This window comes from Heterocephalus glaber, unplaced genomic scaffold (assembly GCF_053883595.1).
Source record: "Heterocephalus glaber isolate CG9 unplaced genomic scaffold, H.glaber_assembly_v1.0 deba00001509, whole genome shotgun sequence".
NCBI lineage: Eukaryota > Metazoa > Chordata > Mammalia > Rodentia > Bathyergidae > Heterocephalus > Heterocephalus glaber.
The window spans coordinates 54,389,207-54,461,295 of NW_028258325.1; positions in this window are offsets into that span (position 1 = coordinate 54,389,207).

The following is a 72,089-nucleotide window of genomic DNA, read 5'->3' on the forward strand; positions in this document are numbered from 1 at the left end:
TAAAAATAAGTACTGAAATACTAGAACTCAATTGAACTCTTGAACAAATGAATTTAACAGATGTTTACAGAGTGTTCCACCCCATAAAATCAGAATACACATTCTTCTCAGCTGCACATGGGTCGTTCTCCAAAATAGACCACATACTCACACATAGAACATGTTTAAGTAGGTGCACAGGAATTGAAACTATCCCCTGTATATTATCAGACCATAGTGCGATGAAATTGGAGATCCATAGCAAAAGAAACTCAAAAAATTTCATAAACATGTGGAAATTGAACAACACACTTCTGAATAACCAATGGGTCACAGAGGAAATTAAAGAAGAAATCAGATAGTTCCTTCAATTAAATGACAATGACAATACAACATATCAGAATCTATGGGACACAATGAAAGCAGTCTTACGAGGGAAGTTCATAGCAGTGAATACTCATATTAGGAAAACAGAATGAGCCCAATTAAACAACCTGATGCTGAACCTCAAGCTTCTAGAAAAAGAAGAGCAAGACAACCCCAAAGCTCATACAAGGGAAGAAATTATAAAGATCAGAGGAGAAATCAATGCAATGGAGACAAAGGGAATGATACAAAAAATCAATGAAGCCAAGAGTTGGTTCTTTGAAAGAATCAACAAAATTGATAAACCTTTAGTCAACCTTGTCAGATAAAGGAAAGAAAAGGCCCAAATCCATGCAATTAGGAATGAAAAGGGTGAAACTACAACCGACCCAGCAGAAATACAGAGGATCATCAATACCTACTTCCAGAACCTATACGCCAATAAGATGGACAACACAGAAGAAATGGACAGATTCCTAGATACATATGAATTACCAAAGTTGAACAAAGAAGACCTAAAAATTCTGAACAACCCAATATCATCAAAGGAAATTGAAAATGTAATTAAAAACTTATCACCTAAGAAAAGCCCGGCCCCTGATGGCTTCACTGCTGAATTCTACAAGACATTTAGAGAGGAACTGCTGTCACTACTGTTTCAACTCTTCAATGAAATTGAAGGGGAAGCAATACTCCCAAATTCAATCCTGGAAGCAAGCATCATCTTGATCCCCAAAGCAGAGAAAGACCCAACTGAAAAAGAGAACTATAGGCCAATCTCACTAACAAACATAGATGCAAAAATCCTTAATAAGATACTGGCAAACAGAATGCAGAAGATCATCAAGAAGATCATACACCCTGATCAAGTGGGATTCATCCCAGGGATGCAGGAATGGTTCAATATATGAAAGTCAATTAATGTAATACACTATATCAATAGAGCCAAGGACAAAAACCATATGATTATCTCCATAGACGCAGAAAAAGCATTTGACAAAATCCAACATGCATTTATGATAAAAACCCTACAAAAAATTGGAATAGATGGTCTCTACCTCAAACTGAAAGAAGTCATCTATGAAAAACCAACAGCCAATATACCAAATGGTCAAAAACTGAAACCCTTCACACTAAAATCAGGAACAAGACAAGGATGTCCACTATCACCACTCTTGTTCAATATAGTTCTGGAAACATTAGCCACAGGAATTAGACAAGAGAAAGAAATCAAAGGAATAAAGATAGGAAATGAAGAAGTCAAATTGTCATTATTTGCAGATGACATGATACTCTATATAGAAGACCCAAGAACTCCACCAAAAGTCTTCTAGACTTAATAACCAAATTCAGTCAAGTAGCTGGTTACAAGGTCAACACACAAAAATCAACAGCTTTCCTCTATATGAATGACAGACTCACTGAGAGAGAAATAGGGCAAATAATTCCTTTCACAATAGCATCCAAAAAACTGAAATACCTAGGAATCATCCTAACAAAAGAAATCAAAGACCTCTTCTCTGAAAACTATGGCACTATGAAAAGAGAGATTGAAGATGATATCAGAAAATGTACAGACATCCCCTGCTCCTGGGTAGGAAGGATTAATATAGTGAAAATGGCCATACTTCCAAAACTGCTATATAGATTCAGTGCAATTCCAATTGAGATCCCAGCAGCACACTTCATAGACCTCGAGAAAACAATCCAATAATTCATTTGGAACAAGAAGAGACCCAGAATATCAATAGCAATTCTAGGTAACAGAGACATGGCAGGGGGTATCACAATCCCCAACCCGCAACTATACTACAAAGCTACTGTGATAAAAACAGCATGGTACTGGCAAAGAAACAGGCTTGAGGACCAGTGGAACAGATTAGAAGATGCAGAAACAACACCAGACACACTCAACCATCTCATCTTCGACAAAGGAGCCAAACACCCTCACTGGAGGAAAAATAGCCTCTTTAATAAATGGTGCTGGAAAAATTGGGCTTCAACTTGCCAAAGATTAAAACTAGACCTGTATCTCTCATCATGCACTAAACTAAAATCAAAATGGATTAAAGATCTAAATATTAAAATAGAAACTCTGAACCAGTTGGAACAGAGGTTAGGTAGAACTCTTGAAGACTTTGGTGTAGGAAAAGATTTTATGAACAAAACCTCAGTTGCCCATGAACTAGCACAAACAATCAACAAATGGGATCTCTTCTTATTAAAAGGCTTCTGAACAGCAAGAGAAATCACCAGCAGTGTGAAGAGACAATCCACAATGTGAGAAAAAATCTTCACCTGCTCTTCCTCAGACAAAGGTCTACTATCTCGAATCTATAAAGAACTTAAAAAGATCAGATCTCCCAAATTTAAAGACCCAATCCAAAAAGGGGCATCTGAAATGAACAGACATTTCTCAGACAAAGAAGTAGAAATAGCAAATAAATACATGAAAAAATGTTCAACATCACTGGTCATTCGAGAGATGTAAATGAAAACAACACTGAGACTCCACTTCACTCCAGAAAGAATGGCTGCTATCATGAAATCAACCAATAACAAATGCTGGCTGGGCTGTGGGGAAAGAGGAACCCTGCTCCACTGCTGGTGGGAGTGTAGACTGGTGCAAGCACTCTGGAAATCAGTATGGAGATACCTCAAAGAATTAGGACTGGAAGTCCCATTTGACCCTGCTATTCCACTGATAGGGATCTTCCCCAAAGAATTAAAAGAATCATACCACAGTGATATATGTGCACCCATGTTCATAGCAGCACAGTTTGTGATAGCTAAAACTTGGAAACAGCCCAAATGCCCATCAACTGGAGACTGGATAAAGAAAATGTGTTTTTTTTTGAAAATGGAGTATTACTCAGCCATTAGAAATGAGAAATTAGAGACATTTATAGCTAAGTGGATGCACATTGAGGCAATACTCTTAAGTGAAATAAATAAGACACACATGTGTAAATACCTAATAGTTTCTCTGGTGTGAGTAACTGAAAGTGTAAATAAGGACTAAATGTATAATAGGTCATGTGAAATAGGAAGAAAAGGGGCAAAGGGGAAGGAAGTGGGAGGGATAAGGGAAAGGATAGAAGGGAATGGGATTAATAGGAGAAAATGGAAAAATAGGAACAAACTCTTTGTAAATAGGGAGGAATGGAGGGGTTGAAGGGAGGGCTGTGCAAAGGTGAAAAACAAGAACCAAGAGAGACTATGTAAAGGTGCAAATTTCCAATGATGAATGTCATTATATTGTATACCTAAAATGTACCAATTATTAGAATGAATAATCTATAATGTAAAATAGGAAGAAAAGGTCCAAAGGGGTAGGGGTAATGGGAGGCGCAGGGGAAAGGAAAGAAGGGAAAGGAAAAAATGATGAGAAATGGAAAAAATGGAAATAAAGTCTTTGTAAATAGGGAAGGGTGGAGGGCGTGAAGGGAGGGCTAGGAATGGGGAAAAAATAAGAACCAAGATGCATTATGTAAAGGTACAATTCCCAATGAGAAATGTTATTGTGTTGTATACCTACAATGTACCAATAAAAGAATTTAATACAAAATAAATAAATAAATAAATACACAAAAACTCCAGGAAAAAAGAAAAAAAGAAGTCAGTTAATAAAGTTAGTCCTCAGGTATAACTAACATAACCATAATACAGTTATAAAGTAAATAAATTTTAAAATACAGTCATGTACTGATAAACCTCCTTTTGGTTAATGACTTCATATATATGATGGTATATACCATACAGGCTAGGTGTCTGGTAAGCTATACCATCTAAGTTTGTGTAAGTAAACTCTGTGGTGCTTGCACAGCTACAAAATCTTTTAATGATGTATTTCTCAGAATATATACAGATTATTAAACAACACATGACTGTATGATGAAAATAGTGGTTTTCAAAATATATTGTTTCAGATTACAAATTCTTGGTATGGAAAGTATAATGAACTAGGTAGTTTTTTGCATTGATGTATGCATGAGCAGCTCTGGTTACAAATATACAGATGAAGTTCTGTGTATCATCACACTAAAAAGCATGGTCAAGAGCATTGCTATTGGCGATTTTCTGACATATGCACTGTTTTTGATTTTCCAAATAAAACAAGGTACAGTCTACCATGATATACATGAAAGTTATATTTGTGGAAAAGAATATATCTCATACTGTTAAAAATCAGCTTATTTAGTAGTGGTTTTAGTTCAATGTTGCTTCTTGGCTCATATAGCTATATTTCTTTACATACCTGAATGTGAAAGGATATTTGAAAGTATTCAAAAGTTAAGATTACTTTTATTTTGTTCATTCTAAGATATCTAACAACCCTGGCCTCTAATCAATGAATATCGGCACAGTTACCTGCCTTGTTTTCTGACACCCATAAAGAAAAATATATTAGGGTTTTCTAAATTATTCTGCTTAGTGACACATCCTCACTGAGAAACTGCAAATCGGAACATTTTTACTGTATTATAATGACAATGCAAACACATAACTGCATATGAAATTTTCTTTAGTTTCACGTTACTTGTTTCTTTCATATTTTTTGTCATCAAAGACCAGGTATTTCAAGATTTAAAGCTCTATTTTTTTTATATTTTCTTAAAACACTTTTGCTTAACTAGCTTAACACCAAATTTTTTTTTTTAAACTCTATTTTATTTATTTATTTATTTATTTTTTTGGTACCAGGGATCGAACTCAGGTCCTTGTGCTTGTGCAGCAGGTGGCGAAACCACTGAGTTAAATCCCCAGCCCTTAACACCAAATGTATGGAGTCTCTTTCCCCCTTCTCTTGTGTAATGTCTCCTTTTTCTGATTCTTTTAATTTTCATTTTGGTTGCAACCAGTCCCTTTCATTGGATCTTTATTTGCTACCTGTTGTGAGGATATATTTTCTACTCCATGAGGATTGGTGTTTCTCAGTACATTTAGACTTTCTCTCTCTTCCTTTTCCATTTCCTCTCACAAATCACATTCATTCTCATGTTGTTGATACTTAGATTTGAAAATTCCTGTCTGTTTACCCCAGACTTATTATTTAAAGTAATGATAGGAACATTTTTACTTGGAAGGTTCCCTATTACCTCACATTTAACATAACTAAAAGAGAACTCTTACACTTTGGGAATTGAGCTATGTTATTGCTTGATGTTCACTAATGTATATTGTTTACCAGCTAAAGCTCTGAATCTAGATTTCCTGAGTCCTCTGGTGGCTCTACCTTTTATCAGATGTGTGGTCTTAAAAAAATCCATCTATCATGAGATAGTTCACATCATCTGAATTTAAAGAACCAAAGGCTCTCCTCCTGTTTTAGAAAGTTATTCACATAGATTCTGAAAATAAACTTGTATACATAATGATTAATTTGGGATTATTTATGACATTTTAATTTACAATTGGCTTGGTAAATAAAAATCCTATTCTTAGCCCATCTTCAGTTCACTGAGGCTGTCCTCAAGATTCATACTTATTATCTGAGCCCTTGAAATCTTCCTCTCAAGTTGCACGATGCAAATGTTACAACTTGGATTTTCCAGACAGAACCTACATTAGCCTGCCAGGGCCTAATTCCTAAATGATTTTGAACACTACAGATTAGTTCTGAGCCAGTTTACAGCTTTAGAAAGTCCATATCATAAAGAATGCTCGGTTTCATTCCAAATCCATTTGCATTTTATTTGTGCCTCAAAGGGAGAACAATCCAAACTGATTAGACTCCGCAGACGCTGTGCATAATGAAAAATTAATTGCATCAATCTTTTCACTGTAGTGGTCTTAACAACTCATTTTCAACTGGTCATTTTTCCACCTGCTCACCAGGGCCCAGGCAGCTGAGGCAAGCATATCTTTGACATTTACAGAATACCAATGAAGCTAAGGTCACCAGTAAATCTTATAGTGGGAGCTAAGAATCCAGAAACAGATATAAGGTCTTTGGATAGGGAAGAATGATTATGTTACAGCAGAGAATGAATACATGCTATGACAACCTATCTAGGGATGGTTTAAATTAACAAAACAGAAGGGAAAAGGTAAGTCCAAGTCACCAACAGCAAAGGTTAGGGTGAAGATGGAACAGAATGTGCTGCCCACAGTGGCAGTAGAGCAGCACTTTCATGTTGACATGACTGCAGGTGATCTGATGTGGCCAGCGGGGCAGTAGTAGCCCAATGAATATGCACCAAGCATGGCATCGTTTCTAAAATATGCTTTCTAGTTGCATTCCTTTGACACTATTCTTTATGTTCTTATTGAAACTATTCTTCAGTCAACATATAATGTTAATTCTTCAGCAAGTTTCTTTAGAATGTTCTGGGCTTTCATTCCAAAATAAACACTGACTTTTTTTCTTTTTTGCATTTTCTTGGCATTAACCCCCAAATCAACATATGGAAAATAACATATTCAAGGTAGTATCCAGGCTCTGATTAATTTCTGATGCTCACTATGTTCCCATAGGTCTTACTATTCAAAGTGAAGTCTACAAACCAATCACACAAGAGTTTGCTAAACATAAAGAATCTTAGATCCAGCCTCAAATTTACTGAAATATAATTTACATTTTAAGAAGACCATCGGTTTCCCTAAAGCTGCATTTCTCAATGTTCAGTGTGGTAATCCATAACTGAAAAGCTAGCTAAAATCTGGATTTCTAGCTCACCTCCAGACATTCTCATGCATTACATGCTATTATAGTACAATAAACATTTTAAATTTTTGAATATTTGTGTTTATACACTTGTATAGAAAACTCTTCAAAAAGTAAAATAATTTTGCTTACACAGTACCAAAGGAGTTTTCTTAGCTCATTAATTAATATAAGAAACAAAAAGGAATTAAAACAGTTTCAAATGGAATCCATGCCTGTGTAAAGGCAATTCATGATGCCGATATCACTTTGCTAATAGGTAAACAATTGATTTATTTCCTATGAAGTGTAAAAATATAACATTTTAAATAATATTTTTACAAGGTTTAACAGTCTCCTAAAGTCTTTTGGATAAGCATATTTCCGTTACTCTCATTAGCTTAAGAATTATAATTCTTAATAGCCCAGAAGGCACTCAAATATATATACCCTGTAGGATTTGAAAACCCTAAAGTATGGAGGAGGACATCAGTAATTTCATTTAGCAATGTCAAAGTCTTCTATAATGCTTTCTATAAATGCTAAAGGAAAATGTATTCACTACTTTTTCCCACCATCACATTTAACAATTCTAGATACAAAAACTATGTGGAGTAAAATCTAAAGAAAGGGAGAAAAAGAGATTTTAAAAATAAATGTGCACTTATCATTGCGGTCTCAAGTAACATCTATTTGCCTATGAATGCTCATTTATCTTTCTTTAGGATAGAGTAGTACTTCATTGTATATAAATAACACATTTTCCATAGCCATTCATCTGTGGATGGATATACAAGCTTTTCCCAAGGCTAGGTATTATAAATTGTGCTCTGTCCTTATAATATGATGACTTAAATGCTTTTAGGAAGATATCTACTTTTGGTTTATTTTCGTTCTTTGAAAAAAAAGTTTTTTCCTTTTAATTTTGTTTCTTCTTTTGTTTCTGCTTTGGTGTGGAGTGTTTTGTTTTGTTTTGGTTTTGGTTTACAACTTCTACTCTGAGTAATATTTGACCATTCTTTTAAGATCATCATACATAGTACATTAACGATTGTTAGCCTCTAATTATTGTTAGGGAATTTTGTTTTATTTTTTCATAGAAGTAAGAAGAGTTTTTAAATTTTGTGTATTCATATATACTTGTATTACATTAAAATTTAAAGAAAAAACATGTTAAGTGGGATTATATTAAACTTTAATATCAAAATGCACTCCATTCCTTTAGAATACAAAATGTCAGCATTCACCCAAGGAAAGTGGATACTTCCTCTTTCTAAATTGGAATTTAACTCCTTAGTCAAAGTAAATGTGTATGAATGAAACATTTTTAGACAGCTGAACTGCAATTTATCAAATTATGATATGCTTATAGGTGCTATAAAGTCTTTTAAGAAAATATCCATTTGTACCTTTTCCTATTTCAAATTATCAATTATTCATTTTAATCATTTTAATCCTTATTTGCAAAGGAATATAAACCAATATTATTTATGAAGTTCCCAGTATGACTTTCCTGCTCAGCAATTATATTCCTTTCTGCTTTATTGCAGAAATGAAACTAAAACAAAAATCCATAGATGAAAAATCCATTGCTTATATTAATTAAAACTTCAAGCTGTCAGTTTTTGTTGTTCTGGATTTTTGTTTGCTTGTTCATTTTGCAGAAGGTGAAAAATAAGTAAGAATTCTCTCTCCTTCATTACAAAGACCTGCTATAGGTCTACCAATGTCCATTTCCTCACTCACAGAGCTGTTTAACTGACATGGCCTCACTGAGCGAATGGAGCAGGTCCAGGTGAAAATAATAGTAGTTTGGGATTTTTTTAAAATCTATGAACCTGGTCAAGTAGCACAGGTAAAATTTACATGACCTATACACCTTCTTATACATCTGGATTGGTAACATATACAAATATGTTTTCCTTTCCAAGATTTAAACACTAAAGTTGAATGAACAACTTTAGATAAAAGTCCCAGGATCTAAAAGCAGAACTTTTCGTACCCAGGCACTTGAGCACACAGACATGTCTACATGTCGTATTTGTTCATTTATTCATTCTATCATTCAAACACTTGTGGCATGGCATGTGAGGTACTCTAAGGAGCATGCTTTCCAAGGAATCTAAGAGAGTCGGAATTCAGAGCTCAAGTGGAGAAATTAAACTGAGGTGAACAACAGCATGTCTTTTATGGTAGGAACCTAGGGAGGTGATGTTGGTGTACATAAATTTATAGGTTTACTTGTGAAAAGCCTAGAGAATTTCAATTTGAGAGTTGACATTTTCTCTGGAAAGTTGGAGATGAGACATTTTTATCACTTAAAACAAAAGGATTAATGACAGGGATAAAAAGAAGGGGCATAGGTGCAAAAGGGAAGGGGAAGTGTGAGGGGTAAGGGAAAGAAAGGAAGGGAATGGAATTAGTATGAAAAAATGAAACAAAGCCTTTGTAAATAGAGAGGGGTGGAGGGGTTGAAGGGAGGGCAGGGGAATGGGAAAAAATAAGAATCAAAATAGATTATGTAAATGTACAAATCTTTAATGATGAATGTCATTATATTGTATACCTAAACTATACCAATAAAATTAATTTTTTTAAAAAGAAGGGGTGCATAGGAATCCCTCATTCCTCCTGTCTTTGTAGTGCAGTGTGATACTCTGAATACTACTTTGCACCACTCAAAATTTCCTCATCATATCTCAAATTTGCATTTTCCAAAGACATCTCTGTAGGCTCTTTAGAAGTAGACAAGAAAGTCACTGTGTCCGCAGAAGTACTTGTACACCCATTCTTAACATGCATACAGCAGAGTTTTGATTTCACACTCAGTCAAGAGTCTTCAATATTCTCTTACACGTTAGCATCACTCCAATCTTACAGGAAATATATCTAAATATTCTATACAGGAAATATATCTAAATTAAAGCAAAACATACTAAACAGAAACTCCTTTGCCAAATAATTTGTTGGGAAAGGCACAACATCTATGAGTTTAAATTTTTTTAAATTCTTCATTAAATTATAATCAGTGATTTACAGAAAAAGTCTCTTTTAATATGTTATTCCCTACCAAATTTTGCAATATCAATCATGGGCCAAATAGTAGAATTTAGATTTGAGACAGACTTTAAAATTCTGACAAATGATTCAGTTTTAGTTCTCTTTTTTACTCACAGTTGATTCTGTTGCAACTCTTCTCTCCAGCCTATTTTAAAATGTAGTTTTCTAAATCGAAAATTCATTTTGAAGGCTAATTAGATTAAATCACTGTAGTTTTAATATTGAGGTATTTAAAAGACACAAATGTCCAGATCTTCTTTTGTTTTGATGCTGTCATTAAAACTAGATACACACAATTATTTTCTTAAGAATGTCCTTGAAGATTGAGTAATGTTATACCTATGTATTGCAGGCATATAGTTTACCAAAGTATGTATTCAAATAATAAGTATTAATGGTTGCAGAATATCCATAAAAATTACTGAGCAACAATTCACCTTCTAAACTCTTATCACATACTGCCTAACTACAGCATAACAATAGTTGGCAAAATATAATTTCATCTGATGACACAAATTATGCATTATGTGGAAACTATCACTTCAAAGCCACTAGAATGATCATCAATACTTTAAAAACATAATAACACTGATTTAATCTTCCTTGGTGTTTTATATATTGCTGAATTGATAGGTCTAATTCTATACATTGTATTTGAAAACTACAAAAAATGAGTATGATGGAAATTAGGATGGTGAGTACTCTAAAAGCAGATTATTTAAAAATAGTTACAAAAACTAGGGTCATGAGCTTAGGCAAGAGAAATTTTGACATCTTGTCATAGGAAAATAAGCAGAAACAATTGCTACAGTTTCAAAAGACAGAAATATGATCCCAGGAAGGACATTAAGTAGTAACAGGTTTATTTACTGACTGATGGTCCAATGGACCTCAACAAACTGGAGTCTCCTCAGTGTGAATTATGTGATCATAACATCCTATCAGATCTGCAACTCTGCCTGGCTCCTCCTCCCAGGTGCTTCCTCATAACAGTATCTTATAAATTTAATATATTGTCTGTTCATTAATATATGTCCCCAACTAATCTGTATTTCAAATTTAGCTCCTTGATTGGTAGCATCCACTGCTAATGAATATGATGGAACATTCACTGAAAGGATTCCCACTTCAGCATCTGTAAACAGTGTAACAAATTTTGAAGCCTGTCCTTGAGCCACCTGGTATATCTGCTTCTCTTCTCTTTGGTCTCATAGAGTATATGTTGATCAACAGTACACTGATCTTGCCAGTTGATGACACATGGCATATTCATCTTATCTGATACTGCTGAGCTTTATATCCTGAAATAGCGTACTCTGTAAACTTGCTAGGTGAATAAGAAGATAAATGCATGTGTATAAGATTGTATGTAATATTTTTCATTTACAGCAAATGTTCTTACTATCCTTTATCTTTCTGGATCTTGACAGAATGTGAGAAAATCAGGAATTTATGTAAAAATATTAGCTAATACCACTGGAAACAGTCTGATCATTTCTACACAGATACAGCAGATGAAGAACTTACTCCCTAGCTTTTGATAAACTTATTATTAAATCCTCTAAAGACATAGTTACTTGAAGTTTACCAATGATCTAAATATCATGGTGAGTAGTATGATCACAAATTAATCAGTAGATAAAAATAGCACACAATCAAAACACCAATGCTATTTTTCACTACATGAAGTAACTGTGCAAGAACCAATTTTCTTTACTGAAACATAATTTTAAATTTCAGACCTCCTTTTGACTATGAGTAAACTTTAACAAAGTCAAGTATTTTTTCTTTACTCTAAGGTCAATGTTAATGCCAAGGTGTTTATGTGGTGGTCTTGTTTTGGGGAGCTCTGTGGTCACCCTCTATTGTTGTTACCCTTTGAGCACAGTGTCATCCTATCTGGTCCTACATATCCCCCTCTCTGGTTTTTGGCTGTCAAAATATGTGGCTATAGCAGCTTTTCTTTCTTCTTTTACTAGTCCTTTCCAGTATTGGCACAAAGTATGCTTAAACTTCCTAGGTATATCTGCTCAGTTCCACTTTCAAAAACTGGCATACTTCTGCTTTAACTCACTTCCAAAATTCTTGAGGCTCAGAAACTGAATGGTCAGTCTGTTTTTGAAAAACAATGTGTTTTCCCAAATATTAAACGTGTACCTAATAAATAATGGCTCTTGAGCTTATGTAGTGCTTGGTAATAATTCAGAGACAATCCTGGAGATGATTGGTATATGTGACAACCAACAGGGGGACCCATCCCCATCTTAAAGGTGGACGGATCCGTGTGATAAGCTGGGCCTGGATGGAGTAAGAGTGGAAGGAGATGACCTCACTGCAGTCTCAGCCTCCCTCTATGCATGGCTGTCATGAGGTGAACAGCTTCACACACCACATGCTCCCACCAGTGTGAAATTCTGCCTACCCTACCAATAGCAATGGAGCCAGCTGACCATGAACTGAAGTCTTTGCAATTGCGAGCCTAAATCCATCTTTTCTCCTTATGTTGTTACTTTTCGGTATTTTTTCACAGCAATGGAAATTTAGCACAATTGGTCTGTAGTTTTCCTCCTTGTGGCATCTCTGTCTAGATTTACCATTAGAACTCTGAGGGCCTCAAAGGATATATTAGGAAATGTCTTCTTAGTTTCTATTATCCCAGGAAGGTCATAAAGTATAGGAATAAGTTCTCCCTTAAATGCTTTGTAGAATTCACCAATAAATTCATCTGAGTCTGGCATTTAATGTTTTGGAAATTTATTAATTAGGTATTCTAGTTCTTTAATAGATGTAAGTCTATTCAGATTTGCTGTTTCTTTAAAAGATGTAGACCTACTTAGATTTTCTATTTTTTTCTTGTGTATTGTAAGATGGTGTCTTTCAAGTAATTCCTACAATATTTTCATCTACAATATCTGACTTGTGTCCAAAGAAATCCCTGTGATCATAATAAATCTTCATTATCATTTAAATTTATTTAGTTATTTCCTCTTCTATTGTGATATTAATAGTATGTTTCTTCCTTTTACTTGGTCCTGGATAGAAATTTAAATATTATTTTAATACATTCAAAAACCAAGTTTTGTTTTAACTGCTTGTTCTGTACTGATTTCTTGTTTTCTATTTTATTAAATTCTGCTTTAAGTTTTAATATTTATTTTTCTTAAGTTAGATTTGATTTTATCTTGTTTTATTTTTCAAAGGTAGAAACTTATATGACTCTTTTAAATTTTTTTCTTCTTAAATATGTGCAAACAATGCTATAAATGTGCCTGTATACACCAGTTTCCCTATATCTCACACATTTTTGTTTTATGATTTTTATCAAAATTACTGTTAAAAATTTATTTTCACAATTCTTCTTTGACTCATGTTTATGTGAATTATGTGTAATTGGAATATTTTAGATAACATTTCTAGTTCTGGATTTCTAATAGGTTCCAATTTTTCTTTGTTTTAATATGACTGTAACCATCAAAAAATTACTAGTGCATGATTCCCACTGAGTTGACATGAAAGGTTTCTAGACATTCTATTGGCTCAGATTCTCTAATGCCATTAGACCATGTGGAGTCTCAGATTCCATCCCTGTTGCTTAAGGGAAATAAAGTAAGAGGTGGTCAATATCACATTGAGCTTTAAATACCCACATATATTTTATAAAACAGATGTCAGAACTGTTCTATTGTTCCAAAAGTAACAGGTTATTTTCTTAGAATTATGCAAGGGTAGATCTAGAATGGAGGTTAGAACTCATCTGGTTCAGTATAAACATTTTATAGCTGAGAAATAGGTGCTGAGGTAAAGTGGGTCAAGGTCATTAAATTAAGTAGTCATTTGATACCTCTAAGTAAATAACCATTTTTTCATTCACTCACAGTACTTCACTTTTCCATATTGATTGCTAGTTCCAGAAATGCAGGATATTTTGAAACATTTCTCCATTTTCCAAGGTTTTTTGGAATTCACTAGAGAACAAACACTGTTAAGACTTAACACTTCCACCATTAAAGAGAGTGATGTTTGTCACAACAATACAGATTTCTCCTTCCAAACCATAGAGAACAAGAACTATGATTGTGTGAAGTCCGATAAATGAAGGACTGCTGACAAAATGATTTAATACATAGTGGAAAGGATCAATTATTAAATATTTCATACCTAGTGACAAAGGGCAAGGATAGATAAACTACTAGTTTAGAGACACATTAAAAAAATAAGCTCAGCAGATGACGGACTTGGGTTGTCAAAGCAGAAAGGACCCCATTAGAAGAATAAGACACATGGCAAAGGAACAGAAAACTTCAGGCTTTCCATTCACAAAGAGTGTCAGGATTCATCCTGGATTATCTGACAGACTTTGCAGCACAGGGCCATTGTTTTAACAATGTTTTAACAATGATTTAACAGATTTTATGCATCTTCGAGGTTATTTCTCTAAGATAATATTTTCTCATTTATATATTAGTTTAGAATTTTTCTATACAATTAAATCAGTGGTCTACTTCATTTAAAAGGAGGTTACTTTTTGAGTGGCTCATTGAATCTTATACTTCTTGTTTTGTTTTGTTTTTGGTACCGGGGATTGAACTTGGGTCCTTGCGCTTGCACAGCAGGCGGCGAAACCACTGAGCTAAATCCCCAGCCCGTCTCATTGGATCTTCATGTACAAATATAAGCAAAACATTTCAATGAGCTTATATATCAGTCATGTTGGATCATATTTCATATTTGCATGTGATTAAATATTTGTATATAAAATATGTGCTATGTATTTTATATATATTACATACATAACAATATAATTCATATATACTGAATATAATATGTATATATTTTCATTACAAGTATATATTTTCATATTCTCATTTTATTGCTGTAATATAATCACTATATATTAATGTCATCTTCATGACAAGTCTACTTTAATGAAACATGAAAAATTATACAGAAAAATCAGAATAGGTCCTAAAATAAGTGATTATGTTGTTACAATAATTTGTCTAATTTTTCAGATAAAACTAAGCATTTCTTCTTATTGTCTGTCTTTTTTTTACATATTTCTAGTTCAAAAGTTTCCCTTAGCTTAATCTTAACAAAAACCTATAATTCTCTACAAGTTAGGAAAAATAAACTTTCTCATATTAGGTAAAAAAAAGTGATAAAGTTCAGTGGTGATTGTGATAAACAAGCTCATGCTGTTAAACTCCTTGTTTAAATTATTTTCATTTGTTTTTTTCTTATTTGGTAATAATATGCAATATTACTCCATTTAAGAGACAATATTTGAATTATACATTTGATCAAAAGACATATTTGTGTAAAATCTAGTTGAAATTGTTCTTCATATGAAAAAGCTTTGGTTTTTAATAGGAACTATTTTCTTTTAACAATAATTTACAGCCTTAATAACTGAAGTACCAGGTATAGGAAATTCTTTCCTAAATGCTATCCCAAGATATTTAATCAGTCACTTAATTTTGTTATTTACAGATCTCTAAAGTTTACAAACTATAATTCTTTATTTTCTTTCTAAGAAAACAGTCATGATGTTTCTCAAATCAATGTCTAAGATTATAGCAAAAGTAATCAGCTACAACTGCATTTAAATTCTAGCTCTTCCATATATACTACTGTTTTTGCAAAAATGTTTTAATATCTCTGCACTTTAATGTGTCAAACTGTGCAAAATGACAATATTAGTAACATACTTCAGGACTGTTCTGACAATTGAATGAGTTGATATGTTTAAGATGCTAGTATATGGGTCATGAAATTAGTCTATCACTTTTGGTTATTTTTAGATATTTATTTTTGCTGATATTATTATTAGTCATTTGACAATATGCTAAGAAGAAAATTTATCAGCTAATTTAGGGAAAGGCAAAGGAGACATTCCTAGAAATTCTGTTGAGTCCCTCTGGGGTTTCAGCCAGAGCTAACTGCACACATGGATAAAGGATGCCATATTCTGATCAATGTCTAAATCCATCTGCAGGGAACTCATTCAGGTCAAACAAATGGTCTCTGAAGACAAAATTTTCCCCACCAATTATAATCAATAATACTAATAAGGTAATAGTAAGCCTTATTTTTCCTAGAAATTCTAGGGAATGTATTGTATTATTAAAACTTCAATTTTTATTTTATACTTTTTAACAAGATTTGAAGATGAAAAATTGAAACTAGTTTCCTTTCCTGTCTGTTGGCTGAACATAATCTCACAATTCAGAACCAATTTACATAAATTAGGTAATTGAAACAAGGCTCTAAGATTCATTTCAATGTTCTCTAATCTTATTTTCTTGTTACCACAATATTTGCTCCGTGTTTGAAACTTGTTTTTTTTCTTTAAGGGGTTCCAACATGAGAGAAAATAAAATGACTTACTTTGTGGTGTTGGTAGCAATGAATGCCAGACTGGAGAACAAAGCGAAGCATGTGTGCCTGCCCCAAGACCCAGGGGCATTCATCAGGACCTCAGCGCACCCTGCAGTGACTTTTTGTGGAAATAAAAATGGAATTTTTCCCCTGAATATATGTCAGATATGGGTGTTGCAAGTATTTCTCTGAAAGGAAACAGTTTTTGATGAAAGCATTTCATTTTTATATGAAATGAAATATTTTCTGATTTGACACACATCATATCAGTTCTGGATGGTTAGGAAACTACAGCACTTATTACTCAAAAATTGAGTGAGGGCTGTAAACTATATCAAAGCTCATTACACAGAAAGAATGTTCTTCAAAGCCAGGTAATACAACATATATACATAAAGGTTATCGAAAACCCATTAAATTCGACCCTTTTAGGTTTCCAGCTGAGATTAATTTCCCCACACACCATCCCCCATTTAAAGAAAACCTTTCTTTCTCAGAAACTCTTGTCCTCATGGGACTTTTCCAACATTTCTCTGATAGCCACAGGCTAACCAGCAATCCCTCACGATGTTGCAAGGCATTTCATTTAAATTTATATTGAGAAATTTATAGTCTTATTAAGTTGTCTTCCCCTGAGATTCATTTTGCCATGTTTCATTCGCATGTCATTTTAAATAGGTGCCATTTAAAAGCCTGCCCCATTTTCTTCTGGGCCACTTTACAATCAAATGAGGTTAAGTAAGACTTGAATGTTTCCATGTGGATGACCACAGAAGCTATTTTTTAATGTTTTGGATTTATATTGCTTGTTTGCATGAACCCATCGATGGTTCTATGTCTGCTCACTATATTTGGCTTTAAGTCTTATATAAATGATAATGATAAGAAATGACTAATGATTGTGCCCATACTGAAAATAATAGCATCTACGACTTAATCAATTCATATTTTAGGCAGAATTTTTTCTAAATCTAAATAGGGTCTACATGAACACCAAAACTGATTTTTCATGACCCTGGCAATTTCTTTCCTGTTTTGCAAAGACAGATGTTAAATTGGAAATATCCAGAAACAGTAGAGATTCAAAGTTCATCTCAATTATAATATTCAGTTTTGAAGAAGTAGAATCTACATATTTCTAAACAAATCTTTTCCTTATAATCTCAGAGAAAAGATCAGATTATTTTGGAACACCTGGGATTCCACAAATCTGACATGGTAAGAATTTGCCCTTATGGACGCCTTTGGAAGCAGTTTTGATAACATCCATTTCTACCACAGACCCTCAGCAGCCATCAACAGCCACAATACTGTTCAGATAAAGATGAACCAGTAACTATATTAGTTTCCTATGGCTACTGTAGCAAAGTGAAGGGCTCAAAACAACAAAAATATATTGTCTCTCAGTTTTGGAAGATAGACGTTCAGAACAAGTGTCAGTGTCTCTTCTATAACCCGAGGAAAGAATCTTTCCCTGTCTTTCACAGCTCCAGCGGGTAACTGCCAACCCTTGGGGTTTGTGACTTGTAGTCACATAATCCAAGTCTCAGTCTTCACGTGAGTCTCTATCCTGTATCTGTGTATGTTCCTCATCTTACAAAGATCCTGGTTAAATTGAAACAGGGCCCGTTCTAATGACAGCACTTCCAGTGTTTCACATTGGCTGATACTTCCTATCCAAATGTAGTGATATTCAGAAGTTTCATGGATAAGACTTCAGCATGTCTTTTAATGGGACACAATTCAACCCAAAATGATCATGTCATCAATAACAGCAACAACAAACACTTTTTGAATGCTTACAGTCATCTTTATTAACATTTTTCAGAATCAAGACTATAATCTCATTTCATCTGTGAAGAAATTGAGGTTCAGAAAAATAGTTGCATTTCTAAGATTGTTCTATCAGTTAGCGTCAGAGCAAGAATTACAGTCCAGATTTTTCTGAATCCATTTCGTGCCACAACAATTGCACTACTGGAGGAGTATCTTGACAGCACGTGTTCCACCCTTTGCCACATCCTAGTGTTGCTGCTTTGTCTTCACAGCACCTCCAGACCATTGGTGTCTTCAACAATGGTCTTCAGTCAGTGACCTCGAGAAACTTTTCTACCAACCAGATATTTTAGGCCCTATAAGGGTAAAAGCACTGGCATTTTCATGAATGGAAATCTTCATTCCAGAGATAAAGTTGTACAGATGACATATTTTCTGAAAATTATTAATTATAAACTTGTGAAGTATATCTTGTTTCCTTAATATTTCTTCAATCTGTCAAACATATAAATATATTCTTTATGTTCACACTGGTCTTGGAAGAAATCTTGTAGAAACATGTAATGACAACTACTGTGCTAAAGAGGTCACTCAGATTTTCCAAAACTCCAAAATAATAGATCAGGTACTGTATTAGACTTTGAAGATATACTATAATTAGATGGTCCAGATACTGTTAAGTAACTAGGTAATAGAAAACAATGGTTTTATTTCAAATTTTTAAACTGTTAGTCAATAAGTATGTAAAATTTTGGCATAACTGAAGTCCCTACATTATAGAGAAACAAGAATGTAGTTATAATCCAGGTCAAGCACTTTGGTGGGAATGCTGTGTCTTCTGAGTTATGGCAGCTATTAAAGTTTCAAACTCATTAACCATAATAAGATGATGAAAAGATCTGAGAGTATCCATATATAGGATCAGCACTGGGATTTGTTTCCTCAATATGGCTCTGCATAACCTAAAAGAAAAAACAAAGCTGCATTCACAGCAGCCTCATTTGCCACATGCAAAGTGTGACTCCTGAGGAATATGTTAGGTCCTCTGACAGTCCCTTACCTTAAAATGAGGTCTCAAAAGACATACCTACATGCATAGGTTCATATATAGCCTTCTTCTTCTGTAGATATTTGTATTTAAACAAAGATAACAAGGAATTTTGAAATAGCTTCTCATATATTTCTTCATGCATATAAACGTAGGACACAGGGCACAGATGAAAACAGTCTTGGGACATTGCTGTAATTTGTGTTTCTCTAAATTATTATAAGCTTTAAATTCTAATAAGGATTGGTGTTATATGATTTTTACTATTTTCAGAACAACTGCACAGCCTGACTCCTGCAGATATTTAAAATATGGTTATCAGTGTGATTCTTCAATAGCAGAACTGTTTTAAAATGAAGTTGTATTTGAAGATAGCCTATTAATTTTTAAGGAATTTTCCTACCTTTAATGATAATTTCAGTATTATATCTTGGAAAAAATGTAAAGTTGCAAGTCAGGACTGGGCATTTATTTTCAGTTTGACAAACATATGATGATATTAACAAGGCATTTATCTTCACTGAAGTATGTTTTTCCTTAGAGTAAAATGGCTAATAATGATAGCATAACTCTTTGGTTATAAAATAAAATACATATTCATTGTGGATGAAAGCATTTTCAAAGATTTAATGGACTGTAACATTCTAAGCTTCTTTTATGATCGCTATTCTGAATAGCTTTCCTCTATTTTCTATTCAACATAATTAATTAATTTACAAATATTTTTACAGCTAAACAACATAGTAACTGCTGAGAATATGATTTTCTTGAATTATGAGGATATATACTGGATAAGTATCTGTTATCTGTGGGTAATTATAGTAAGGCTCACCATCAGTCCAAACATCACTCCTACTAGATTTCCTTCTGCTTTACCTCCCTTTCTCCTCATCATGGTCCTACTCTTTCTTCCTGCTCTCTCTCTCCCATTCCTATTCGATCTTCCTGGGTTTCTAGGAATATATCATAATAGAAATGTATGTATGTGAGAAAAGAAACAGTTTGTAGGACAAAATTGGTGTAGCTAAAAAATATCCTAACCTGTAAATCAAAGATTAAATAAATTTTAACATCAAGTAACTCTTCTATTGAGCATACCTATTAGTCCACTGGGACTGAGTTTTTACTTACAAAATAAAGGCTTGCCTGTGTTATTATCTCATTAATACTGTAGAAAGACTGGTTGATTCTTCAACTAACAATAACATATGTAAGGGTTACGTAATTTAAATACTGAAGAATAAAATATTTATTTTAGATATTTTATTATTCCTCTCAGTGATTTTGAATGTCTGCAATTATCTAAGAATGTTGAAGGTCATTTGTAACCTACTTTAAAGATCTTACTTGCAACTTTGAAAGATGAATCAGGGTTGTCCAATTTTATCAAGCAAAAATATTTAAAACCGCTTGATGATTATGGGGAAAAGGATCACTTGTAGGAAATGTATTATCAATTAATGGAGCATATTTATTGAGGGCTTACTACATGTCAGGGTATCTGTAAGAGATTTGCATGGACAATACTGTATCACTTAGTCTTTACTCTAGCTCCACAAGTGGTATATTAATATTCCCTATGAAAAGGGGAAAAACTGAATCTCCAAGACTTTAGTAATGGTAAAGTTGAATTGTTGAAAATGGTGGAAGTAAATTAGATATTCTGGTATAAACAAATCCAAGCTAATGTTGATTCCTGTATACAAAGGTGCCACACCTGACAAAAGTCAAGAAATATGAACAGTTGTTCTTGCCTTCCAGCCATTTGTGTTGCCCTGTGTGAAACTTAGTCAAACAAAATGTAATTATCATTTATTTTTATCCATATAATCCAATGTGTCCTCCATATGAATAGTTATAGTAAGTCCAAGATTCCGCTTGAATATTACTTATGTAAACTATATTCCTTTTCTGTCTGCTATTGTATATTCAGGTCATTATCTGCTACAGGCTATAGATTGACTCATATGACTTGAGGAAAGAATGTAGATATATACATGTTTTGATACCTTCAACTATTATCTTTATGCAGATATTATGATCAAATATCTGAGACAAATTGTAGCAAAAAGAATAATGACTAAAAAAACCCCAAGGATATATATTGGAATAAGAAAACGATGCTGTCATGAAGAGGAAGAGATGTCAAGAAGATAAATAAGAAAAGATGTGTATAATAAATAAGAAAATGAGAGTCATGTATACCTCAAAGGCCAAAGAATAAAACAATGTTATGAATAAAAGATAGATTAAATACTAGAGAAAAATATAATAACTCAAAAATGGCAATTGATAACCTACAGGTAATAAAGATATTAATTGAGAGACATATTTGTTAAAATGAGAATGAGAATAGCATTTTGTGATGTATCAAGGTTAGTATTTCAGAAGAAAGTAGACATAAGGTTTACAGACTATACTTTTAAAAAGTTTGTTAATTACATAAGAACAGGAGTTTATTAAATAGTTCAAATTAGCTAATTTGACTCGGAGTTATTACCAATTTAGTTTGGAGAAGTAGGTATGGTCTTATTTTTAGAAAAGGAAGGAATATGTTCAGGAAGAAAAAAGAGGTTTAGTAATTTTCTAGAGAAGATAAGAAATAATAAAAACCTGGTGCTAGGTAAAAGGAATTACTTTCAGATACAAGGGGACACATCTGATGAAAAAAGAAGAGAAGAAAGAGTGAAAAGGAGGAAAAGTTGAAAGATTAAACTTAAAGTGTTACAAGAGGAAGTAAAGAAGACAAGAGAGAGGAAAGAAAAGCACAAGGTCCCAAGTTTGATCCCCGGTATAAAAAAAGAGAGAGAGAGAGAGAGAGGAAAGGACACACAGCAATTTTTCCAGAAAAGAAGAATCCTGAAGTCCAGAAATAGCCAAGAAACAGGAATCAATTGAGTCAGAAAGATATTTAAATAAGCAATGATCAGAAGACAAGGTGAGCAATTATTTATCACTGACTAAGCTTTGGAAGTGATAATAAAAACTTAATAATTAAAGTTACATGCTATATCTAGTCAATGGAAAGTTGGAAGAAGATGAACAGGAATTTGATCCCAGATAAATTGGTAGTTTCAGATAGAACACTCTAAAAAAGGATGCATTTTCTAAAATGAGTAAAATTGAGCAGAATAAAGGTAAAATTCATATACTGGAAATCCTAAATTAAGAGAAAAGAGGTAGCAATTTTCAATTTGTATTTTGTTTTGTTTTAGTCTTTTAGGAAGAACATGCAGCTATATGTCTCTAGCAACAGCAGAGTAACTAGCACTATTTGACCACACACACACACACACATGCACACACACACAAATAAAGACCTCCTAAACTATAGAATTAGGAAGTATATGAATCTTCTCTTCTCAGAAAATAAGCTAAGAAGAGGGCCTGCTTGTGAGCTTTTAAAGGAAGCAAATGAGGTGATTCCAACATGTCTCGTGGCTCTCTGACTCTGGACACCTGATAGACTGCAGACCAAAGGAACAGAGCCTAGGCAGAGCATGAGGAGGCTGAAGAGGCTGAGACAAGTCCTCTGAGCTGCTGAAATATTATTCAACCATCAACTGTGACAAAGTACTTCAATAAGGTTGAAATTTGAAGACATCATGCTTTATAAAAGGAGACCATGCCATGTTTGATTTTAATTTTATTAAATGTTCTTCTTTGTGGAAAGAGTAGATTTGTGATATGGTTTTCTGAACCTGGATGGAAGAAAATTATTGTGTAAATGTTTGGATAGGGAGATGGATAATAACAGCTAAGAATTATAAGATTTCCTTAGAAATATGTCTTGGTCAGCTATCTTATTATTGGAAGAAAGTACCTAACACTAATAATATAAAGGAGGAGAGTCTTAGTTTGGCTCACAGTTCAGGGGCTTCAGTCCAGTATTGGTTGCATCCAAGGAAGAAACATCATGACAGAAGGGTATGGTGAAGGACCCAAATCCCGAGTTCGATCCCCAGTACCAAAAAAATTTTGGCTGCCAGACAGAGGCTGGGCTGCAGCTGCCATTCCTCCACCATGGCCACTGTACCCACTTCAGAGGATGCACCATGGCGGCAGGAAGCCTGTGTGAGTAGTGGTGCCCAGGAGAATGGATCTGCTTAGAAGCGCTGGAGACTCCGTGGCTCCAGGCGCATGGTCATGTGCACGCTCACCAGTGAGTCTACCTGGTTCCACACCACAAAGAAGCAGAGGACACCAGACCACCAGACCATGGTCCTGAGTCACTCCACTCTAGGCCCAGAGGTAGGGGCTTCTGAGCCGCCATCCCACTGCTCCTGGTCCAAAGGAAGGGGCTTCATGACCACCATCCCTCCCACTGCTCCCAGCCCAGAGGAAAGGGCTTTGGGGCCAACATTCCTATGGCTGCTCCTGGCCCCTGTCCCACCTCTCCCAGTTAATAGGAGGTAATCCGTGCAGGTGCCAACAGCCCACCCCCACACTCAGTCAAAATGGGAAAACATGTAAATAAGTCTCAAAACTAGAGTTCCAGATCACCTACAGCACCCCCAAAGGAAAATGAGATGGAACACTCTGATACTCAACTACCTGGACCCACTGAACTGGAAACAAAGGGAGATCTGGAAAAAATGAAATCAGAAATAATTTCTCAGATAACAGGAGAAATTGTGCTCCTAGCGCAAGGCATGATTAATAAATCTAGAGAGAAGCTGAGGAACACGATGGAATCCCAACATAAGAAACAAATGGAATCCATAAAACAGATGCAAATAGATTTCCAGGACATGAAAAACTCCATTGAAAGTCTACACAGCAGAATGAGCCAATGTGAGGACAGAATTTCAGATATAGAAGATAAGATTGCAATTAGTGACCACAAAAAGAAAAATTGCTTCAAAATTATAAGGGAACATAAGAAATCAATCCAGCAGCTGCTAGAGGATGCAAAGAAGAATAACATAAGACTGATTGGAGTCAATGAAGAAACAGGAGAGAGTGCAGATGACATAAAAAAAACTCTTCACAGAAATAATGGCAGAAGACTTCCCAAGCAGGGGAAAAGAGCTTGACATACAGATAAGTGAGGCATAAAGGACTCTAAATAGCCTTGATCAAAAAAAAATCTACACATAGGCATATAATTGTTAAGATTCCAGAAACTCAACAGAAGAACAAAGTTCTACAACCAGTTAGAGAAAAGAAACAAATCACATACAAAGGAAAGCCCATCAGAATCAGAGCAGACTTCTCAACACAAACCATTAAGGCAAGAAGAGCTTGGAGTGACATATTCCAAGACCTAAAAGAAAACAGCCTCCAACCAAGATTGATGTACCCTGCAAAACTATCTTCCAAAAGGGATGGAGAAATAAGATACTTTCATGACAGAGAGCACCTTAGGAACTTCGTGAATACCAAGCCAGCACTCCAAAGAATTTTACACAATATCCTAGGAACAGACATTGAGGATCAAAACCCCAGGAAGCAAAGCAGAATGAACCCATCTGGCACGACAAGAAATTAAATGTAAAGGGGGAGAACGCAACAAAAAGAAAATGTCATGGCAATGAAAAGTCAATATGTTTCAGTTATAATCATCAACATTAATGGTCTAAATTCACCAATCAAAAGAAATAGACTGGCAGAATAGGTCAAGAAGCAAAATCCAACAATATGCTGCATACAAGAAACACACTTGATTCAAAAGGATATTCATAGACTGAAAGTTAAAGGGTGGAAAACAATACTCCATGCCATGGAACCCCCCCAAAAAAGCAGGAGTAGCTATCTTCTTTGCAGATCAAGTAGATTTCAAACCAACACTAATTAAGAGAGATAAAGAAGGACACTACATCCTTGTAAAGGGAAGAATCCAAGAGGAAGAGATGACAATCATAAATATCTATGCACCAAACACTAAAGCACCCAACTATATCAAACAAATACTAAAGGACATGAAAAGTCATATAGGCACTAATACAATTGTAGTGGGAGACCTCAACACCCCACTGTCACAAATACATAGATCAACTAGACAAAAAATAAGTAATGAAATACTAGAACTCAATCGAACTCTTCAACAAATGAACTTAACAGATGTTACAGAGAGTTCCTCCCCACAAAATCAGAATACACATTCTTCTCAGGTGCACATGGGTTATTCTCCAAAATAGACCACATACTCACATATAGAACATGTTTAAGTAAGTGCAACAGAATTGAAGTTATCCCCTGTATATTATCAGACCATAGTGTGATGAAATTGGAGATCCATAGCAAAAGAAATGAAAAATTTCATAAACATGTGGAAATTGAACAACACACTTCTGAATAACCAATGGGTCACAGAGGAAATTAAAGAAGAAATCAGACATTTCTTCAATTAAATGACAATGACAATACAACATATCAGAATCTATGGGACACAATGAAAGCAGTCTTATGAGAGAAATTTATAGCAGTGAATACTCATATCAGGAAAACAGAACAAGCCCAATTAAACAACCTGATGCTGCACCTCAAGCTTCTAGAAAAAGAAGAGCAGGACAACCCCAAAGCTCATACAAGGGAGGAAATTATAAAGATCAGAGGAGAAATCAATGCAATGGAGACTAAGAGAACCATACAAAAAATCAATGAAGCCAAGAGTTGGTTCTTCAAAAGAATCAACAAAATTGAGAAACCCTTAGCCAAACTTATCAGAAAAAGGAAAGAAAAGGCCCAAATCCATGCAATTAGGAATGAACAGGGTTAAACTACAACAGACTCAGCAGAAATCCAGAGGATCTTCAATACCTACTTCCAGAACCTATACGCCAATAAGATGGACAACACAGAAGAAATGGACAGATTCCTAGATACATATGAATTACCAAAATTGAACGAAGAAGACCTAAAAATTCTGAACAACCCAATATCAACCAAGGAAATTGAAAATGTAATTAAAAACTTATCAACTAAGAAAATCCCGGCCCCTGATGGCTTCACTGCTGAATTCTACAAGACATTTAGAGAGGAACTGCTGCCACTACTGTTTAAACTCTTCAATGAAATTGAAAGGGAAGCAATACTCCCAAATTCATCCCTGGAAGCAAGCATCACCTTGATCCCCAAAGCAGAGAAAGACCCAAAAGAAAAGGAGAACTGTAGGCCAATCTCACTAATGAACATAGATGCAAAAATCCTTACTAAAACACTGGCAAACAGAATGCAGAAGATACTCTGATCAAGTGGGATTCATCCCAGGGATGCAGGGATGGTTCAATATATGAAAATCAATCAATGTAATACACTATATCAATAGAGCCAAGGATTAAAACCATATGATTATCTCCATAGACACAGAAAACGCATTTGACAAAATCCAACATGCATTTATGATGAAAACCCTAGAAAAAATTGGAGTAGATGGTCTCTACCTCAAACTGATAGAAGCCATCTATGAAAAACCAACAGCTAGTATCATACTAAATGATCAAAAACTGAAATCCTTCACACTAAAATCAGGAACAAAATAAGGATGTCCACTATCACCACTCTTGTTCAATATAGTTCTGGAAACATTATCCATGGCAATTAGACAAGAGAAAGAAATAAAAGGAATAAAGATAGGAAATGAAGAAGTCAAATTGTCATTGTTTGCAGATGACATGATACTCTATATAGAAGACCCCAAGAACTCCACCAAAAGTCTTCTAGACTTAATAACCAAATTCAGTCAAGTAGCTGGTTACAAGGTCAACACACAAAAATCAACAGCTTTCCTCTACACGAATGACAGACTCATTGAGAGAGAAATAGGGCAAATAATTCCTTTCACAATAGCATCCAATAAACTGAAATACCTAGGAATCATTCTAACAAAAGAAATCAAAAACCTCTTCTCTGAAAATTATAGCACTCTGAAAAAAGAGATTGAAGATGATATCAGAAAATGGACAGACATCCCCTGCTCCTGGGTAGGAAGGATTAATACAATGAAAATGGCCATACTTCCAAAACTGCTATATAGCTTTAATGCAATTTGAATTGAAATCCCAGCAGCATACTTCATGGACCTTGAGAAAACAATCCAAAAATTCATTTGGAACAAGAAGAGATCCAGAATAGCAAAAGCAATTCTAGGAAACAGAGACATGTCAGGGGGTATCACAATCCCCAACCTGCAACTATACTACAAAGCTACTGTGATTAAAACAGCATGGTGCTGGCAAACAAATAGACCTGAGGGCCAGTGGAACACATTAGATGATGCAGAACTAATGCCAGTCACACTCAGCCATCTCATCTTTGATAAAGGAGCCAAACACCCTCACTGGAGGGAAGATAGCCTCTTTAATAAATGGTTCTGGAAAAATTGGGCTTCAACTTGCCAAAGATTAAAACTAGACCTATATCTCTCACCATGTACTAAACTAAAATCAAAATGGATTAAAGATCTAAATATTAAAATAGATACTCTGAACCAGTTGGAACAGAGGTTAGGTAGAACTCTTGAAGACATTGGTGTATGAAACGATTTTATGAACCAAACCTCTGTTGCCCATGAACTAGCACAAACAATAAACATATGGGATCTCTTCTTATTAAAAAGCTTCTGCACAGCAAGAGAAACCACCAGCAGTATGAAGAGACAACCCACAATGTGGGAAAAAATCTTCACCTGCTCTTCCTCAGACAAAGGTGTACTATCTTGAATCCATAAAGAATTTAAAAAGATCAGACCTCCCAATTTTAAAGACCCAATCCAAAAATGGGCATCTGAAATGAACAGACATTTCTCACACAAAGAAGTAGAAATAGCAAATAAATACATGAAAAAATGTTCAACATCACTGGTCATTCAAGAGATGCAAATGAAAACAATGCTGAGATTCCACCTCACTCCAGAAAGAATGGCTGCTATCATGAAATCAACCAATAACAAATGCTGGCAGGGCTGTGGGGAAAGAAAAATCCTGCTCCACTGCTAGTGGGAGTGTAGACTGGTGCAACCACTCTGGAAATCAGTATAGAGATACCTCAAAGAACCAGGACTGGAAGTCCCATTTGACCCAGCTATTCCACTGCTGCTGATCTTCCCGAAAGAATTAAAAAAATCATACCACAATGATATATGTGTGCCCATATTCATAGCAGCACAGTTTGTGATAGCTAAAACTTGGAAACAGACCAAATGCCCATCACCTGAAGACTTAATAAAGAAAATGTGTTTTTTTAATAAAATGGAGTACTACTCAGCCATAAAAAATGAGAAATTAGAGACATTTATAGCTAAATGGATGCACATTGAGGTGATACTCTTAAGTGAAATAAATAGGACACACATGTATAAATACCAAATAGTTTCTCTGGTGTGAGAATCTGAAAGTGTAAATAAGGACTAAAATGTATAATAGGTAATGTGAAATAGGAAGAAAAGGGCCAAAGGGGAAGAAAGTGTGAGGGCTAGGGGAAAGGATAGAAGGGAATGGGATTAATATGAGAAAATGGAAAAACAGGAGCAAAATCCTTGTAAATAGGGAGGAATGGAGGGGTTGCAGGGAGGGCTGGGCAAGGGTGAAAAATAAGAACCAAGAGAGATTATGTAAAGTTGCAAATTTCCAATGCTGAATGTCATTATATTGTATACCTAAAATGTACCAATGAATAGAATGAATAATCAATGATGCAAAATGGGAAGAAAAGATTCAAAGGCGTAGGGGTAGTGGGAAGGGCAGGGGGAAGGAAAGAAGGGAAAGGAAAAATGATGAGAAATGGAAAAAATGGAAATAAAGTCTTTGTAAATAGGGAAGGGTGGAGGGGGTGAAGGGAGGGCTAGAAATGGGGAAAAAATAAGAACCAAGGTGCATCTTATAAAGGTACAATTCCCAATGAGAAATGTAATTGTGTTGTATACCTAAAATGTACAAATAAAAGAATTTAACAAAAAAAAGCCAGAAGGGTATGGTGATGCAAAGCTGCACATTTCATGGTTTCTTTGAAAACAAGCACAAGGGAAGGACACTAGGGAAAGATATACCCTCCATGGCAAGCCCCTAGTAACCCAGCTTTCTGACTGGGCCTCACATTTTAAGAGCCCAGTCAGTGATAAACATCATGATTAATCTATAGATAAGTACAGGACCACTAATATCCAATCACCCCTCCAAGATTCTATTCAGTCAAGGATAATTTGCATTAAGTGAAACAATGGGTGATGTAAATATTATGAAATTATATATCAATCAACCTGTTACAAAAATAAAATTGAACAATGTGTTAAGAAATAGGAATCCATTTAAGGACACATTTATAATAGAAAATTCTATCATTGATCAGTGTGATACAAAACCAAATAAATCCAGTCTTGTGCCAAAGTAAGAAAAGATCTAAATATCAACTCTGGATTTATTAACACAAATTCTCAAGGTTACTTTTCCTCTAAATTTTAGTCATCTTTGGTACACATTCTTTGGTGCTGAGTTTCTGATATCAGAGTGGATAACACTGTCCTGCTTTGTTCAGCAGTTTCATTTGTATGTCACACAATATGAAAAGCTCATCAAGTTGCTTTCTCAATTTAGAGTTTTATGATCAAAGAAATTTGGAAAATCTTGTGTCTCTATAATATTACCAAAGATTTATACATTAAACTTTCTGAAAATTTTTTGAAATGAAAAATCAGTTTTATGATGATAGGTTTCCTAAACTGACTTGACTGAGAACCTCCGTGCTACTTCTATTCTTAATTAATTAACATGGAGGAATTAGCGTTCTGGAGGAAAGCTATATTAGTGTCTGTATTATAAAGCTTTTTACATAGACAGATTAAAATGAATTTATTGCAGGAAAACATTGGAATGAAAATGGGAAAGACTAAGTTATGAAATCAGATGCCACTAATATACTGTTCAAATGGGCTGGATGAATGAATTCATGAAAGATTGCAATTTCCTCACCGTGAAAACTCAGGCCAGTGAGCCACAGGTTCCAAATGGTCCCTGAGCTGTGCACTTCTCTCCACTCATAAAGGAGAACCAGCTACACTGGGCCCTTTATTTGCTTCAAGTCATCATAGACAGTTTGCACAAGTGTCTACTATTTTTCTAAAAAAAAGCTGATGGAACAATTTTAAGTTAGATATCTTTGAACTATGTGTTTTGGTATTTTGGGGGGGTGTTGCTGTTACAAAAATTTAGCTAAACATAGAATAATCATACCCAAAATAACAAGGAAAATAGCTGAAATGAAATATCAAACAAGGCATATTTATATGGTATTAAAGCAAATGAGAGATCCACATTTCTCTATAACCCTGATAACGCGAGTTAGTTGGGACAATACTCTCGCAATATGTTGCTTTTAGGCTGTCAATCAGCATTCTGTCAAAACGGACACTGGTGTATGGTACATATAGGACAGTGGGGACAAAGTTACCACAGAAGTTAACCATATGAGGTCAGAATTTTGAGTTTTTAATTTGATAATTCATCTGTATTATCATTTTCATGTGCATTTGTTTACTTAACCAATAATTACCAATATGCTAGTTGCAAGTAACTGTTTGGCAATGGAAGGAAAAGTACTAATAAGATGTTACATCAAGAAACATCAAGAAATAAATCAAGAGTGAAGGATATTTCAGATAACTGTATATAAAGGAAGGAATAAATCTCACACTAGAGAAATGAAACAAAATGGAATGAATGTCCTGTTTCTTCTAACTATGTACATTACACTAAGCTCTATAAAATCAAAGGTTAAGTCTGTTGCTTTGCTTGGACTATATAACAAAATACTACCGACTGGACAGGTCTAACTGCATAAATATAATTTCTCATAGATGTGAAACTTAAAAATGCAAAGTTTTCCCAGGTTGGTTTAGTTTCTGCTAAGGCTTCTCTCCTCTGCTTGAAGATTATAAATTGTTCTACATCTTTTTTTTTTTTTTTTGCCTCTCAATATGTGTGTATTTGCATCCTAATCTCCTCTTACAATGATACCTGTAGCCCTGGAATTGTCCCTGCACAAAACATTTCATCTAAATCTACATAAGTGTGTACAGTGTAGTTGCATTCTGAGATACTGAGGTTTAGGACTTAATCATGTGAATTTTGAGGCAACATTCAACCTATAATACCAAGTTTTGCTTGAGACCTTCCCTAATGTGAGTTGTTTCTCATTCTCTTGTTATAGTAAGATTTTCCACTATGTCATAATGTAGTTCCATATGCAGAAACAGAGAAATTTCAGATTCAGTGGTGAGATTCAGAAGAAAATCCATGGGTCTATAATGCTAGTGCAAATGTGATTGTTCTAAATCCAAAGATTACAGCTTTGTGAAATTCTATAGCCATAGCCAGATTCTTGCCAATTAGATCAGAGAAAGGAGAGTTGCATTTTCTCAAATATGATCGTTGTTGCAGAGCATGAAAGAAGTTAGCGTATGATATGCATTTGTTGTGCGAAGGATAATCTTGGGGACTTTCCTAGGTATGGTCATAAGAGATGGAGGAAAGTTTGTTCATTCATGGACTGGCGATGACCAGTAGAATTTCTTCACATTGGAGAGATTTGACCAGATGACTGAAATAATATAATTATTATTTTGAGTCACTGATGCCTTTATGAAAGAGAATAAGGGCATGAGAAAAAAATAATTATGAAGCTATTGTAATAATTTAAGTGACAGCTAATATTGCTTTGGGCCCTGGTAAGTAGGGTGAGAAGTCAAGTACAATGTGAAACTTGAGCTAAAAATATTTACTGATGGATTTTATGTAGGATTTGTCTGAAAGTATGGTAAAAGAAACAAGATTTTGGGCTAAGTATTTGAAGGAATTCAACATACAAACACACAGTCTTTCAAAATTAAATATCTAACCTCAGATTTAATTTTGAGAGTTCCTTGTGGATTAGCAACTTTAATATTTAATAACCATCATTTCAGTTAAATTTCAGGAGGGACTAGAGATAAATAAGCATGCTCAGTTCTCTCTGTTTAATGAAAATTCCTTTAATTCCTTCTCTACGTACTACCTACCTAGGATATTTATGTAATTTATTTAGTTTATTCAATTAAACACAATTAATATTACCAAACTTTCCAAGAAACTTATTGATATTGAATTTTATTCAAGTCACTTAAAATTATCTTAATCTAAATACACCTTATAATACTGTTACATTTTTTCCCCAAGTCATTTTTTAAAAACATATTGGTGTTTTTTTATTTAGATTTTTACAAGTAAGATAAGTTGGAGAGAAAGAAATGAGGGAAAAATAAAAAGTGAGCAATTAACCAAGTAAGAATTTTAAGGAAAAATTAAGAAGATGGTTTATGTATATGTATACAAGAGTATATTGGTGTTCTACTTACTACTGCTCTGAAGTAGGTAGATGATTTTTATATGAAATAATATAAGAGAAGTGCAATTGAAACTATGTGTTCTACAATGATGGATCACTATATTTGCTCCAGTACTTCAGGGATTGATTAAAGCTATTGAAAATGCACTCAAGATTTGTTGAAAAACAGTAATATATGTGAAATTCGACAGTTAATGCATCATTAAATAATTTGCTGCAACTGATTTATGGTTGCAATACAGAAGACTGTGTTGGGTTAGTGCAAAATAATATGTAGTACCAAAAATATATTCTGGAAACTTTTGTTATAATTAGTCTTTTGAGTTTTAGTTTAGCACTTACCCCAAGCACTAGAGGCATCCTATTTCCCTCTTGATAATATCCATGGTCTAATGACTTTTGACTATTGACCTGTATTTGCAGAGTCTTATGGTCTCAAAAAATAACCTGCTTTACAATGAAAGACTAAGAGAAATAACCAGGTTTATGGATGGCAAGAGCAACAGGTAGATTTTCCTAACTTTTGATTCAAGGGCCCTAAAATTTAGAAAACAAAACAAAACAGAACTTTTACTTGTAAATTTTAATCTACTATCAGTTTTTTCTACCAGAGCAAACCACTCAAGTCAATATGGTTAAACAAAACAGAAACTTATTATTTCAAGATTTCGTGGGTGAGCAATTTGAACTGTGCTCAAATTAAGCAATTATTCTACGCATCAAAAGTCTCTATGTTTGTGAATGCTTGATGACTGTAGGTCGAGGAAATGGAGCTGGCAGGGTAGGAGAGATTTTTTCCCCTCAGGTATCATGTACCTATCAGCAATTGATTCAGGACAATATACATTTAAAGTAGACAATTGCTTATGGCCTCTTCAAACGTTTGTCCTGGGATATTTGCCTTTCATACTACAATGCTTTCAAAATTAGAGACTCAATTTTTATTTAGAGCAGGAATTTTCTACTCAGAAGGACCTATAGTTTCACCAATAATTCTTTTTTGTGAGGTCTGTCCTGTGCAGTGTAGCTTGCCAGCATCCCCAGTCTCAGGTCTCAGCTCACTCACTAGGAGCCAAAATTACCCCTCACCAGTCATAACAAAAATGGCTCTTGACATTGGCAAATGTTCTCCAGAGAAATCAAAACCTCTCCCTCTAGAAAAATATTAGATTAAGAGAAAAATCCTAAATACAGGAAAAGTCAATTCTTAAGCTGACATTTAAATGAATAAGAAGTAAGTCATGATCTTTTAACATCTGTTAATACAGTATATTTTTCTAAAACTAAATCAATTTATCAGGTTTTATATTTTTTACATTCCTATGTAATGCCTTAGAACTTTATGCTACAGTGACTAAAATGATCTATACTTTAAGATCGCAGTTTAGCAAATTTAAAAGCACACTACTAAATATGTAATTGTTTTTTAGTTATTTTATTGGTACATTTTAGGTATACAATTCATTTACATTTATCATTGGGTGTCTGTACCTGTACATGATATATCTTGGTTCTTATTTTTTTTCCCCCATTACCTGTGGACCTTCACCCCCTCCACCCTTCCCTATTTACATAGGTTTCATTTCTATTTTTTTTTCTTTTCTCATAGTTTCTGCTTTCCCTCTTTTCCTTTCCCTTTCCCTTCCCCTTACTCCTTCGTCTTTGGACCTTTTTTCCTATTTCAAATTATCAATTATTCATTTTAATCATTTTAACCCTTATTTATGCTATCAGTTTCTCACACTAGAGAAGCTATTCAGTATTTACACATGTGAGTCCTATTTATTTCACTTAAGAGTGTGGCCTCGATATGCATCCATTTAGCTATAAATGACTCTAGTTTTTCCTTCTTTATGGCTGAGTAGTACTCCATTTTATTAAAAAACTACACTTTGTTTATCCAGTTTCCAGTTGATGGGCACTTGGGCTGCTTCCAAGCTTTAGCTATTACAAACTGTGCCACTATGAACATAGGTGCGCATATATCACTGTGGTATGATTCTTTTAATTCTTTTGGGGAGATACCCAGCAGGGGAATAGCTGGGTCAAATGGGACCTCTAGTCCTAGTTCTCTGAGGTATCTCCATACTGACTTCCAAAGTGGTTGCACCAGTCTGCATGCCCACCAGCAATGGAAAAGTGTTCCTTTCTCCCCACAACCCGGCCAGCATTTGTTATTTGTTGATTTCTTGATAGCAGCTGTTCTTTCTGGGGTGAGGTGGAATCTCATTGTTGTTTTCATCTGCATCTCTCAAATGATGAGATATATTTTTTCATATATTTGTTTGCTGCTTTTACTTCCTTGTCTGAGAAATGTCTGTTCATTTCAGATGCCCATTTTTGAATTGGGTCTTTGAATTTGGGGGGGTCTGATTTTTTTCAATTCTTTAAATATTCTAGATAGTAGTCCTTTGTCTGAGGTACAGCTGCTAAAATTTTTTTCCCATATTATATGTTGTCTCTTAGCTCTGTTGGTGGTTTCTTTTGCAGTCCAGAAGCTTTTTAATAAGATGAGATCCCAGTTGTTGATTCTTTCTGCTAGTTCCCGTGTTGCTGAGGTTTTCTTCATGAAGTCTTCCCCTATTTCAATGTCTTCAAGAGTTCTACCTAACTTAACTTCCAGCAAGGTTAGTGTTTCTGTCTTAATATCTAAATCTTTAATCCACTTTGATCTTGGTTTAGTGCATGGTGATAGGTATGGGTCTAGTTTCAATCTTTAACAGGTTGAAATCCAGTTTTTCCAACACCATTTATTAAATAGGCTATCGTTCCTCCAATGATGGTGGTTGGCTCCTTTGGAAAAGATGAGGTGGCTGAGCATGTCTGGAGTTTTTTCTGCATCTTCTAATCTATTCCACTGATCCTCAGGTCTATTTCTTTGCCAGTACCATGCTGATATTATCACAATAGCTTTGTAGTATAGTTTCAAATTGGAGATTATGATATCCCCAGCCATGTCGCTGTTGCTTAGAATTACTTTAGCTATTCTAGGTCTCTACTGGTTCCAAATGAAGTTTTGGATTGTTTTCTCTAGTTCTGTAAAGTATATTGATGGAATTTCAATTGGCATTGCATTGAATCTATATAGTATTTTTGGAAGTATGGCTATTTTCACTATATTGGTTCTTCCTACCCAGGATCAAGGGATGTATTTCCATTTTCTTGTATCCTCTTCAATTTCTTTTTTCAGAGTGCTGTAGTTTTCAGTGTAGAGGTCTTTTGCTTCCTTTGTTAGATTGATTCCTAGGTATTTCATTTTTTTGGATGCTATTGTAAAAGGAATTGTTTCCCTAATTTCTCTCTCAGTGCGTCTGTTATTTGTGTACAAGAAGGCTATTGTTTTTGAGCATTGACCATGTATCCAGCTACTCTACTGAATCTGTCAATTAAGTCTAGAAGTCTTTTGGCAGAGTTTTTTGGGTCTTCTATGTAAAGTATCATATCATCAGCAAATAATGACAGTTTAACTTCTTCTTTTCCTATCTTCATTTCTTTTATTTCTTTCTCTGTTGTAATAGCTGTGGCTAATGTTTCCAGAACTATATTGAACAGGAGTGGTGATAGTGGGCATCCTTGTCTTGTTCCTGATTTTAGCATGAAAGTTTTCAGCTTTGACCATTTAGTATGACGTTGCCTGTTGGTTTTTCATAGATAGTCTTAATCAGGTTAAGATAAAGACACTCTATTCCAATTTTCTGTTGGGTTTTTATCATGAATGGGTGTGGGATTTTGTCAAATGCTTTTTCTGCATCTATTGGGATGATCATATGGTTTTTGTCCTTGACTCTGTTAATATGGTGCATTACATTTATTGATTTATGAATGTTGAACTACCCTTGCATCCCTGGAATAAATCCGACTTGGTCAGGGTGTATGATCTTCTTGAAGACACTCTGTATTCTGTTTGCCAGTATCTTGTTGAGGATTTTTGCATCTATGTTCATTAGGGAGATTGGCCAGTAGTTCTCTTTTTGGGTTGGGTCTTTCCCTGGTTTTGGAATCAAAGTAACACTTGCTTCCAGGAATGAATTTGGAAGCCTTGCTTCCCTTTCAATTTCCTTGATGAGTTTAAAGAGTAATGGCAACAGTTCTTCTTTAAATGTCTTGTAGAATTTAGCAGTGAAGCCATCAGCACCTGGGCTTTTCTTTGTTGGTAAATTTTTTATTTCATTTTCAACTTCACTCATTGTTATTGGGGTGTTTAGAATTTCTATACCTTCTTCATTTACCTTTGGCAATTCGTATGTATCTAAGAATCTGTCCATTTCTTCTGTGTTTTCCATTTTATTGGAGTAGAGGTTCTCGAAGTAGGTATTGATGATCCTTTGGATTTCTGTTTGATCTGTTGGACTTGACCTTTTTCATTCTTAATTGCATGTATTTGAGCCATTTCTTTCCTTTTTTTGATAAGGTTGGCTAAAGTTTATCAATTTTATTTATTCTTTCAAAGAACCAACTCTTTGATTCATTGATTTTTTTTATTGTTCTCTTAGTCTCCATTGCATTGATTTCTGCCCTAATCTTTATAACTTCCTCTCTTATATGAGCTTTGGCTTTGTTATGCTCTTCTTTTTCTAGGAGCTTGAGGTTCTGCATTAAGTTATTTATCTGTGTTTTCTCTGTTTTCCTAATATGGGCATTCACTGCTATGAATTTTCCACATAGAACTGCTTTCATTGTGACCCATAGATTCTTGTATGTTGTACTGGCATTTTCATTTACTTGTAGAACTGTTTAATTTCTTCTTTAATTACTTCTGTGACCCATTGGTTGTTCAAGAGGGTGTTATTCAGTTTCCATGTGTTTGTTGGGGTTTTGCAGTTTCTTATGTTATTGATCTCCAATTTTATTGCACTCTGGTCTAACATACAGGAGGTAACTTCAACTCTTTTACATTTACTTAGATATGTCCTATGAGCTAGCATGTGGTCTATTCTGGAGAATGACCCGTGTGCAGCCAAAAAGAATGTGCATTCCGATTTTGTGGGATGGAACACTGTAAACATCTCTTAAGTCCATTTGTTCAATAGCTCGGTTTAGTTCTAGAATTTCTTTGTTAACTTTTTGTCTAGATGATCTGTCTATTTGTGATAATGGGGTATTGATGTCCCCCACTACAATTGTGTTAGTGTTTATTTGTTTTTTCATGTCTATTAATATTTGTTTTGTATAGTTGGGGGCATTCATATTTAGTGGATATATATTTAAGATTGTCATCTCTTCCTCTTGGATTGTTCCCTTCACAAGGATGTAGTGACCATCTTTGTCTCTCTTAATTAGTTTTGGTTTGAAATCTACTTTGTCTGCAAATAAGATTGCTACCCCTGCTTTCTTCTGGGTTCCTGTGGCATGGAGAACTGTTTTCCATCCTTTTACTTTCAGTCTATGAGTTTCTTTTTGAGTTAGGTGTGCTTCTTGTATACAGCATATTGTTGCATTTTCCTTTTTAATCCATTCTGCCAGTCTATTTCTTTTGATTGGTGAATTGAGGCCATTAACATTGATGGTTATAATTGATAGATATTGATTTATCCTTGTCATGATGTTTTATTTTTGTTGACTCTTTTATTTCTTATTTTTCCCCCTTTCCCTTTAGTGTCTTACCTTGACTGGTGGCTTCCCTCTGTTGGGCCTCATGGAATTGTGACCTTCGTTGCTTTTTTCCAGGATATTGTTTAGAATTGCTTGTAGTGCTGGTCTGGTTTTCATGAAATTTCTCTGGTGTTCTTTGTCATGGAAGTATCTAATTTCCCCATAAATTTTGAAAGATAATTTTGCAGAATACAACAGTCTAAGTTGGAAGTTATTTTCTTTTAGGGCTTGAAATACTTCACTCCAGGCTCTCCTTGATTTGAGGGTTTGTGTTGAGAAGTCTGCTGTGATTCTGATGGGCTTTCCTTTGTAGGTGATTTGTTTCTTTTCTCTAACTGCTTGTAGGATTTTGTTTTTCTGTTGGGTTTCTGGGATCTTGACTATTATATGTCTAGATGTAGAATTTTTTTATCATGGCTAGTTGGAGTTCTATCTGCCTCACTTATCTGTATGTCCAATTCTCTACCTCTGTCTGGGAAGTTTTCCACTATTATTTCTGTGAACAGTTTTTTTTTATGGCAATTGTGCTTTCTCCTGTTTTTTCATGCACTCCTATCAGTCTTATGTTATTCTTCTTTGCATTGTCTAGCAGTTGTTGGATTGAATTCTTGTGGTCCCTTACTATTTTTAAGAAATCTCTATTTTCATGGTCTCTCACTGCGATCCTGTCTTCTATACCTGATATTCTATCTACAGATTCCCTTAATCTTCTGTGGATACTTTCAATGGAGTTTTTGAATATCCTGAATATCTGTTTGAATCTGTTTCATGGATTTCATTTCTTTCTTATGTTGAGAGATCATGGTTTCCATTTCTTTCTTATGCTGGGTATTTATGTCTTCCAGTATGTTTCTCAGCTCATCTATTTTTTTTATCTGTTTCTGTTCTAGATCTTCTAATCATGTCTTTCCCTGTGCTCACCATCTCTGCAGATATCTGGGAGATTGTTTCTGCTTTGAATTTTTCTAGAGCCTCATTCATCCATTTTGTTACTTCCTGTGCTATCAGTTCAGGGTATCCAGGTGGTTGGTTATGGGTCTCTTTCATTTCATTTCCCTCAGGATTTACCCTTGGTAAGGTGGAAGTCTGAGATTGTTCCCTGCTTAAATGTCTTCTCATTTTTGTTTTTGGTACTGTCCTTGGTTTTTCTCCTGGGTTGATACTTTGAAATTGCTTATTGTAGGTATCTTTGTTGCTTGTAATTAGAACCCTTATGGAATGATTGCTTCTCAGAAGTGTCTTCCAGATATAGCTGGTCTTTAAGTTTTGAATCTCTAATGACTCTAAGGCTATCTCATTTTTCTTATACTAGGAAGGTTCATTGGCTAGATCAATACCAACACCTTAGCCCAAGTGATACAATCAGCAACACCATTGCATCAAGTACATCTTTGAAAATGACATTTTGTGGTAGTTATTAATCTAAAACCTTTAGCTGTGTGAATTAAATCAAGATCGAGGCCCAACCCAACATATAGTAAATAAACTCTTCAATATAACAACTTTACCCTTTGGGATGGGGAGTTAGAAGGGGTTGGGGAGGGAGGGACAGATGGAGGGAAGGTTAGCAGTGTGGTCAGAGGACACAGGTGAGAAAGAAAAAGAGAATAATAGGAAAGTAAAGAAGAACTCTGACTGAGGACCAAAACAGGGACAAAAAAGGAAGATGAACAATGTGGGAGAGCAAGAGAGTGAGTGTAAGAGAGAGAGAAAGGAAAGAGAAAAGAAAGAAGAAAAGAAAAGAAAAAAAGGAGATAAAAACAAATATTTGCAAAGAGTAGGAAAAAAAATTAAAGATAAGAGGAGCAAAAGAAAAAAAAAGAGAAAAAATTAAAACAATAAAACTAATTTGGGGAATAAGAAATAACCATGAAGATGAAGGGCCTCTTTCAGGGTATGTCTCTACTGTCACAATAGACAACGTGTATTGCAGTGTATAGATATAAGTCAATGAGTCTCAGCAAGCTAGTTGCAGATCCATGAGATTCAGGCAGATTTCTGGCTGTAAGTCCCAAGTTGAGCTCCCTGTCTTCCTGTAGGGTTGAAATCTGCAGAGTTGTATTGCAGGTTCCAGCTGCCCTTCCCCTGAAGATAGTCCCAGTCCTGATGGGAGATGAAGATGACTCCAACTTACCCAGTACAGTGGTCTGGTGGTGCGGTGTCTGCATCTTTGTAGTGTGGAACCAGGTGGCTGTACAGAGGAATGCGGGGGGGGGGGGGTGTCTAGTGGATTGCTCCCATTGCTATGGCGTCCGCAGACCTGCCTGTCTTCAGCGGGCTGATTCGGTGCATTCTGCACGACTCACAACGCTGCTACTAAATATGTATTTTTCAAATTAGCATAATATCAACTAATGAAGACTAGTTTAAAAAATAAAAGGTCTTCCACCAGCTTTGATGACAACTAAAAGCTAAAAAAAAAAAAAAACCACAACAAAATCTAGAAAATATCTCAGCTAATTAAAAAATTAATGAACCAGAACGGTAAACCAGTCTTTCCCTCTGTTAGTGCCAACTTTCACAGTACAAAATATGATATCAATTTTCACTCCCAGTATTGAAATGTGAAATAATTTTTGCCCTGTATCTGTTGTGTTCAATTATCTACATACAAAATATTTATTATGTACATTTGGTTCCTTATGTATGTTTGGACGCGTGTTTTTTTTTTTTTTGATGACAAAATGTCATAAAATAGTATTCACAGTATTATCATCCATCATTGAATTCTCCAAATGTTTTCCCTTGGACACTAATAAACTCTCCAAACTTTTTTTACCCAGTCCAACTATTTAGATAGCATTTATACACTGATTTGAAAAAAAAAAAAAGATAATTATGAAACAGGAAAATAAAATACTTTTAAAAATTAAAATTTGTAGGTTGTGCACCTATTAGGCTTAAAGATTTATATGCATATTTGGTCAACATTCTGTCTTCTATTCTGCTCAGACCCAATTTACAATATTATAGTGATCACACAGCAGGAGCAGAATATATTGAAGAGAACACAAGACGCTGCAAAATCAAAGGCTGTCATTTGCCAGCATCTGAGAATTTTCTGACCTAAAGTCATCACTTACTGTCTTTCACATAAGGACAAGCAATCAAAAGTCAACCTGTTTTCTGAAACTTTGCCTTTTAAAAATATATTTTGATAGATAAACCAATTTATTTGGAAACAACTGAGAATTAAGTGTTGGAACTTCTTAATCTGGAGATATTTGGGGTCATCTGAAAGCCCCTGCACCTGTCAGAGATTAACTAGATGGAATATAACCAGACAAATAGTGGAACTTATATCCACAATTTTGTGTGTTAGCCTCTGCTTGTATGTTGATTCCTTGTGTTTTATATACACATTGTTCTCTTTATGATCTAAAGATACCTTAAGTCAAATTTGGCTGAATGGGTCCATAATGTCCTGGCACTTATTTATAGACTATTTTTTGTGTTAACTGTAATACCTAATACTAGTTGCAAATCAATCACATTGTTATTTAATGTGTAAGTCTGAGAATAAGTCTAAACTCTCCATCCAAGAATTAGTAAGTACAATGGACTGAACTTGGGCCCCAGCTCAAATCCTCATACTGACATCTTAATTCACAATGTGATGGCCTGTACAGGTATGGCCTTTAGGAGGTGATTAGGTTCAAATGAGCTTATAAGGGTGCAGCTCCTGCAATGGGATTAATGTCCTTATGAAAAGAGGAAGAAATGTAAGATTCTTCCTCTCCCTCATCCTCCTTTTCCCCTAAACTTCAAGAGAATCCAGAAAATAGAATCTTCATCAAGAATTCAACTCAGGGGCTGGGGATTTAGCTCAATGGTGCCACTGCCTGCCTCGGAAGCGCAAGGTCAGTTTGATCCCTGGTGCCAAAAAAACCAAAACAAAACAAACAAAAAATTCAACTCACAGGCACCTTACTCTCTGATTTCCAGCCTCTTGGACTGTAGAAACTAAAATTTAATGCACTTTGTTGATGGTATTCTGTTAAAGCAGTCCTGAGTGACTAAGCCAGTGGAACTGCTTCATGATAAAGGTACATGATAAAGGATTGTGAGCAAATCACCTGCTCCTGAACCACCACAGGGTTTATTGTGGAGCTTAAAGAAATGGAACTATAAATTGCTTAGAATACTGCCTGTGGTGGATTGACTAATGGTCAACTTGTAATGCCCAGCTGAACTGAATCAGCGTGGTCTGGACATGAAAGAACCACTTGAAGATTGTTACCAATAGCCATAAAAAGAGAACTGGAGGGGAAGATCTTGGCCTGTTGATTTGCTAGGAGAAGCTTGCTGCAGATGGTTTTCCTGATGCAAACTAGGTTGTTCTCATTGGAGGAGGAGCTCGCTCAGGACCTTGCTGTTGCTGGGAATGGCTGCTGTTTTCATCAAGGGAGCTCTGATCTTCACCATGAGCATCAATTCCTGGCTCCAATGTGGATCCCTCAGCTTGGTGGCAAAAATCCTTCATTTAACCAGTGTAGATTTTCTGGCTTCTACCACTGGCCTTTGGGCCTTCCAGGTGCAGATCCTCAATATGCACAAGCATGAGACATTGTCATGGGCTCTAGGCCACTGGCTGGACTTGAGGAGAACATTGCCTTGGACTCTAGGCCTTCAGCTGGACTTGTGTGGGAAATTGCTGGGATCTAGGCCTTCAGCTGAATCCTTTGGGCTTCTAGTGTGCAGTTAATCTCTTGCACTCCTTTGCATTTAAATATCTGGGTAATTATCATAAAATAAGCTTATAAGTTATGTGTCCTGTATTTAATGTATTCCCTTGCCGAATCTTTCTGACTACAACACTGCCTATCACATACTATTAAGAATAACTACTGGTATTACCAATTCTAATTAGTAATACAATAATGAATGCAAATGGATAGTATTAATATCAATGATTAAGATATGATTTGTAGTAGGGTTGCATTGAAACAGAAAACAAATAGTAGTGAAACATGAAAATCAAAATTCACTCAGCAAAGGAAGAAGAAAAGAAGGAAAGGGAGAAGACAGAATGAGGAGGAAGAGAAGGAGGAAGAGGAGTGGGAGGAAGTGGAATCATTTCTATAGCAGGTAGCAGTCCAATATATCTAGCTTGAGAACTCTCACAGAGCCCTTGCGGATATTTAGGGTGAACTCACATATCTGTCACTGGAAAGCAGACTGAACTGAGAGTGTAGCAATTTCCTCTTGCAAAAGATTTTTCGGGAAATTTTCCTTTTAGAAAGTATCTTCTTTTAACAATTTAATTTTAGTTCATTGCAGGTGATTTTGTAGCATTGTCTCTTAAGTCTTCCTTTTCCTTTTTATAACTTCACTCTCAAATTTTAGCCTTGAGGAAAGACACTCTTTGATTATAAAACTGGCAAGATGGTTTTTAAAAAACTGTATTGAAGAGAGGCAAAGAAAGGATTTAAAATTATATGTTTTCTAAAATAAATACTCTAAGATAAGGATGTCAAGGGCAGTACTGATGCTTAGTCAAGTTGAGAGGAACTTTAAAGCTGTATCTGTTAACTACTATATAAAAACAAGAATGCAATCAGTCCACACTGTGAATTGAACCAACAAGTCTTGTGGACACTGAAAAGAAAAGATTTATGCAGTGTGAGCACAGATATGCCTGTTTGCTTTAGATGGTAATAGCAAAAACTAAGGATGGAGAGGAGACATAAAATGAAGGCCTCATTTGTGTGGGACTAGGGAATGTGTTTTCTTGTTACAGGGCTTTCTTCAAAGGCCAGGATCTAAGGAAATCTGAGTCTCCTCACAGGGATTGTGTAGCATAACTAATTGTTTTAACAAGGCGAGGTTGGTGGAAAATATGCACATAATTTCCTAAGACATAGAGAAAATGTGATGTTCTTGGGTCAGATTCCAGATCTGCTGAATTAATAGATGGGTTAAGAAAATTATTATTATTATTATTATTTTTTGATACCGGGAATCGAACTTGGGTCCTTGCACTTGCACAGCAGGAGTCGAAACCACTGAGCTAAATCCCCAGCCCAAGAAAATTATATTTTTGATAGATCCACATTAGATAACAAAGTTTGAGAACTTATGTTCTAAACTTTTTAGAATGGGGGACTATGGTAAGGGAAAGAAATGAATAGGCTCACATAGGTCTATAATTAATATACTATTGTAAAATACATTGGCAAAAACCTTATAATTCTATTTTCATAGATTCTCATCAATTGTAACTTAAAATTAAGAAATAAAATTAGAGGCTCTTTTAGTTAAAAGCAATGATTTGCCCCAAATGCTTGTATTTCAAGTGAGACAATTATAATAAAATGTCAGCAAATGTCTATATAAAATATACTATTTTAGTTGAATTTTTCAAATAGATTACTGCTTATAATTGTGTTCACTGTGGCATAATTAAGATTTTAGTTAATTAGTTAGTTGTTCCTAATTATAGAAACTTTCAGTTTTATGATGGAGAGAAATAATTATAAACATATCTAATATGTATATCAGGATTCTATCATTGCTGGTTGACAATATCATTAAATGTATTTTAAATTATTTTTTTAGATTAAGTTTAGTAATTTCAACCATTCATTTTTTTCTTTTATTTCCCTAAATGATTCTCTGTGATTTTGTTATATAGTGATCAGCTTATAAATCATGTATATGAATCTATAATAATTGATAACAATGGTGACTCCATAGATTCTTTCTCATATAATCACATTTAAATTTTTTTCATATTCTTTATGTTACTAGTTGTTCATGTGTTATCTAGTTTTGAAATCCTGAGTATATTAGGCTTTTAGACTTAGAAGTAATTGGAGGAAGTTATTTTTGGTAGCATAAAAGCTTTTGGTCCAATTTATCAATTTTGCATAATTTCCTTGAAAAGCTGTTCTCTTTTGCCAATCTCAATCACTTTTGTTTAAAGCATCTGTCCCAGCTGTTTAAAACAGCTGTTTCTGTTTGCCTTTTGCTTGTCTCTTTCATTTCCTTTTTATCGCTGCCATTTCCATTATAACCCCTGCTCATCATTCCTCAATGCCTCTATTTTTAATCCTAAAATGATTCATTTTGAGTAATATTCCTACTTGCATTAATTGGTGATTTGTTTCTTCTGGAAATTATCAGGATTTATTGATGAGTGTTCAAAATAGAATTAGGTCTTACAACCTAAGAGATTATAATCAGACATATGTGTGCATGCATGTGTGTGCAGGTACACGTTTATATAATGTGATTGTCTATAAAATAAAAATGTAACAAATGTTCCTCCAGTCATAAGTCACTCAGTATTTTAGAAGATTGTCACAGAATTTTGAGTGTGGTCCTATAAACTTTGAAATAGCATATTTTTCCTTAACTGTCTATTTTACAATTTAATATTAAAACGTGAAGTATTATAATTTGGATTTAATATGTATCCCTTCTATTCCAAGGACTCTGAGGATTAATAGGGAAAAACATATGCATACACATATTGAACCTTGCTTTCCACACATATGCCTTGAGTTGGATTGTCATCACTTTCCTTACCTGAAAGCATTATCATATTAATACAAATACTATTATCTTAAATACTTGAATTTTCTGCAATGTTTCAATTAGTGAGGCCATGTTCTCTGGTCCTTGCTGTGCCTTTGCCTACAGTCATTAAAGAAATATTCAGATATTCACCAAAGGCCAATGATCAGACAGACAGCTAAATTGATGCCAAAGAGATCTGATTCCTTTCTAGAGTTCTTCATCCTCCCTGCTGAATAGCGTGTACAAAAGCTGGACATTGTTGATTTTGTTAATGATTGATATTTGTGTCAAATCATTTATCAGTTTGACAGAATGGAATGGGAAAAACACAGCAAAGCATTTGCACTCAGTGGTTCCAAGGGATATGGCCACTGTGGCAGGAGCCCCATGTTTGTGGTTGTGATTAAGTTCCAGAGGAACAGTCTCATCTCTTCCTCACATCTTGGGACTGCTATTTATTAGTGCTCCTAATTATCTGAAGAAATTTTTTAGTTACAACATACCACAGATGAGTGTATGAAAATGGAGGCATGAGGGGTTGTAACATAAAACAGATATGGCTTGACAGGAAATGCTAGAATGCTAAAGTCAGCTGAAAACATGTTAAGGCATCAAAAAACACAATAACCTTAATAGAAGTACTGCCTGCAAATATGGCAAATAATTAGCAGATGGCTTTTTGAAAAGACAGGAGCCAGGCAGCAGGGTTTTGAAGCACAAATACATACAGCCTATGTGTAGCTCCATTTTATTAGGTTAATCGACAAAATGTTTTCTAATTAAATTCTTTAAACATGGGTTATATTCCTCCCAAGGTGTGTCTGTAAAAGGATTGAATATGCTGTCAAAGGCAGTTACTTGAACTCATGTTCATGTTTAGTCAAGTTTAATTCCTATTTTCAATAACTGAGTTTGGAATGAAAACATAAATCTGGAAATGTTTGTTGTTTTATGTTCCTTTTCTTTTCCTTGAGAGATTATTTCAGTCCATTATGGCACGGAAACATATCTTAAAGTAAAGCTGAATATTAAAATTTACATATTAACACAGGTGATTTTGCTACATATGAGAGTGAGATAGGTACGTGGTTCTTGCAAGTTTGATGTTTATACATCAGACTCTTCATGAGCAGTCCCGAAGGACTGCTTCATATGATGATTTTACCTTTGTACTATTGCACAGGTAATTGCCTGAACCAGTCATGTGGTTGATATGCACAGTAGAGACAAACCATCTAAGACCCATGAGTTCCACACACAGTGTGAAAGCAGTATGTGATATGCAAAAATGAATGATAAAAATAAATCCCAAATGGGGTCTGTCGTAGTTACTTTTCTCATTGCTGAGACAAAATACTTGACACTGAAAGATAAAGAGGGGAAAGTTTATTTAGCTCACAGTTTGTAGAGGTTTCAGTCCATAATCTGCTGATTCAGAGACAGGGTGGCACACAGCAGAGGGGCAACAGTTCATGGTGGTGGAAGACAGCAAAAGCAACAAGGGAACCTTGACAGCATCTTTCTGCCCCTTTCATCTTCTCAGATTACTGGGATTAGGGTTGGTGCCAAACGAATCAGTGTACTGCTTTAGTAATCATACACTCTTAATCCCAACATCACACAATCTAGATTCAGCCACCTCTGAAAAAGCCACCTATGATCACATGAGGCTTTTGGGGGACATCTAGACCCAAATCATAACAGGGTCTTCTCTGCTTTCAAGACTTTAATATTTAGAAAAAGACTATCCTTATTTTATTTCTATCATCATCTTTTACACAATACCAGTCAGCACAATATGCTCTGCAAAGAAAGTTAATTACTTATAACCATGAAAATAAGGGAACATTTCCAATGTAAAAATGATATATTCAGAATTTTGGAATTTATTTTTATTAACTATTAATATGTGCACAATTCCCATTGTTACATTCAATTATCAGTTTATTAAAGTGCTTGGAAAATAATACACCAAGAAGCACAAAGGAAGAGGTTGAAGGGAGAAAGTCAGTGGGGGGACTGAGGGAATGAGAGATGAAAAGTTGGAAAATCAGTCATGATTTGAAGAATTCCAGAAGGTATGAAGATTTCTATAGTGTCTTTTAACTCAGTGTCCAAGCTGGCTTACATATGTTAACTTATATAATTTATATATATATATATATATATGTGTATATATATATTTAATTTAATGTACACAGGCACACAAACACACACATAGAATATAGATGGAAAATCATTGACTTAAAATCTAGGACAATCTAGGACAACAATGAAGTTGAGGAACCTACTGGAATGAGACAGAATAACCTAAGTTTTGGAACTTCCTCAGATCTTCCATATCATCACTCCATGTTTATGTAATCCATCCTCTTTGTTATGACCAGTGGGTCCCCGAGTGGGCTTCACATGCAACCATTCACAATTCTTCTCTTAGCAGATCTGTACCTTGTATGCTCCTTAAGTGCTTCCAGTTCTGAATTGTGTCATTTTCTTAGAAAACAAACTCTTCATCATCCTTTTCTAAGGTGCAGATTATACTTCTGCATGTCCTACCTACACACACAAAAAAATGATTTAAACTGATACAACGTAGAAAATACTGTATTTTTACTGAATTAGAGGATTTTGCTAAAATTAGATTTCAACCCAATATTTAATTTTTTATTTAAAAATATTTACCAAGGTAAATGGAGAGTAGTTGTAACCACATGTAATTTTGAAGTATATTATTTTACTCTGCCTTTTTGCTAGGAAATAAAAGAAATAAAAGAAATATCGTGACTTTAGAAGTAATAAAAAATGGAGATAACATGTAAAATCCTTTTGTCTTTTTTTTCATGCCCACTCTGCTGGATGCAACATGAATCTGAACAAAATAAAATTTCAGTAAGCCTTAAGAATGTCTCCAAATTCATTCATGAATTTACATAAGAAATACTGTATCTGTTTAGTACCTATATGAACTTGCTTATATTTGCTAGGGAAGTACCATTTTAAAAAAATCCCATCTTGAGGTATTTTGATTCTACTGGAGGAGACAAAATACAAGAAAAGAAAAAATTGCAAATTGTATATAACATTTCATCTCTAACAATGCTTTGCAAAAATACATAATGTGGAGTATGAGATAAGGAAATTCTGGAGAACTGAGCGCAAGAGAATGGGTTTTGAACTAAATAAGATGATCGTGATAGGACAGATTGATACTGAAAGCTGTCATCAGATTATAAGTTCCATATTTCATATCTGTTAAAAATAACAAAGAAAGAATAGACATATAAAGTTGTTCTCTAGTTCAACTCTAATGGAGTTTTTATGCATTTTGCCTATTATACCATGTTTATAGTTTCACCTGTTTCCAAGTGAGGTTTCTAAAGGATATTTTCTGTCTGTCTGCCTATCTATGTATCTACCAAGGACAGAAAATCCAAACATGTCTTCTATTCACAAATGGCATTTATTCATCACTTTGGACAGTGTTTTGTAACTATGACAAGAATGATCAGCCAATGCAATCATCTATTGACAAAGAAAACTGTATAAATTCCTTATCCACAGACCTGAGCAACTTCTGGGAAGCAGTGTTTTTGGTTTGTTTGTTTGTTTCCTTTTGTTTTTTTCTGCTTGCACATCTTTCCTTAAATGCTCTCACCCTGAATTCAGTAACTGGCCTTGAGTACTGCACTGTACCTAGCAGCTTCTTTATATTCCCTCTGTCTATCCAGTTGTAAATAGTGTATCTTAAGTAGTTCTCAAATTCTCCATAGTGAACTATGTATTCTACATTAGGACTCTGATTAGTACAGGGTATATATACTTTTTCTTATCTGCAAGGAATATTTTTCTCCCAGATGGCCACATGGCTTATCATTCACTTCTTTCAAGTTGTGGCTCAATTGTCACTGTCTGTCCTGATGTTTTCACTCAAAACTTAGCTGTTAACTCATCCCATCATACTTAATCACCTTACCCAATTCTAATGCACTGTAGTAATCACATATAATATTCTACTTAATAATGCTTATAGGCTTTGTTCCTCATTAGTGTATAAGCTCTACAAGGGTAGGACTTTTTGTTTGTCTTGTTGTTTGATATTTTTAAAGTTAGCAAACTGCCTGGTATATGGCAGACAATCAATGAGGTTTGCATGAGTGTAAAGAGTTAATACAGTGGCAATAAGTTTAACCAAAGAGACAGCTTAATGTAGGTGTAAGAACACTGCCTTTGAAATCACAAACACTTTCTCTCAAACTGTACCTCAGCCTTTTCCTAGCTGTGCAGAGTTAATCTTGCTAAAATTTCATCTCTAAGGCTAATGATACTTTACAGAAATAATTTTACAAAGGTTAAAGAATGCCTAGTTCTTTTCTAATTTAATCCATATTTAATCCCTACACCATTAGTAATGTTATATACTATCCGTATTAAATTAAATCTGAACAAAGTCTATTGCCCCACGTTTAAAACACAATATGACAAAATGCTGCATCCCTCCCTAGTTCTCACCTGTACATCTTGCTCTGCCAATCTCTACTTTCCACAATCTTTCCACCATCATAGTCCCATTTCAAAAGTAACTATTCCAAGCGTATTTGTTTTCTTTCTCAAAAATGGATTGTATTACATATAACATGTCATAGCAAAGAATTATAGACATTATGAACCTATTAATACACTGTTTTCATGACAACTGAAAAGAAATATAAAAGAATTTGAAGTTATATTAATTTTTAAAATTTTTATCATTATAATTTTTAAAACAATAACTTGTACTAATATAATAACATCAATTAAAAAAGTATTGAGTCTATTTCCTTGTTTTGACAATTAACTCCTGGCATTTGAATTTACATTTTATTTTTGCCAAATAGGTAAGAGCTTTATCATTCATTATGATTTTTTTTTTTGCCTGATAGATTAATACAAATCAAACGAAGTTTTTTTTCAAACTTGAGTTTTGATGTACAATTTTGATTTTTATTCTTATTCACATATAACTATAGTCGAAATTTTTTCAAAATCATACACATTTACAATGTCAGATGGATTATTCTAATGCCCCATAAGCAACTCGGACTGAAAATATCTCAAATTGAGTTCTTTCATCTCCCCCAAACTTACTAATTATCCTTTATCATTTTAATTGCTTAACTATACAAATAGTTGCAAATCAGCTTAGAAAAATGGTGGAGCAGTGAGTGCCAGCAACTCAGTTTCGCCAGGACAAAGCGCCGAGGGTCTGGAAAGCAATAGACAGGGGAGGAACCAAGAGGGATATGACAGAGGAGAAGACAATACTATTCGTTGGTACAGGAGAAACAGATCACCTCTGCAGACCCAAGACCATCTAGTGTGGCAGAGCAGCTATGTAGCTGCCCTAGGAGAGAGGCAGGAAAAAGAACTTTGCTACTCACTGTGAAAGGGAGACCTGCCCTGGACAGGGGAATTTTACGCAGTCGGAGGCATCAGTGAGAAGAGACGCTGTTTCCCAGCGCCCCCCAGCCTCAGGGTTGATGGGTGAGGAGGAACACTGCCCCGCAGGCGGAGCAGCACCGGGTTGGCCGGGCCACCATTTAATTTCAAAGGGCTTGGAGCTGGAACTCCAGCCGCAGAACACCCCCAAGGTCGCCTCACTGCCAGTGTCCCCGAGTGGAAGGAGGGAAGGGCCGTCCAGTCACAGTAGTCTGCTACCATTGGATAGCAGAGTGGTGGGAATTCTGCTGAACAGTAGGGGCTGGGACCTCCCGGACTGTGCTCAGACAGCCTCCTAAAGCCAGTTTTAGCTCCACCCACAAAGGACTGGAAACGACCCCCTGCTCTGAGACCATCTGAGCTCCATCTGAGGGTGCCACAGCAACTGAGAGAGTGATATGGAGACAGAGGAAGGAGACGTGGGCGGGCTGAAGAGGGCATCCACGAAGTTGCTGGCTGAAGACTCTGGCCGAAGACCCCACATCTGGAAGGCAAGATCAGCCCCACAGCCAGCACTAATCCTCCTGCAGACTTGCGGGGTTACCCGGCACAGATTCTGGCACTGTCTTGGACACTACCACAGAACTGTGGGCACCACCGGAATGTTTTTCTTTCTCTTTTTCGCTTTCATTTTTTCTCGTTTCGTTTTCCTTTTTCTGTCTTTTGTTGCTGCTGCTGTTGTTGTTGTTGTTGCTGTTGTTGTTCTGTTTGTGTTTCTTTTCTTTCTTTTGATGGGGTTGTTTAGGTTTTGACTTTTATTGCTTGGTTTGTTTTGTTTGTCCTGTTTCTTTCCTTACTATCTCTCTTGATTTTTGATATTTACAATGTGAATGAACATTGTTGCTGGTCTTTCTGGCTTGTTTCAATATTGTTTTGCTTTCTCCTTGATTTTTCCTCCCTGTCTCCTCCAGCTTCCCAGAGTTTGGGTAATGATCTGTTGTCAGCCCCACTTCTTCTATACTTTTCTTCAGTTATCACACTGTTTTGTCCCCTATCCCTCTTAACACCCCCCCCCCCCAACACACAGGATAAAATCACTCTGCCAAGGGGAAAATCACTTCATACAAGTTCCTGGTTTATGTTGAATGTTGTTGTATAACTATAATCTTGCTCCTAAGATTAGAGATACTAAATTAGCAATTATCACAATTTGTCAGTTTCTAGGCTCTGCTTAATACTATAGCTATTGGTAGTTGTATTACTTTAGCCAGGATGCCATACCTGTTGTAATTAGTTGTTCACTCTTGTATGACGACACTGTGATTGCATGGGGTCATAACCATCCCCATAGTCCAGTACTAAAGGACTGGGTGCTGAATCAAATAGCAACTTCTCATCCCTAATAAAGTGTGAAGGTAGGATCTTGGGACAGACACAAAGGCCAAGAACTAGTTACACCTAGAAGACACCTATGAGGAATATACATTTCCTCGAGAAACTTGGATATCAGTGATAAGGCTTCCTAACATAAGAAAAATACAAGCAACAATACAGAAAAAAGTTAAAATTACAAAATAGGAAATTACAAGGCAGAAAAGCAAAATGCAATGTTAGACCTCCAGCTCACCCAGGAAAAATCAAGGGGACAATGAGAGAGGAAATCAGATGCCACCCACCTGACTTTCTGAAATGACAGCAGCAGAAGTAAAAAACAGATCTATGAGGTCATAGAGGAAGTCAGATCAGAAATAATCTCTCAGGTATAAAAAGAGATAATGACCATAATGAAGGACTCGCTGAACAAATCTAGAGTAAACATAGATTAAAACAAAGTGGAGGAGCTTAGGATAATGATGGAAACCATGAATGACCAACATAAGAAAAAAAAGGATTACATGAACAGATTCAGACAGATACCAGGAAGTTAAAAATTTCACTTAATATCAGACTTGGAAGACAGGATTATGGCAATCAGAAAAAGAAAGATTTCTTAAGAACAACAACAGATCATGAAAAAATAATCCAATAGCTGCAATATAATGCAAAGAAGAATGTAAGATTGATTGGAGTCAATGAAAAAGTGGGAGTCAGCACAAACCACTCCAGCTGTTAACAGAAGTAATGGCCAAAATGTCCCAAGCATGGAAAAAGAATCTGACATTCAGATAAGTGAGGCATATAGAACTCCAGTTAGCTATGACCCAAATAAATCTATACCAACACAAATAATAATTAAGATTCCAGAAATTCAGCACAAAAACACAATATTAAAAACTGTTAGAGGAAATCAAACAAATCAACTATGAAGGAAAGCCCATCAGAATCACAGCTGACTTCTCAACATAAACCCTTAAGTCAAGGAGAGATTCCAATGAAGTATTTCAAGTCCTGAAAGAACTTCCAACCCAGATTGATGTATCCAGCAAAACTATCAGAATTAATGGAGAAATAAGAAACTTCCATGACAAAGAACAACTGAAGACATTAATGATCACCAAACCAGCTCTACAAAATGTTCTGAAAGATATTCTAGAAAGAGACAATAAAGACAACAATTCCAACACCAATAGAAAGATGTCACCAGACAAGTCAAGCTATTGAACAAAGGGGAAAGATAGGGAATCAAAATGATGAAAATAATATGACAAGGATAAGCCAATGCCTATCAGTTATAACAATCAATACAAATAGTGTCGATTTACCAATCAAAAGAAACAGGCTAGTAGAATGGATCAAGAAATAAGATCCAACAATTTACTATATACAAGAACCACATTTAACTCAAAAAGAAATTCATAGACTGAAAGTTAAAGGGTGGAAAGGAATACTTCATGAGACAAGAACACAGAAAAAAAAAGAGGTAGCTATCCTATTTGCATAAAAAATGAACTTCAAGCCAAGATTGATCAAAAGAGACAAAGAAGTTCACTAGATACTTGTTAAGGGAAAACTCCAAGAAAAAGAGAAAACAATCATAAATATATATGTACCAAATATACTGAACTTTATCAAACAAATATTAATGGACATGAAAAATCAAATATGCAATAACACAATTGTAATGATGACTTCAATACCCCGCTGTCACAAATAGACAGATCAACCAGACAAAAAATCAACAAAGAAATATCAGAACTGAACCAAACCTGTGAACAAATGGACTTAGTAGATATCTACCAAGCATTTCACCCCACAACATCAGAATTCACATTCTTTACAGCTGTATACAGGATGTTCTCCAAAAATAGACTACATACTAGTTCACATTACATGCTTAAGTAAATGCAAAGAACATGTGTATTTTCAGACCATAATGCAATGAAATTGGAAATCAATGGCAAAAGAAACCACAAAAACTTCAAAAGCATAAAAAAATTAAGTAACACTCTCCTGAGCAACCAATGGGTCACAGATCAAGTTAAAGAAGAAATTTGACTGTTTCTACAATTAAATGATAATTCTGATACAACAAACCAAAACTTATGAGATGAAATGAAAGCAGTCTTCTAGAAAAAGAAGAAAAGGTCAAGCCCAAAGCTCATACCAGTGAGGAAATTATAAAGATTACAGCAGAAATTAATTCAAGAAAACAATACAAGAATAAATGATTTGAAGAATTGGTTCTTTGAAAGGTTAAATAAAATTGATAAATTCTTAGCTAAGTTCATCCAAAAAAGGAAAGAAAAGACTCAAATTCGTGTAATCAGGAATGAAAAGAGTGAAATTACAATGAGTCGTGCAGAAATCCAGAAGATCATCAATTCCTATTTTGAGAACTTTTATTCTAACAAGGTGGAAAACACAGAAGAAATGGATAGATTCCTAGATTCATATGAGTTACCAAAGCTGAATAAAGAAGACATAAAAATTCTAAATAAACCAGTAATGATAAATGAAATTGAAGAGATAATTAAAAACCCATGAACAAAGAAAAGCTCAGGTCCTGTTGGATTCACCACTGAATTCTACAAGAAATTTAGAGAAGACCTAATGCTACTACTCCTCAAATTTAATGTAATTGAAAGGGAAGCAGTACTCCCAAATTCATTCCTGGAAGCAAGCATTACCCTGATACCAAGACCAAATAAAGACCCAACCAAAAAAGAGAACTACAGTCAGTAACCCTAATGAACATAGACACAAAGATCCTCAATAAGATATCGGCAAACAGAAAATAGCAAATCACCAAGAAGATCATACATACTCACCAAGTAGAATACATACCAGTGATGGAGGGAAAATTCAACATACGCAAATCAACAAATGTAATACACCATATCAACAAACTCAAAGACAAAACTCACATAGTCACCTCAATAGATGCAGAAAAAGCATCTGACAAAATCCAACACCCATTTGTGATAAAAAAGAACCTTACCCAAAACTGGAATATGTATGTATAGTCTTTATCTCAATCTGATAAAAACCATCTATGACAAACCAACAGCCAGCATCACACTAAATGGTCAAAAACTGAAAACTTTCGCTCTAAAATCAGGAACAAGACAAAGATGTCCACTATCACCATCTTATTCAATATATTTCTGGAAACACTAGGCAGAGGAATTAGACAAGAGAAAGAAATAAAAAGAATAAAGATAAGAAAAGAAGTTAAACTATCTTTATTCTCAGATGACATGATATGCTACATAGAACACCCCAAAAACTCCACCAAAAGACTTCTAGGTTTAATAATCAAATTCAGTTACATAGTAGCTGGATACAAAGTCAACACTCAAAAATCAATAGTATTCCTGTACATACATAACAGACTTACTGAGAGAGAAATTAAGGAAACCACACCCTTTACAATAACATCTAAAAAACCTAAAATACTTATGAATCAATCTAACAAAGGAAGTAAAATAACTTAACATTGAAAATTACAGTACCCTAATAAAGAAGACTAAAGAGGGTATCAGAAAATGGAAAGATATCCCCTGCTTGTGGGTAGGAATAATTAGCAAAGGAAAAATGGCCATACTCCCAAAATTGATTTAATGCAATTCCAATCAAAATATCAATAGCATACCTCACAGAACTAGAGAAAATATTCCTAAAATTTATTTGGAACCAGAAGAGCCCTACAATAATAAGAACAATTGTGGGCAGCAAAGACAAGGCAGGAAGCATCATAATCCCTGATTTGAAAATATATTACAGAGCTAATGTGATAAAAATAGAATACTGGCAAAAAAAAATTGAAAGAAAGACTCAAATGGAACAGATTAAAAGATGTAGAAACAACTTCCTTGAATGAAGAAGACCTAAAAATTCTAAACAACCCAATATTAATCAATGAAATTGAAAATGTAATTAAAAACTTACCAACCAAGAAAAGCACGGATCTTGATGGCTTCACCGCTGAATTCTACAGGACATTTAGAGGGGAACTATTGCCACTACTGTTTAAACTCTTCAACAAAATAGAAAGGGAAGCAATACTCCCAAATTCATCCCTGGAAGCAAGCATCACTTGGATCCCCAAAGCAGAGAAAGAACCAAACAAAAAAGAGAACTATAGGCCAATCTCACTAATGAACATAGATGCAAAAATCCTTACTAAATTCCTGGCAAATAGAATGCAGAAGATCATCAAGAAGATCATAGACCCTGACCAAGTGGGATTCATCCCAGGGATACAGGGATGCTTCAACATGTGCAAATCAATCAATCTATCTATATCAATAGAGCCAAGGACAAAAACCATATGATCTCAATAGATGCAGAAAAAGTATTCTACAAAATTCAATATGCATTTATGATAAAAACCATTACAAAAAATTGGAACAGATGGTCTCTACTTCAATCTGATAAAAGCCATCTATGAAAAACCAACAGCCAATATCATACTAAATGGTGAAAAACTGAAATCTTTCACACTAAAATCAGGAACAAGACAAGGATGTCCACTATCACCACTCCTGTTTAATATAGTTTTGGAAACATTAGCCACAACAATTAGACAGGAGAAAGAAATAAAAGGAATAAATATAGGAAATGAAGAAGTCAAATTGTCATTATTTGCAGATGACATGATACTCTATATCAAAGACACCAAGAACTCCACCAAAAGTCTTCTAGACTTAATAACCAAATTCAGTAAAGTAACTGGATACAAGGTCAACACAGAAAAATCAATAGCTTTCCTCTACAAGAACAACAGACTCACTGAGAGAAAAATAGGGCAAACAATTCCTTTCACAGTAGCATCCAAAAAACTGAAATACCTAGGAATCAACCTAATGAAAGAAATCAAAGACCTCTTCTCTGAAAACTATAGCACTTTGAAAAAAGAGATTTGAAGGGGATATCAGAAAATGGAAAGGCATCCCTTGCTCCTGGGTAGGAAGGACCAACATAGTGAAAATGGCCATACTTCCAAAACTGCTATGTAGATTCAATGCAATCCCAATTGAAATCCTGGCAGCATACTTCACCAACCTTGAAAAAAGAATTCAAAAATTCATTTGGAACAAGAAGAGACCCAGAAAAGCAAAAGCAATTCTATGTAACAGAGACATGGCAGGGAGTATGACAACCCCCAACTTGAAACTATACTACAAAGCTACTCTGATAAAGACAGCATGGTACTGGCAAAGAAACAGACCTGAGGACCAGTGGAACACATTAGAAGATGCAGAAACAACTCCAGATACACTCAGTCACCTCATCTTTGACAAAGGAGCCAAATACCCTCACTGGAGGAAAGATAGTCTCTTTAATAAATGGTGCTGGAAAAACTGGGTTTCAACTTGCCAAAGACTAAAAGTAGACCTATATCTCTCACCATGCACTAAACTAAAATCAAAATGGATTAAAGATCTAAATATAAAAACAGAAATACTGAACCAGCTGGAAGAGAGATTAGGTAAAACTCTTGAAGACTTTGGGGTAGGAAAAGACTTTATGAACAAAACATCAGTTGCCCATGAACTAGCACAAACAATCAACAAGTGGGAACCCTTCTTACTAAAAAGCTTCTGCACAGCAAGAGAAACCACCAGCAGTGTGAAGAGACAACCCACAATGAGGGAAAAATTTTCACCAGCAGTCCCTCAGACAAAGGTCTACTATTTCAAATCTATAAAGAACTTTAAAAAATCAGACCTCCCAAATTTAAAGATCCAATCCAAAAATTGGCTTCTGAAATGAACAGACATTTCTCACACAAGAAATAGAAATGGTGAATAAACATATGAAAAAATGTTCAAGATCACTGGCCATTCAAGAGATGCAAATGAAATCAATGCTGAAATTCCATCTCAGTCCAGAAAGAATGGCTGCTATCATTAAATCAACCAGTAACAAATGCTGGTGGAGCTGTGGGGAAAGCGGAACACTGCTCCACTGCTGGTGGGAATGTAGACTGGTACAATCACTGTGGAAATCAATATGGAGATACTGCAAAGAACTAGGACTGGAAGTCCCATTTGACCCAACTATTCCCCTACTAGGTATCTTCCCCCAAGAATTAAAAGAATCATACCACAGTGATACAGTGCACCTATGTTCCTAGCACAGCAATTTGTTATAGCTAAAACTTGGAAACAGCCCAAATACCCTTCAACTGCAGACTGGATCAAGAAAAAGTGGATTTTTTTTTAATAAAATGGAGTACTGCTCAGCCATAAAAAATGATAAATCAGAGACATTTATAGCTAAATGGATGCACATTGAGGTGATATTCTTAAGTAAAATAAACAGTACACATGTGTAAATACTAAATAGTTTCTCTGGTATGAGAAACTGAAAGTGTAAATAAGGACTAAAAGGCATAATAGATAATGTGAGATAGGAAGAAAAGGGTTAAAGGGGAAGGGGAAGTGGGAGGGGTAGGGGAAAGGAAAGAAGGGAATGGAATTAATATGAGAAAATGAAAAAAAGGAAACAAAGCCTTTGTAAATAGGGAGGGATGGAGGGGTTGAAGGGAGGGCAGGGGAAGGGAGAAAAAATAAGAACCAAGAGAGTATGCAAAGGTGCATATCTCTAATGATGAATCTCATTATATTGTACACCTAAAACATACCAATAAAAGGATATACAAAAAAAAGAAACAACTTTAAACACACTCAGCCACTTTATCTTTGACAAAGTGACCAAACACCTTCAGTGGAAGAAATATAGCTTATTTAATAAATGGTGCTGGAGATCTGAGCAGGTCCCATCACCCAGAAGGAAGCTCCCCTGCTGCCACCCCAAGCTCCTAGGGCAGAGAAGGTGAGTAGCGTGGGTGCCAGAAGCACCCCCCCCGCCCCCGTGAAAATAAGAGGACACATAAACAAGCCTCAAAAACAGACTTCTGGATCACCTACAGCAACCTCAAAGGGAAACGAGATGGAACAATCTGATACTCAAACACCTGGACCCTCTGAACTAGCAACAAAAGAGGATCCGGGAAAAATGAAATCAGAAATAATTACTCAGATGACAGCAAAGATTTTGCTCATGGTGCAAGACATGATTAATAAATCGAGAGAGGACACAGATAAAGAAATAGAGGATCTGAGGAACATGATGGAATCCCAACATAGGAAACAAATGGAATCCATAAAACAGATGCAAACAGATTTCCAGGAGATTAACAACTCCATCGAAAGTCTGCGCAGCAGAATGAACCAATGTGAGGATAGAATTTCAGATATAGAAGAAAAGAGTGCAATTGGTGACCAGGAAAAGAAAAATGGCTTTAAAATTGTAAAGGAACATGAGAAATCAATCCAGCAGCTGCTAGATGATGCAAAGAAGAATAACATAAGACTGATTGGAGTCAATGAAGAAAGAGGAGAGAGTGCAGATGACATCAAAAACTGTTCACAGAAGTGATGGCAGAAAACTTCCTATGCAGGGGAAAAGAACTTGACATACAGATAAATGAGGCATATAGGACTCCAGCTAGCCTTGATCAAAAAAAATCTACACATAGGCATATAATAGTTAGGATTCCAGAAATCCAACAGAAGAACAAAATTCTATAAGCAGTTAGAGAAAAGAAACAAATCACATACAAAGGAAAGCCCATCAGAATCACAGCAGACTTCTCAATGCAGACCCTCAAGGCAAGAAGAGCTTGGACTGATGTATTTCAAGGCCTAAAGGAAAACAGCCTCCAACCCAGATTGATGTACCCTGCAAAACTATCTTTCAAAATTGATGGAGAAACAAGATACTTTCATGATAAAGAGCACCTCTGGAACTTCATGAATATCAAACCGGCACTCCAAAAACTTTTAGACAATACCCTAGGAAAAGACAATGAGGATCACCACCCCAGGAAACCCAGCAGAATGAATCCACTGGATGTGACAAATTAAATGCAAAGGTGGAGAATCCAACAAAAAGAAAAAGTCATGACACATTTCCTTGTGCTGCACTGGCTATTTATCATCTTCTTATGTCTACTTTTTAACTGGGTTGTCTATTAATGAGCTCTAAGAATTCTTTATATATTCTGGTCATAGGTTATATGCATTGCAAATATGGTCTGTTTAAGGACTACTTTTCATTTTAATAATGTCATTTAAAGTTCTAACTTTTGATGGAATCTCATTTATCAATTTTTTTCTTTTATACATCACATCTTTTGTATACTAGGTAGTCCTTGCCTACCCTGAATTCATAAATATTTTCCCTTATAATTTCTTCTTAAAGTTTTATAGTTTTAGGATTTCATATTTAGGTTCATAGATCCCTTCAAGTTATTTTCATGTATGGAAATAAAGGTTTGAGGTTAATTTTTTATATATGGATACCAGCTGTTCTAGTGCCATTTGCTGAAAACACTACCTCTTTCTTGGCTCTTGAATTGAGTTTATATTCTATAAAATGCTAATGTTAAATAATCTTTCAAAACTCAGTGGACCATATATGTGTGGTTCTATTTCTAGATTCTCTGTTTTATTACAATGATCTATATGTCTTTCCTTACACCAACACTGCCTTGATTACTGTAGCTTTAGAAGAAGTCTTAAAATTAGGTACTAAACATCTTCCAACACTGTTTTTGTTTTTGTTTTTGTTTTTTAACTTTTCTAGGTCCTTTGTACTCCTACATAACTTTTAAATTTCAATATCCAATTCTCCATTTATAGCAAGTATACAGAGACCTGAATTTTTATATATACCTTGTGTTTTCTAATCCTGTTAAATTCAAATACAAATTCTAGGGGCTCCTAGAGATGCCTTAGTATTTTCTCTGTAGATGATCATTTCATCTACATATAAAGACTGTGTTTCTACCTTGCCAGTCCTGTCCTAATTGTGTCATTTTATTGCCAGACTATTTTTGTGGGGCCTAGATTTCAAAGTTTAATGGACAGATAAAGAGTAAGCATATCTGCCTTAGTTTCCCACCTTAAGGAGAAAGCATTGTATCTTCTCCATCCATATAAGGTGTTCTTGCTGGAAGTATGGAGTACATGTGTTTAATCTGTTGAGAAGCTTCTGCTCTACTTTTAGTCTCCTGATAGCTTTTACCATGAACACCTGTAGAATTTAGTCCAATACTTTTTCTCCAACTAGTGACAGGATCATATGGCTTTTTCCTTTTCTCTGTTAAAATGATGACTTTTGGGGGTGGATCTTCCAATGCTAAACCAACACTGTCATCCCTATAACAAAAGCACTTTCTACATACTGCCAGATCTGACTTCTAATAGTACGTTTTGTGAAACAAATTTCTAACTATGTTTATACTTTTTTCTTCTATTATCTTTATCCAGTTTTAGGATTAGCACAATGTTGAGTTCCTAAAATGAGGGGAGAAGTGTTCCTTCTTTTTTCTGCTTCAATTGTTTGATATAATTTATCAGTTAAAATGTATATGAGCCTGCTGTTGTCATATAGGTAGGTTTTCAAGCTAGGAATATACTTTCTTTAATAGGTGCTATTCAAATTTTATATTTCCTCCAGAGTTAGTTTCATTAATTTGTTTTCCAAGGTACTTCTTAGAAATGGTCAAATTTATTTCAAAACAGATATTTGAAATATTCTTTCTATATCCTTTTAAATTCTGTAAAATCTGTGGTAATGTCTCCTAGATCTTGATATTGTAATTTTAAAAATGTATAATTGATATTGTGTAACAGGAATAAAAGGCCTAAAGGTGCAGGGGAAGTGGGAGGGGTAGGGGAAAGGAAAAAAGGGAAAAGAAAAAATATGAGAAAAGGAAAAAAATGGAAACAAACTCTTTGCAATTAGAGAAGGATGGAGGGAGTGAAGGGAGGGCAAGGGAAGGGGAAAAAAAAGAGAACCAAGATACTCATGTAATGGTACAAGATCCCAATGATGTATGTAAATGCATTTCATACCTAAAATGTACCAATAAACTTAATGGGAAAAAAATTTAAAAAAAATAAATGGTGCTGGAGTGTTGATGGTCTTTCTAGAGGGAGACCTGGAACCCTGGAAAGCACCTACTTTTAAAGAAAGAAAAAGAGACAGCCTGGGGGTCGAACAGTAGTTTCATTCCTCTGGCACTACTCCACAATCACAAAGGAAAGAAGCAAGGCTGTTATACATGTAGGAAACCAGCTTAGTTATTCTGGCTATCGTCTTTCTGATTTTAACCTCTGGTGACAAATGACTTTAAGTGACTTATAAAAGCTACAGGTGAATTCACAAGTCCCCTGTTTTCATTCACTAATCCCGTACATCAAAGAGCACACTGCAGCCCTCTTCTTATCAGATAGTACCAAGAGCACAGGACGACTTTAGCTAAAATCAAGCCCACTGGCCCACAAACATCACAGATGTGCACAGTGACTCGTATTTCTCTCACCACCGGTAGAGTCACTGGGTCTTGGTCCTCTGATCCTGGGCAATGGTAAATAAGAAAACTAGGAAAACCTGTTTTTCTCCTGTGAGACTTTTACAAGGTCTCTTAAAGTTTTCTGGCATTCTTTTAACAAACAGACTTGTGAAATTTCCCAGAAACTACTAAATTCTCTTAGGTAACAAACTTCTTGTGATCTATTCTTACAACTAGATAGCTGAATTCTACCATTTCCCACACTAGAGAAACTGGATTTTTACATGCTGAAGACTAAAACTAGATCCATGTCTCTCACCATGCACTAAGCTAAAATCAAAATGGATCAAAGATTTAAATATCAAAACAGAAACACTAAATCTGGTGGAAGAGGGAATAAGTGGAAGTCTTAAAGACATAGGTACAGGCAAAGACTTTATGAACAAAAGCCATTTAAATGGGAAATATTACAAAGAATCAACAAATAAGATCTTATCTTGTTAAAAAGCTTTTGTACAACAAAAGAAATCACCAACAGAGAGAAGAGACAACCAACAGATTGGAAAAAACTTTTTCCAGGTGTTCTCGGACAAAAAGCTTGTATCTAGAACACATAAAGAAATGAAAAAACCAAACCTTCCAAATTTAAAGACTCAATCTAAAAATTGGAATCTGAGATGAATACACATTTCTCAGATGAAGAAGTACAAAGAGCAAATATATATATGAAAACATGTTCAACATCACTGGTCATTCCAGAAATGGAAATTAAAACAGCACTAAGATTCCATCTCCAGAAAGAATGGCTTTTATCAAAAAATCAACCAATAACAAATAATAGAGGAACTATGGGAAAAAGGAACCCATCTCCACTGTTGGTGGAAGTGTAGACTGGTGCAACCACTGTGGAAATCAATGTGGAGATTCCTTCAAAAACTAGGACTAGAAATTCCATTTGATCCAGCTATCCTTCTTGGTATCTTCCCGAAAGAAATAAAAGCATCACACCAAAAAATATATGCACAGTCATTCTTATAACAGTATATATAAATCTTGGAAAGAGCCGAAATGCCTATCAATCAGTGAGTGAGAAAAGAAGTTGTGGCTTTATTATTTAATGGGTACTACTCAGGCATAAAGAAGGGTAAATTTGAGACATTTATAAACGGATGCGCCTAGAATCCATACTTTTAAGAGATGTCTCTCTTAAGTGAGATATTTACACTTGTGTAAATATTGCTTTGTTTCTCTGGTGTAAGAAACTGAAATTGTAAATAAGGACCAAAACATAATAGATGTTATGAAATAGGAAGAAAATGTTCAAATGGGCAGGAGCACAGTGTAAGGGGAAAGGAGGGAAGAGAAAAGAGAAAAAAAGAGAAGCCAGGTATGATGGCGCACATCTGTAATCCCAGCACTCGAGATGCTGAGGCAGGAGGATTGTTGCAATTTCAAAGCCAGTTTGGACTACATAATGAGTTCAAGGTCAGCCTGAACTACATAGCAAGACTCTGTCTCAAAAAAACAAAGAAAGAAAGAAAGAAAGAGAGAGAGAGAGAAAGAAAGAAAGAGAAAGAGAAAGAGAGAGAAGAAAGATAAAATGAAAACACAGCTTTTGTAAATAAGAAGGAAAAGAGGAGTGGAAGTGGGGAGGGGAATGGGAAAAAATAAGAATCACGATATATCATGTACAGGTACAAATTCCATATGATGAATGTGATCATTACATAGATTTAAATTGTACCAAGAAACTTAATGTTGAAAATTTAAGTATATATCAAGATTAAAAACATCAAATCTATTGCTTGAAATGCAATGTTGATTGAAATAAGAAATATAATTAAGATTTTTAAAAAGTATTCAAACAGTTGCAATGTTCGCCTGTTTTCTGTTGCTGTACTGGAATGCTGGAGACTGGTTTATTTATAAAGAACAGATGTTTATTTGGCTCACCATTTTGGAGACAAGGAAGGCCAATAGCACCATCACTGGGTGAGGGTTTGTCCTTGCATCATAATTTGATAGTGTACATGACAGGTGGAAGGGGACATAGCCAGCACGACACCGAGAGGTCTCTTTATAAAACAGGGACTCTGTATGATTCTATAAATCCACAAATGAATTCATTCACTTTTGAACCTAATCACATTCCAAAAGTGCCACCTACAAATGTGTTAATATAACATTGGGGGTTAAATTTCTAACATACATTTTGGGGAACATGATTAAACCATACCAGTTGCTAAAGCCAAAAATCTGAGTCTCCCTTGCCTCCTTCTTCACATGCTGAATCGTGTACCTTACCAGTCCATCCTTTAGCAAAAGTTTATTGAGCACTTCCCCAGGCCTGAGATACCAGAAATGTGCCTGTCATCATGAAATGCACATTACACTGAAGTAAAGAGCTCATAAATATTTACGTGAGTTAATAAGTTTCAGATGGTGACAACTCCAAACAGGAAAATCAATATGTTGTGATCAATTGTGAAGGGCAGATGAGAAGCCACTGGGGCAAGAGTTGTGTGATACTATGACATCTAAAAAGAAATGAGATAGTCTGCTAGGCCAGTTCCAGGCAGAGGGAAGAGCTAATGTGCCCAACACATGTCTGAACATATTCACAGAACAGAAGATAAACAAGTGTTGATACATCAGGGCATGTAAGGGAGATTTGTTAGATTAAGTCTGGCAGATAAGCCAAGACTAACTGAACTACAGGTTTTGTAAATTGGAGTAAAATTTGGCTTTCATTCTCACTATGAGGATAAAATGTTAAGGAATTGAATGTCTTATCACATCCATACAAATTTCTTCATTATATATATATAAAATCAAACCTCATGTCTTCCAGATGCCAGTTTGGCACTTTATCCCTGAGCTGCCTCTTCAGCTGCCTGGGTCATTTTGTATCAGTATGACTAATCCTCATTTAATTTTTGGATGTCAATAAATTTTACTTTCTCTATTTTTTCCAGACACTGAAGAACTGCTTAGGTGTGTTTAGTGTGTTGCCCCATTCACAGTCCTCTATTAGTCATGGTCCTATTAGAATCAGACTATGAATCTAGGCATCTTGAAGAAACACTGAATCATTTTCAGTAGGGTATGCATAAGCTTTAGCACAACATGTAATAATAATGGATACAAATTATTATTCACTGGATCACATTCAGTTGTTGTCCTGTGCATGCTCTGGCAAGATGGATGCAGAGAGCCAGAAAACAAAAGTGCATTTTGTTAATCCCTATGTGCAGTCTCACTGAAATTGTTTATGTATGTACATTGATGCCAAATTTATTTTGGAATTGTCCATAAGAGTAACACATAAAGATTTCTTTTTTGAGAAACATCTGAATGACCTTAGTAAGAAATTACCTTAGTTCATTCAGGTTTATATAATAAAATACTTCAGAATGGTTAATTTGTAAACTGTAGAAACTAATTTTCTACAATTTCATAAGGTGGGAAGTCCAAGACTGAGGCGCCAGCAGATGTGGTACCTGGAGGACCATTGCTCCCTGCTTCATAGATTGGGCTCCTTGCTGTCCCTTTGCAAGGTAGAAGAGTTGGACAGGAAAGCTCCACTGTTTGGTAAATTCATTTCAATTGATGGGCTAATGTAATACATCACTAACTAAAATCCATGATATATTCAAATGCTTTTAGCTTTCCTTAATATCATTTTCAGAGGCAAGATCCTGTGAAGAGTATCATGCTGCTGGTAGTCATCATCAAGCTGAGATTTCTATGACAGTTTCTCAGATGTTTCTTGTTTTTGATGCCCTTGACAATTTTGAGGAATGCTGGTATTTTTTAAAAGAAAAAGTGCTTCTTTCTTGGGAATTTTCTGATGTTTTTTCACAGAAGGGTTCTAAATTGTGAGGAAAAGGACCACAGAGGAACAGTGCTGTTTCCATCATATAATAAAGATGTATGCTACCACCAGAACTCATCGCTGTTGATGTTGACCTTGGATGATGTAATGTTTGTAAGTGCTACTTCTCTCCTCCTTTTCTGCACTGTAATTTCTGGAACAAAGTCAGAGGACAAATCCCTCACTTAGTAGGGTTACAGTCTGCCTCTTTCATAGTAGGGTATCTACATAATTTCAATTCTTTTGTAAGAGAAATATCTCTATTGAAATTGCCTTTTAAGTATTTTATGTAATTTTTATTAGATCTGTTTCAGATCTAATACAAGCTTTACAAACTACCTGTGTGCATAAGTGGTCCATTTAGCTTGATCATACTGCATGTTTAGCTTGGTTAAGCTTATCTATCCATAGTTCAAATATCCTTTGTGTCATATGACCCTCTAAAGATATACCCATCTAATTATCTAAATTTGTTTTAATTTCAGTTTACCTTGGAATCTATGTGTCAACATAAAATAACTCACTTGCAAATTGATAGGAGTATCTGTTAGGACTCAGAGAAGTACGGAGAGAGATGCTCTGAATTCACATTTTGGAACTGTTCCTAGACAGTGTTAACAGGGATTTGATTTGTTCATCTCAAGACTTCTCTGAGACTCTAACATATTAATAGGTGTTGTGAATTTTGGAGAGAGAGTAGTTTGTATTTTTTTCCATATTTTTCCACAAGTCAAACAAGTATTTTCTACCTCTCAATATCTAAAAAACATATATTTTTTAAAATTTTACAATGGAGGAAAATGAACTGCTAATGCTAATCAGTTCCTTCATTAACATTGAGCTGAGCATCTCTTGTTGGCCAGCAGTGGTTCTGCGCTCCTTTGAGAACAGTAAATCACCCAGGCCTGCTCCTTGCCCACCCAGAGTGTGCGGGCACTCAGAGTGTGTGGCCACCCAGAGTGAGTGGGCCCTCCATAGCTCCTGAGCTATGGAGCTATGGAGGAGCTATGGAGGGCCCATTCACCATGTTGTCTCAAGTATATGGCAGTTCAAAAGCATACTACCATTTATATAATGTTGCTTAATTTTTATGTATATAAATATCTTTTATATTAAAAAGTGTTTATTTGCCCTATGCTTACAAATAAACACACACTTCAAGGCAACTGAATAGTTTCTCATTGGAATTGACTTTCTTATAAACAAAATATGAAAGGTATAAAGTACAATTTTGCATTATTTGTAGAAAATAATATACATCCTGTTTTCATTTTTCTTGGAATATGAGCTCTCGTCATTCAATAGAAAGAAATAAAATATACATAACATAAACGAGAATTAAAATACTTCACAGATTTTAGCTAAAGTGAAGAAATCAGCACACTTCTATTTGTTTGGTTTAGCAAACAATTGCATTTATTATATTTCACAGAATAAACCTAGTTACCAAATCATGCACATTGGTCCATTATTTCCACTCAAAGGATCACACATTTTGACTGGTTCTTTGATAAATATTAGCATTTGAAGACTCAGAAATCAGAACTCTACTTCTGTTCATTTTCTTGCCCTCCTGTTGCTGCTTAAACACCCTTCTAAATCATTTGCAACAGGCTGAGGTAAAGTATATGGAATGAAGTTTTTTTTCTTTTCATCCAATATGGTTCTTATTGCAAAGAGAAAAAGACTGAAATGTGGAAAATAGAAAAAATAACATTTTAAGTTGACATTTGGACTTGTACTGTTTTTACATTCAATTTCATTTAATACACTAGAGAAATAAATGTTTGTATGGTTGTCTCAATATCTAAACCTTAAATCCTATTTTGAAAATGTTCTGAAATCTATTTCCATTTATAAGTATGTCACTTAGAGACTAATTTTATTTTTAAACCTGAAGTCCTACAGAATTTTCATCTGAGTAAATCATATTTTTATTTATTTATAAATTTTAATATTTTTTCAATTTATACTCTCAGTGACTAAGGTAGATTATTATCAATTAGTAGCATTGTTCTGAATGTTTCATTTATAATATCTCATCATCTAAAATAGCTATCAAATAGAAAACTACAGAGGAAGGTATGAAATTGTAACTACTCATAGTCTATAACTGTGATTTGAGTGAAATAAATGGGACAGATCAAAACAGAATGCCTCTACTGCAAAGAATTTCGAAGGTGAACACCCTGAATTAGTAACTGGTTTTACCAATTCACTCTGTTCTTCTTTTGACAAACTAATCCTTTAATTTCAGCTCACAATCCATAAAGTAAGGATGGTTGGGCTTGAGATGTAGTACAGTAGAAACTAATTGGTGGCTAGGCCCTTATGACCAGATGTAAAACTTATCATGGGGAATTTTAAAATATCATGATACAGATTGTCCCCAGTGTGACATTTAAAAAAATACATAAAATGTAAACTATCTATTTATATAAAATGCCATTAAGTATTTGTTGATCAATTTATTGACAGGAGAAACCAAGCTAGTTATACCTAGTTTTGTTTTCTTGAGAGACTCTAGTACCATTAATGGTAAAGTCATTAATTATCAAGGAACTTTATTATGTAATTTACAAGAGAATGAACTATTATTTCACATTCTTATATTATGTAGACTGCTGAAAGGAATTTTTAGATTTAACAGGACTACTTGAAAGATATTTCAGGGGAAAGGGGGCAGGATGCTACTATCTGAATGTTCTTGCACCTACAACATTCATATGTTGAAATCCAATATTCAGAGTGTTCATATTCAGAGTTGGGGCTGAGGCCTCAGAAAGGTGTTACCTGTGAAGTGGAGAACCGTTCCCAGGTACAAAATCTGTAGGTACCTTGATCCTAGATTTTCTAGTCTCTTGAACAAATTTATATTCTAAAGTATTTTGTTAGATCAGCTTTAGGGAACTAAGACACAAGCATAACAAAATAAGTACTGCATTTGCATTCACTTTTTGTTATTGATGAAAAGGGATTTTTAAATTTCTTATTTTTGTCATATTTATTATTATTTTAGTGATTGTCTTGAGGTATTTTAAACCTACTGAAAATTTTAAGTTTAGTAAACCTCAGAATTTTATACATGGTAGCCAGGCGTGGTGGCTCATGCCTGTAATCCTAGCATTCGGGAGGCAGAAGCAGGAGAATCACTGTGACTTCAAGAATAGCCTGGGCTACATAGTGAGTCCAAGGCCAGCCTGAACTACAAAGTGAAACCCTGTCTCAAAGAAACAAAACAAAAATAAACTAAAAAATTGATACATGGTCTAATATCTGAGCTCTTTCTACCTCTTTTCTTTTAAATCTTGTGCCTGTAACTTCATGTAAATTAGTTTCAGTTGGGTGTTATGGTTTATATCTAGAAGTTCCCTCAATTCCTCACTCTCATAGGTGGCTTTTTGAAGGCAAATGGATCATGCCTGTGTAATTCTCAGCAGGGGATTACTCAACTTGTGAGTTCATAGCTAAATGTGATTTCAAAAGTGAGGCCTGGTTGGGGAAGGTGGGTCACTGCGGATGTGGCCTGGAAGGGTCCATTTCCTTTCCCCTCCCTTGCTCAATCTCTGCTTCCAGCCTGTCATGCATGGGTTATGTCTCCTCTGCCAGGCCCCTTTGCCATGCTGCCCTGCCTTGCAACCAGCTAACTATGGACTAAAACCTCTACACACTGTGAGCAAAAGTAAACTCTTCATTTAAATTGTGGGTGTGGATACTGTATCCCACTTGTGAGGAAAGTAACTAGGACACTGAGTAGCTAAACTCAATGAGGATAGAGTTAATTAAGGCAGCAACAAATCAGCACTCCTGTGAAAGACTTTGGAGCAGATAATTTCCTTCATCTGCTTGATCTGCTACTTATATCTCTTTCCTTTGTCCTAATTTGTTCACCATAATCAAGTACAATAAATTGGATGGATTATAAGTAATAGAATATTGTTTCTCATAGTTTGGGGGATGGAAAATTCACAATTAAGATTCAGACAAACATGGTGTCTGGTGAGGCCTCACTTTCTTTTTGCAGATAATCATATTCTCAGTGTTTGCTAATGTGGCAAGACAAGAGAGAAAAAGAAAGTTGTCTTGTGTTCTGATGACACTAATCACATTCACTGAACTCTACATCATAATGTAATTTTTTTACTTCAAAAGACCACACCTTCTGATACTGTTACTTTGGGGGTTACTATCTTAACATATAAATTTTGGTAAGACACAAATATTCATTCCATAGCAACCCTCTTGTGACTTAAACCAGTGTTTTTTTGGGGGGGGGTTGGCACTGGGGATCAAACTCGGGTCATTGCACTTGTGCAGCAGGTGGTGAAACCACTGAGGTAAATCCCCAGCCCCTTAAACCAGTGTTTTAAAAAATATAATGTGTATACAACCGGGAATCTTGTGAAAATGAAGATTCTTATTTGGTATGTACTATGTGGCTTGAGTTTCTGAATCTCTAAAGAGGTCCCAGAAAATATTCTTTCTACTGGTCCTTAAACTACACATTGAGTAGTAAAAATGTAGGGGTTTTTGCCCAATTGATTTTTTGGATGATAATATACCTTAGTTATTTCTCATCTTGGAATTAGAGTTTTCTGAGAATTTGAGTAGGTAATTGCAGATGTAGCAGAAACAGAATTGAGTAAACTGTCTTCTTTGTGTTGTATTTTCTCAATTTGCATCTTCTGTACTGATTATTTATCTAAACTTGTACTAGTACAGAGGTCCTCTGCAGAGGGATCATATGTGGTCTTTCTATGGGTGCCATCTCATTGGTCTTCTTGAACCTTAACCATGGCTGCATGCTCAACCCTTGCAAGCTTAGAACCCACTATGACTTACAAGATCACAGTGTCATTTCAACTAAGAAGGTAAGAATCACAACTACTTCCAGTAAGGAGAGTGCTACTGGGTTATTTTCAAGGACCAACCACTCTATTGTGTGGTGCTATTGATAACTTAATGGTTAATACCCATGGTAGTATTTACTGCTTTGCCCAGCAAACAATCTATAACATCTGATGACCAGTTCACTTCAACAACATCAAACTCTGTATTCTTCCCACCTCCTATACCTCCAAGTTGTTTCCCACTTGATTATCTTTACACCAGTCTGCTGCACCAAAATACCTTCGCGAACATCATTCAGTTAAGTATATCTTAAATATTTCTCACAGCAGACAGCAATGGAAATTGCTGTAGATTTGAAGCCACTGAAGCTGCTTTCTTCTGTAACTCATCTCTGCTTTGAGTGCAGGGCTCGGTCCTCTGAGACTGAGTGAAGAAGTCCCATAGTGAGCGGTTACTGGGTGAGATGGTGAAGGAGACCACCTTCACACTGTGTAGCTCTGTTTACATTGACATTGAC